The sequence below is a fragment of the Nyctereutes procyonoides genome, unplaced genomic scaffold (genome assembly GCF_905146905.1).
Source record: "Nyctereutes procyonoides isolate TBG_1078 unplaced genomic scaffold, NYPRO_anot_genome, whole genome shotgun sequence".
NCBI lineage: Eukaryota > Metazoa > Chordata > Mammalia > Carnivora > Canidae > Nyctereutes > Nyctereutes procyonoides.
The window spans coordinates 61405936-61474869 of NW_026575133.1; the positions used below are offsets into that span (position 1 = coordinate 61405936).

Consider the following 68934-nt stretch of genomic DNA (forward strand, 5'->3'; position numbering starts at 1 on the left):
CTTATTCCTGCCTCTCAGAGGTCTAAGTATTTTATATCAATATCACTCTATTTTAAATGTATTAAATGATTTACTTCTTTGACACTAAAAAAGCGAAATGTCTAATTAGAGAATATATTCAAGATTTATGATGACACCTGACAGATATTACAAGAACTTCCCAAACTTAATGCACTGTTATAAATTGTACCAATTGATCATATTAGCATAAATGTCAAAGTAAGATTCTGAATACCTGAAAGCAATATTACTTTGGGAGGGAAGAATATAATCAGTAAATAGCACTCCTGTGATAATCACTATGGTGGTTTGCATTTTCCAGGCTGTCTTTCTTTCACAACACATGGTAGGTCTGTGTTTCCTTGGTGCTTAGAATTACGTGTGGCAAGTGATTTCCCTCACAAGACAAAGTGAAAGAGGCAGTGTCTCCTTCACCACATCCGTTTTTCCCTCTGGCTTTGTGATTGACCATATTTAAGACGGCAGCTGCTCAGCCAGCTGGGAGGCCTGAGAGATTATCAAAGGCAGAGTCCTACTTCCAACCTGCGACAGAAATAGAGCAAAAGAAAAAATAAGTAAAATTTATGCTTTAAGCCACTAAGATTTTGAAGTCAGTCACTGTGTCACAACGTAACCGATCTTGCTACAATACCATATACAAAAGTATACGAGAACATTATTATCAAGAGTGAAATCAAGAGGTTTTTTGGCCTCTATTTGTTTGAAAAACCACTAGGAGTTGTTAAGAGAAAGATATTCCAAATTGTGTCAGTTTGTTGGAATATAGCAAAGATGTGGCTGGCAGAGTCGGGGGATAGATGGTACATATTATAAGACACAATAGAAGGAAAAATGTTGGCCATGTCAGGCTGCTTATTGTGTGTTCTTTTGCATTTATTTCTATTAAATGAATAGGAAAAAGTAGAAAGAGTTTATTTTTTAAAGGAATTGATTCCCATTCCATTGGGCTCTGGGATTTATCCTCCTGACTAGAAATGAGCCAGGGTAGCAACTTGGGAGTCTATTTATTTATGGTTGCCAAATGGTCCTTTTTTGAAATATTTTCCTTTGTAGTTCTCAACCAGCTGGGCACTCCGCTGCACCACTGTGGATGTCATCTCTGATGTCATGAGGGTGGCTGTGGTCAACATCACAACCCGCAGGCTGGGCAGCCCCCAGGATCTCTTTAATGATTCCAGAGAGTTCTCTGGCTAAAGAATGGTGCCACATCTGTTGGGCAATGTTGACAATCTCATCAAAAGTGATATGTCCCCTGTGTTTTTCTGCTTCTTTCTGTCTCTTGGTGGTTCCTTGAGGGCTTTGACCAGCAGGGCAGTGGCAGAAGGCACCACTTCAGTCTGGGCCTGTCTGTTCTGAATGGTCAGTTTCACTGTCATCCTCAGACCCTTCCCATCACCAGCTGCCTTGGCGATGTCATCACCAAATGTTTTTGGAGACAGACCGAGGCCACCTATCTTTGGGGCCAGAGCAGACGTGGCACCGACCTTCCTACTGGTGCACTGTCAGGTTTATGAGTTTGATCGTGACAGAGTTGAGCTTAGGCAGCACGGTGGAGTCAGCGGGTGTTGGATGAACCTGGATTGGAAGAACCCAGGCGACTGAAGAGGCTTGCACCTCAGCCTCCTCTGAGCTGAAAGCCAAAAGCACTTATTTACTTTTAAAATTCAAGTCATATTCTAGATACCATTGACTTTAAGGTTTTTAATTATGTTAGTTTTATGAGGGAAGGAACCTTGTTATCTTGTTCAAAGCTCTGTCCCCAGTATCTAGAATAGTAAAAGTAATAGACTTAAGGGCTTTTCTTTTTTTAAGATTTTATTTATTTATTCATGAGAAAAACAGAGAAAGAGAGAGAGGCAGAGACACAGGCAGAGGGAGGAGAAACAGGCTCCTTGCAGGGAGCCCGACGTGGGACTCGATGCCCAGACCCAGGATCACACCCTGAGCCAAAGGCAGATGCTCAACCACTGAACCACCCAGGTGTCCCATCAAGTATTTTTTAAATGAGTGAATCTATATTTTTGCTAGAAGTTTTCATTAACTGCAAGGTCAGTGTTAGTTAACAGTCTGAAACAGCTTTCCCAAGACCCAAATGCCATGTTAAGCTTCCAGCAAAAAAGTACAGGTATCCTCTGCTTTGTGAAACTTTGTGTCCCTCTACTCTTTTACGAAATACCTACATTATTTAGTATAGTAACTGTTTTCATTCACTGAAAGAAATCTGAGGAGGAATTTGGCTTTTACAAAAAAGGTGGAGAGTGAAGATAGCATTCAGCATTTGTTGTGCAGTTATGTGGGCAGCGTGCACCCTGAGCAGAGAGAGAGGCCCCTGCCCCACCAAACTCCTTCCCAGGGACCTGCACCCAGCACCCAGGCTCCTTCCAGGGAACCTACACTCAGCATCACAGCATCAAGCCACAACAGCTTTGAACTGTGTCTGTGAGCATTTTTTTTATCTCCATTTATTTTGTGTATCCATTAGCAACGTGTGTCCTGAGGAATCAGAAAAGCTTAAGAAAGATTATTTTTCAGACCTGGGAAGGCTCAAAAAATTTTTTTTCCGTATAAATTAATGGTAACTGCTTCTCCGCTGTCATTTTGGCTAATGCAAGGTTTCAGGGGGTACACTCTACTTTCCTACAACAGAGGAACCTGTAACATGTGTAAGACGAATGAAGAATATAATCCATTCTACTCTTCTTTATCTTCTGGAGTATAACATCTAGTTAAATTTAACCACCACACACCAAGACAACATTAATGAACTCAGCTGCTGTGTTGCCCTTTTTTATGCCACGGTGACCCCAGAAAGTGACAACGTTTGTAGGATACAGGTCGGGAGGGAAAAGTCTTGCTGGGCCACACTGAGGGCTGAGGTGCTAATACACTGTTAAGAACTAACATTTTCTTAGAGAATCTTTTATTTCTAACAAAAATTGCTGTTTAAATGCTGATCGTGAAGGAATACTCTCATGACAAGGAAGAAAGACGTTTTTAATGTTAAAGAATGCTTTGATACCCAGGAGGGAACAGAAAAACCAATAGGGTGCTTCTCTCATCTGCTCTGCCCTATTGTGTCAGGAGAAAAACACCTGGGACGAAGGAGAAGACTTGAAGCCACAGTATGTAATAATATTAGCCACTATTAAGTAAGTACCTCCAATAAAAGGTACTCTGCATACATTAGCTAATGTAACCCATTTAACAATACATGGGATGGGTTTGTTTCTTCTCTTTTCCATTAAGGAAATTGAGGCTTAGGGACATTTAATGTCCTGTCCAGGTCCTTGTAAGTGGTAAATGTCAGAGCCAGGTTTTGAATCTTTTTTTTTTTTTAAACTTTTTTTTTGGGGGGATCCCTGGGTGGCGCAGCGGTTTGGCGCCTGCCTTTGGCCCAGGGCGTGATCCTGGAGACCCTGGATCGAATCCCACATCGGGCTCCCGGTGCATGGAGCCTGCTTCTCCCTCTGCCTGTGTCTCTGCCTGTGTCTCTGCCTCTCTCTCTCTCTCTGTGACTATCATAAATAAATAAAGGAAAAAAAATCCATGAAAAAAAAATAAATAAACTTTTTTTTTTTAATTTTTATTTATTTATGATAGTCACAGAGAGAGAGAGAGAGGCAGAGACACAGGCAGAGGGAGAAGCAGGCTCCATGCACCGGAAGCCCGATGTGGGATTCGATCCCGGGTCTCCAGGATCGTGCCCTGGGCCAAAGGCAGGCGCCAAACCGCTGCGCCACCCAGGGATCCCAGGTTTTGAATCTTTGACCCCAAATCCCATGTTCTATCTGCAAACAGTGAGACATAAACAGCTTATGTGTACATCACTGTCTTCAAATAGTAACTGACTCTTATGTGGCAGAGAAAATAGAAATTTCTAATACTCTAAGAGGTCAAGCTAGTACCTCTGAGTGGAATCATGAAGGAAGACAGGCTTTACTTAAGAATAAAGAAGAAATGATCATCTCATGAAGGTAGAACTTCTCACCCCAGATAGTATTTAACAAGTGATTACTTCTTAGGGAATTTTAGAGGAGGCTCCTGCTTGGATAACCTCTACTTTCTTCCAACGTCAAGAGTATGGTACTAGAGTAAGTAAAAAGCATGAGAACATTCTGTTACAATATTGTCCTTCTTACATGAATTTTCTAAGGAGGGATTTGTATTTTAGACTAACTACATATGGATCAAGAGCTCAAATGAGCTCATTTGAGCTCTTGATCCAAGAAAGAAGGATCAATAATACTCCAAAGAGCTTATAAGTACCTTTCTTAGAAGACTGCCCTGTTATTCTGGAGTTTCCAGGCCTGGTCAGCAGTACATTCATTCTGAAAAATCAAAATGCAATCTGAAACCTCCACCACCGGCATGATTGCAATAGAGCAAAGAGGATCCCATTACCTTTCACAAGCCTTCCCAAAAGAAGTGAATTGACATCGACTAACAAGAAACCTTGAAATCCATAGATTATCCTACTCTGAGGAATGGATTAAGTAATTTTTCATGTGATCTTGTTGATATGCATAAGAGAAAGTACTATATTTTCAAATTTTCTCCTTTTTTTTTTTAAAGCCACTTTCTTAGAGGGTAGTACCTTTGCCATTTCCTTATCATCTCTTCACAAATACACTTCCAGTTTTTGCTTTAGGATATCAACTACTCTAATAAATCTAGGGTTCTCTAAGAAGAGAATTCTCATCTTTGAGAGGGCACATGAGATTTAAAATAAATATATGCTACTGGCTGGTGTAGAGAACATGGAGGGCCAGTCAGCACTCCTGCTGATACCACCCCTTTCTCCCACCACTCCCTGTGTCTTGGCTCCTTCTCTCCCTCCTCTTTACTGTCTTTAGGCAAGAGTGCTTGGTGCCCCATTGAATCTCCAGTCCCTTGAAGAGTCTGAAATGATTTTGGAACTGCAGATGTTATCCCGCTCGATTCTTCATTCTCCCAAACCAAAGGTGGTTAAGAGACAAAACTAAACCATCACAGGGAAGGAAATTCTAAATAGGGATGTGACTGTTCAATCACTTGCAAATGATCTCCCTTTTCCTTGGCTCAAGATATCCTTCCTTACAAGGAAGGAAGAATGATCAAAGGCAAGGGAATGTCTAGTGGATGTGGATTTCAGACAATTTTGTCATTAATAGCATTGGTTAATCACCTGTTAAGTGAAGGTGAGCACAACAATATCAATAAAACTTGCTGAACAATGTCTACCTAGATAAAATATCTGTACAATTTATTTCCTGTCCTACCCTTCCTATTTTTTTTTAAAAAAACAGGCACATAGGAATTGATCAAAAAACGATTGTTGAATAAAAAAATGATATAGCGTGAAAAAAAATGATATAGCGTGATTGGGAGATAATGATAGAGATAATTGTAAATGTATAGGTAATTATAATTTCATCATCCTTGATATCCATTTAAGATAACTGCCTGGTTAAAACTGAAAGTCCTGGGCAGCCCCGGTGGCTCAGCGGTTTGGTGCCGCCTTCAGCCCGGGGGGCGTGATCCTGGGGACCCGGGATCGAGTCCCACGTCAGGCTCCCGGAATGGAGCCTGCTTCTCCCTCTGCCTGTGTCTCTGCCTCTCTCTCTCTCTCTCTCTCTGTGTCTCATGAATAAATGAAGTAAAATCTTAAAAAACAACAACTGAAAGTCCTTTCAGTTCAGTAGATCCACTCAAAATGCCCAATTTTGCAATAGGGCCAGTGATCATTATTCCTCCTCCTCCTCCTCCTCCTCCTCCTCCTCCTCCTCCTCCTCCTCCTCCTCCTCCTTCTCCTCCTCCTTTTCTAAGGATTTTATTTATTTATTCATGAGAAACAGAGAGAGAGAGGCAGAGACACAGGCAGAGGGAGTAGCAGGCTCCCTGAGGGGAGCCCGATGTGGGATTTGATCCCAGGACCCCGGGATCACAACCTGAGCCAATAGTAGAGGCTCAACCACTGAGCCACCCAGGCATCACATCATTTCTTCTTCCTTTAAAGATTGATTGATTGATTGATTGATTGATTTTAGAAAGAGAAAGTGTATGTGTGTGTAGGGGGAGGAGCAGAGGGAGAAAAAGAGACAATCGTAAGCAGACTCCCTACTGAATGGGGACCATGATGGGGGGCTCAATCTCACGACCTGAGATCATGATCTGATGTGAAATGAAGAGTCTTACCGAACCTTGACCTACTGAGCTCCCCAGGTGCCCTGATCATTGCTTTTTCAATGAGCGCAGAAAATAATACCGTGTTTAAGAGTCTACATAGTCAGGATTGAGACGGCTAGAATCCAGCTCCATCACTTATTAGCTTTACCACACTGAGTGAGTTTCTTATCAAGGTTCTCTCCTCTATAAACTGAGAATAACTCCAAGGGCTATTAGGAGGATTGAATGGGATAAATCTTATAAAGGACTTTGCATAGTATCTGACATATAGTAAACATTATATGTTAATCATTATTATTATCATTAATCTATCAGTATAAAGAATAAAAAGAAATATAGGGAAGTATAACACTAATGAGTAAAAAGGTAATTTGGTTGCCTCTCATATCTGGCAATTAAATTTTAGGGGATTTTAGCAACCCTGGTGGCTCAGCGGTTTAGCACTGCCCTCAGCCCGGGGCCTGATCCTGGGGACCCGGGATCGAGTCCCATGTCGGGCTCCCTGCATGGAGCCTGCTTCTCCTTCTGCCTGTACTGTGCCTCTCTCTCTCTCTCTGTCTCTCATGATTAAATAAATAAAATCTTTAAATAAATAAAAATAAATTTTAGGGGATTTTAATTACTGTATATTATTTTTCTATATTTGTACATGCTTCATTACTTACGGAAAAATAAACTAGTAAACCCTACCACCTTACAGAAATACATACAAAATGATTAAAAGGTTTGTAAAGTATTATCAAATCTAAAGCTGTTAGCTGTTGAGGTTTTGTTTACTCCGTCAAAGAAACTTTTATATTTTAAACACATACTACCTCTAGAAAGTATGGACAGGGATGCCTGACTGGCTCAGTCAGTGGAGCATGTAACTCTTGATCTCAGGGTTGTGAGGTCTAGCCCTACTTTCAGTGTAAAGATGACCTAAAAAAAAAAAAAAAAAAAAAAAGAATCCACAGTCTCTTTCTTTTATTTGGTACCAGGACCTTTGTTATTCTGAAGTCTGGGGACATAAAGCCATTAAAGTTTGTAAATGGATTGACAAGTGCTTCTGAGAAGCCAGGACAGAGTGAGAATATTATCTGAGAATGTAAAGAAGAATACTATGTAAATAGAGTTGCAAATCTCTTTGTATTGAGCTGACAGTTCAGTACCTTAATAATCTCACAGTCACTAAAGTTATTCAAGTTTAAGACAATCCCTGATGAATTAGTTCAATTACTATGATGTGGGCCAAAGAGCAGGGTTACATATATCCTCATTGAGAGAGATATTTTATATTAGTTTTCAGACTCCTTCAGTTATGTTCCACTGGGTTTTTTGGTTTCCTTTTTTTAAAACAATATTTAAATTTAACTTCTTGTTCACCTCCCTTACTACTTGTTTTTGTCTGGCATGATTTTTATGCCTTCAGGTGCATATGAATTATTTATGCACCGATATGATTTTCTTTCTACATCTCCTTGCTATGTTTTAAGTGAAAAGTTATGAAGGAATATTAAATAAGATGAGAGCAAAGCTAAGGGAAATGCAATATAGTTATGTGGGTGTACTGATAATGCCAGTCGTCAAGTATTACTGGACTCAGCTGAAAAAAACAAATATGTAACTCCCTTCACCAGTTCCTTATTTTATATCACCCTAAGGCAAGATTATTTCCTAGAAGACATCATTCTGTAATATTACCTTTTCTCACCTCTAAATCTCCCTAGCCCCCACTCCAAATACCAGGTAATTTTCCTAAATCATAATACATTTTGTTAGCAGTATGGCAAAAGAGACTAAATGAATGTTGGATCATCTATTATGCCAGCAGGTAAATTACAAAGTTCCATTTCTCTGGATCAAATGCATTTGCAAATCAAATCTGCAGTAGCTACAAAAAAAAAAAAGCAGACATTGCTAGAGTCATATTTTACATTCATTTTAAGTCATAAATCTTCAGAGAGTCGTTTAAGTTCACAGATACAATTATATGTCTTTCCGTGCTGTTCAGATAAAATAGAAGAATTTGCCACACTTGTACTGTCCTATCCTAACAATTCACATTCTTAACGGGTCTTTTGCTGAGACCTTTCTCTCCCTTAATCTTCCCCAAAGCCATAACACTCATTCATTTTTCTATGATGGAAAGACAGTTTTAGTCTGAAATCCCCAACTCTGCATTTTCATCTTCAAAGTCTCCTCTCTGTAGGGAGTTAGGCCCTTTCTTGGCTTTAAAGTAAAAAAAAAAAAAAAAAAAAAAGGAAATCATGCTTCAAGTCTAAATTGATATTATGTGTCTTTCTATTGCCTGACACCTGTTTCTTTCTTCTATCCTCACAGTTGGCCATACAATTTCTGTGTTAAATATTAGACCTCATCCATCACAGAGTTAGAGATCAGGAAAAGTGCCTATCACAACTGTTGTGAAAGAAACCATATGCTGACTTTCATCTGGCTTCCCAAGAAGGTGCTAAGTAATATATTTTAGTGGCGTGCAGCATCCAGAAAGGAGGAATATAGGACATTGAGTCAACTACAACAAACAATCCATGGCTTTTTCCATCTGATACCTAAACCTGCTTTGATACATCTAAGGGAATCTCTGTTTCTTTTTCTTTGGTGACTAAAGAAAACACACTGTCATGTAAAATCACCTCTAAGACAACTGTACGGTAATGGGATTAGAGTCTCACGTTTGGAGTCTAGAAAGCAAGATGGGCTTGCTGTATGATTTCTAATAATTCTCTTATTTTCTTGGTGTCCTGTGATTTGTTTTCTCTTTCTGCAAAAATACACTGCCTTTTATCTACTATCATAAGAATAGAAAACAAACCTTGGGGAACTCTCAGCCCAATGTTTTATAAGAATTTTAAATTTTGTGTTTTTGGCTTTTTTATTTTAAGGGTCACAAGTTCATTTACTTCCAGATATCGGCTGTTATCTGGAAGCTTTATGTTTGTAGTCCCTGTGTATCTACTATTTTAGCTACTGATATCATTCCATATTTTTTGTGTCCCCCCCCAAAAAAAATGGCAGCTGCAGGGCCTTCATGTTTCTCTTTAATGTAATACCTCTATTAAGCAGTTTATTTTTTTTTAAATAGCAAAGTTTTATTTTATTTTTAAAGATTTTATTTCTGTTTTATATATTCATGAGAGACACACAGGGAAAGAGAGAGAGGCAGAGACACAGGCAGAGGGAGAAGCAGGTTCCATGCAGGGAGCCCGATGTGGGACTCGATCCCGGGACTCCAGGATCACGCTCTGGGCCCAAGGCAGGCGGCTTAACTGCTGAGCCACCCAGGCGTCCCTATTAAGCAGTTTATTTCAACTTCTTTCTTTTCCAGAGTGTTCATGTTCGAAGGTGTATACCTTGTAAACTTCCCTCTAGTAATGATAAAATGGACTAGATAAATCTTTCTGGTATAGATTTTCAAAACTCCTATTTATCTGCTGTGCTTTTATGTTAATGAATTGAAACATCAACTTTAAAACAAAATAACTTCAGCTCCAGGGCAGAGGAAGCCAGCCAGCCACTGCATAGTTTTGATACCAGGAGGATTTCAAAACCTTCCCTCTGTAGATGATCAGTTACACACCCACGCTGGAGCATCAACATGAAGGTGAGGACCAGCATGGAACTGGTTGATGGAACTCTGCAAGTCCTTCAGGTGGGTCTGGCTCAAGTATAACTGGGCTATTCTCCTAGAGGTACCATCACCAGTCCCATGGGTCTGTGGCCAGTGGTCAGAAAGGAAGCCATTTCTTGTCCCTCTAGAGATGGACAGGGGAAGAGAACTGAAAGTCGATGAGCGTTGACCTCACAGCTGTATCCTGATACATATCTTTTTAATACTGTGATAGTAATGAGCTACTCTTTGTTACCAATGAAGAGTATTTTGCCTTTGACGACTGAGGCTCTCTCCTTAGATCCCATAAACCTCCACTTCACTCAGTAGGGATCAAAGTATGTGTGTAAATTTTCTGCAAAAGTTCAGTTTAAATGCATTCAGATAAGGACCAATGTTTTTAGAGAAAGCTTGAGAATGTGAAAGGATCAGGTGCCTGGGTGGCTCAGTCGGTAAAGCATCTGCCTTCATCTCAAGCTGTAATCCCAGGGTCCTGGGGTCAACTGCATCAGGCTGTCTGCTCAGAGGGGGGTCTGCTTCTTCCTCTCCATCTGCCCCCTCCCTGCTTGTGCTGTCTCTCACTCTCTCTCTCTGTCAAATAAATAAATAAAATCTTAAAAAAAAAAGAAAGTGAAAAGATGATTATCAAGGTTTCTCTTTTTATAAGCTGCTTGCCAGTATGTAGGGTGGGATGAGATGAACAGAGGTGGCAAGAAAGTGGCTCACTTCCGCTTCCAGGGGCCTCATTTTTCATGGCTTCTCAGCCTCCATGTTCCAGTCTTTTCATGGGTCATGAGGCGGAGCTGGAAGCAGGTTTGGCCACATAAGCAATGTTGGTGAGCAGGGTTTTTAGGAGACATGGAGGGTGTGTAGTGACTACTGAGGCAAATCCTGTTTCCTGACAGAAAATCATCTATGCTGCTTTCTCCTCTTTTCACGATTCTTTTTTGTAATTGCTCATGGATTGTGTGAATTTCTTTGTTGTTGTTTTTCTTATTTTGTTTTCTTTTCACAATTTTTGACCTTCAGAGCTCCAACAGCTGGTCTCATCTGTACAACATTAAAAGATTTATTCCCGTTGTGTTGTGTGCATGTTCAAAAATGTTTTACAACAAATGTGTATATGCCCTTGACAGAAGTAATAGTCTCATTTTACATTTGTGTTAAGTCTCAGAATACAACAGTAAATGTAAAACAGGTGCTGGAAAGAGCCTACGGCAATTATAGCAAGGATGACACATCAGTAGTTGTCATAATGACTTAACAATTAAGGGTTAGCTGAAAATCTTGTTAAGCTCAGGAGACTGCTCAGTATCATCATCATGTAGAAGTACAATAATTAAGCTGACTTGCCCTGCCATGTCGTTATTCAGAACTGAAAACACCCTTTGGACTCATGTTTCCTCATTTCCCGGCCTGCTCATTTTACCAAATGACAAGATTATGTGACTCTGGTAGGATTTGACTTGCTTTCTATTAAGAGGTTTATTTTTATGTGTTTTCTCCTAGATGCCCCATGCCCCCAGCTTAAAGCTGTGAATGAAATTGTATGTTCTGGTAAACGATGCTCAAGTCACAGATGTCTTTATTTCATACAGTTAAATTGACTTTATCTAGTGTCATTCTTTTTCTTAGCAGCACGTAAAAACTATTTTGGGGGAAGTCAACAAAACATACTCAAAATCAGTTGAAAATCCTTTCACAGACTCCAAATGCTAACCAAATTTTTACTGATATCAATTTATGGAAGGGGAGAAGCTAAGTTTGATTTCTTCTTCCAAAAGCTAAAATTCCAGTTCATTTTTATTTTCTTAAAAAAAATTGTCTTGGATAAGATTTCAGGTCCATGTGTACTATTCCCACTTCCATTTAAAGGCTATAATTAAGTCTTTTGTTTGTTCCAACTGCAATTCATTCCTGGCACTGGATAAGAGCTAAAATTTTGCTTTTGCCCATTCTTGCCACAATGAAAGTGAAGTTAACAGCAGAGTGATGACTAGATTTTCTAATGTGAATTATAATACACATGACAAAACAAATTCGCCTTAATATAAAATGGAATGTAGAATTTTATTTCATCAGCCACCTGTCAAGCTAACCCACTTACAAGTTCTAAAATAATATTAATCTTTGCAATAATGTTTCTTTCTATTTTCACTCTCAAAACACATCAAGTTTCAAACACCATGCCCATTCTTGGGTTTCTGTATACTTTTACTTTTTAAGAGCAATTAACAGGGGTACCTGGGTGATTCAGTGGTTAAGTGTTCAACTCTTGATTTTTAGCTCAGGTCATGATCTTAGGGTGGTGAGACTGAGCCCAGTGTTAGGCTCTCCACTCGACATGGAACCTGCTTAAGATTCTCTCTCTCCCTCTCCTTCTCCCCCGCCCCTCACTGCCCCTGCCCAGCCACCTGCACATGCATTCTCTCTTTCTCTCTACAAAATAAAAATTAAAAAAAAAAAAGAAAAAGAAAACAGAAGCAGTTAACAGACTATGTTAAAGTATTGCTTTCTTCCAGTCTGGTTTTTTAAGGTCAGAGTTAAATTCAGCATGTCTTAGAACTAGGTGCTGGGAGAAACACCCTTCTTTCTGGTTCCTCTTATGCAATGTCAAGTCATCTTCTTTATTATGAAGGGGTAAAATGGGCACTGGGAAAAAGAAAACTGACCTCATAAGCTTAGGCTTAACAGAAAATTATATATAGGATAAATATCTTTTAAAAAAGTACTCCGCTTCCTGAAAAACAATAAAAATCTTCACATTTTTTGGATGAATCTTACATAGTATTAACTCCTTTGTAATTAGGCAACTGAGACCTAAAATCTAAAAAAAAAAAAAAAAAAATTTAAGATTATAAAATGGGTCAGGAAATGGGAATAAAAGCCAGGCTTCAGACTCTTTGTTCTGTGTTTGATTGACTAGATAAAACAGGGGCAATAGCCTTCATCTTCTAAAGGACATGTTCCCTCCATTGAGTTTTTCTGGAGTTGATCCCACAGACTTCACAGTTCTCTGCCTATTAAAGGCACTTTGCAATGTGACCTTTTCTTACTTATTTGAACCAATTTGCCCGTAAATGCCTCTACTTTAGTCAGACCTTCCATGAACACACTGTGTTTATTCCCGCTTCTTTGCTAAGGCTCCTCCCGTTTTCCCATATAATGCTGTCTGTAATCCTGCTTTCTGCTGTTTGGCTTTCCATCCCTTAGAGTTCAGCTCTGGTCTTATTTCTTTCATCCAGCCTTCTTTTGATGCCTGCAGTTAATAGCAATTTCTCTCTCCTTTGAACTCTGAAACTTACACTATGTCATATTTTTATCTTGTTTATGTATGGCTTTCTATCACATGCTCCTTATGAACTATATTTTATACTTTTATATCCACCACCAACATAATCATGTTATACATCTTATTTAATTGAATCTAAGGGTTAAAAATTGCCAATGGGCTCCTTTTGTTCTTTTGTCCATCACCCAGTTCTGGTGATGTGAATTGAAGACTAGGTGCTATAAATGGAATGTTTGCATAACCTTCCGCACTACCCCCTGCCAAATTTATGTGTTGAAGCCCTAATCCCCAGCATGGTGGTATTTGGGGGTGGGCATTTGGCATGTAAATAGGTCATGAGGGTAAAGCCCTCGTGAATGGGATTAGTGCTCTTATGAGAAGAGACACAAGAGACAGGGTGTCTCCACCATATGAAGACACCACAAGAAGGTGGCCATCTATAAACCAGGAAGAGGACTCTCACAAGGAATCTGACCATGCTAGCATTTTGATCTTAGACATCCAGCCTTAGACATCTAGCCTCCAGAACCTCAAGAAATAAATGTTGTTTAAGTCACTCAGTCTATGGTATTTTTGTTATAGCATTCCAAACTGACTAAAATACTTAGCAAATGAATCAGAAAAAAAATCAGAGAATCCAAACCAAGTGGTTTAATAGAATTTAACATGGGGAACTGGTTACAAAGGTATTGGAAAAGCTAAAAAGGCAAACAGCAAATGATAAAGCCAGAGATTAGTAATAGCAAGAAGTTGCCAGCACTTCCAGGGCTGGAGGGACAGAAGAGGAGGAGCTTTCACCAGTCTTTAGGAGCTGGTTTGGCTTAGTGGGAGCTGAGGCCACCAAAAATAGGACTGACTGTGGGAACTGGGACCATGGAGAAGACACAACCACTGCTAGAAATACTGGCCCAAGCAAGGAAAGAAGGAGAGACATACTCTGGCTTCTCCCCATCTTCCATACTCCAAACTCCTACTAATGACTTTTATTGGCCAAACTAATGAGAAGCCAATTGGCAAAGAAGCCTGGGCAATGTGTTTTGCAGAAATCAAACCTCTGTAGTACAGAACAAGCAGAAGAAGCAGAGAAAAGAAATCTAAGAGTAAATAGGCAAATGATTAACAATTGATAGGCCAGAATTGAACAAATCTGCAGCTATTCTACATGTGATGAAACTACAAATAGTTCAAAATAACTCCTAGTTTCTAATATCTTTAGTAGGATTACTATTTCCAGATAATCACGATTTATTAATTTAGACTTCTTAATAATTTGATTCCTTTTATTTTCTTATAAATTAGAAAGGAAATACCAAGTCTTTTGATCTTTGGCCTGTTCCAAAATGGTCCCAACTATACTGGCATCTGTCATCTCTCGAAAAATAAATTCCAAAATACTTAACTTAGTTCTGTACATTCTAGCTGCTTTCTCACTGATAAATTTTCCATCTGTTAACACGTTGAAAACTAATCTCATTCTTTTGTTATTAGCTAAGACTTTTTCATTTGAAAGAAATAGAAATCCAAGTCTAGCATAACCAAAGTGGGAAATGTGTTGGCCTAATCTAACTGGGAAATCTGAATCTTGTATTTCAGGCATAGCTAGATCCAGGAACTTAATGATATCACTTAAATTTTATTTCTGTCTCTGTTTCTGTCTATGGTTTTCTGTCTGTCTTTCCTTACCCTGCTATGCTTGCCATGGTTTAATTTTTTTAAAGTTTTTATTTAAATTCCAGATAGTTAACATACAGTGTAATAATAGTTTCAGGTGTATAATATAGTGATTCAGCACTTACAAACAACACCTGATGCTCATCACAACCAATGCCCTCTTTAATCCCTGTCACCTATTTAATTCATCCTCCCCTCACCCTAGCCTCTGGTAACCATCAGTTTGTTCTTTATAGTTTAGAGCCTGTTTCTTGGTTTTTCTCTCATTAATTCTCAGATAGGCTAGCTTCATATCTGTGACATATGCAGAATTCAGAAAGAACTCTTATTGGTCTGCTTGGATTACACGCTCACTAAGAGAACTTTCAGTAAGGCCAAATCTATGGTGATTCTGTTTGGCTAGACCTAGATCAGAAAAGTACTGTTTGTAGATGGCTTGAGGGTGTGATCTTTCCCATCCAAATGCCATTACAGTTTGAGGAGTAGGTTGTTTCCAAAGAAAAGGATACTAAGAAGATACAAACATATACTCATTATACTCTTCCTTCTTCCTCCTACTAATTTCTTTAAAAATTTTTTTTGTTTTTGCTATTAGAAATTTGTCAAGCATGTTATAAACCACCTACCCCCTATCCCTTGCCTCCAGACCCAACCACCATCAAACCCTATCACTTATTCCTTGAAAATAATTCTATTATCTGTCATTTACTTTTATTTTTTATTATTACCTTAATTTAGACCAGGTTTTCTCATCCTTGACGTTATTGACATTGTAGGCCAGATACTCTTGCTGTAGGATGCATTGCAGAATGTTTAGCTGTATCCCTGGTCTCTATCCAACAGATGCCAGAAGGACTCTGCACTATGTGACAACCAAAAATGTCCCCAGACATTGCAAATGTCTCCTGGGAGTTAACATATGCCCTAGTTAAGAAACTCTGAGACAAACATTTGTTATCTCGCACTTGGATTATTATGATAGTCTTTTAACTAGTGTTTCTCTTTTCATTACATATCCTTTTACCTTGCTTCCTTATAATACTGCCACAATAGTATCCTTAAAACACCATACTGATTATGAAAATCCTTTAATAAAATTTTGTTGATTTTTCTCTACTGTCTACTGAATAAAGACCAGATTCTTTAATTCGATAACTATTTTTGAATCCATAACCTATTACTACTCAGCTTAACATAAAGGAGTATTTTTTGTTCCAACTGGACTACCCATTGTTTCCTGGCTCTGCTTGTGTTTTCCAAGTTGTTGGTCTTGCTGCTTTGCAGGCCAGCACTGTCTTCTCTCAACTTGACTTGTCAAACCCTCAAACTTCTACACATTCCCCAAGGCCAAGCTCCAGTGTCACCTTCTCTTTTCGTCTAGGAAATCTCCCTTGTGTCTTTCTCCTTTGTCCCCAGTATACCCTTATCCTCATCTGCTTTCACCTCTTTAAAACACTTATTACATTTTGGCTCTTGTCACCCATTCGATTCATAACACATACATCTTGCATTGTTAGTTTTTATGTCAATATCTTATCATTCCAATTGTAGGGAAGAAATTGAAGTACATGATATTATCCCTAGCATTAGCACCTAGACGTGTCCTAGGGCAAGTTATGAATTTTCTTGTGTTTCTGTTTCCTAATTAGCTTAATGGAAATAGCTATGCCCTTCCTATTTCACTTGTTTTTGTTTTCTGAGAATAAAATAAATAAAATGAATTCATCTCATAGGGATACTACAATGGACAACACAGTTTTTATTAGAATCCTCAGAAGATTTACTGTGACTTGCTATTGATGGTCAGCATACATTTGGGAATAGATGGGGAAGTGAGAACAAAATGTTTACTCTGGAGGGGCACCTGAGTGGCTCAGTGGTTGAGCATCTGCCTTTGACTTAGGTTGTGATTCCAGGGTCCTGAGATTGAATCCCGCATCAGGCTCCCCACAGGGAGCCTGCTTCTCCCTCTATGTCTCTGCCTCTCTTTCTGTGTCTGTCATGAATAAATTATATCTTAAAAAAAAACCTTCACTCTGAAGAATAATTATTTGTGTATGAGACTGGATTACGGATCAACTGGGTATTTTGTACTTTTACTTAGATATTAAGTTGGTTACCACTTTAATAGTTTTCAGAGTGGTAGAAAAGCCACCTGGGTGGCTCAGACACTCAGTTAAGTGTCTGCCTTCGGCCCAGGATGTGATCCCAGAGTCTCAGAATCGAGTCCCACGTCAGGCTGCCTGCATGGAGGCTGCTTCTCCCTCTGCCTGTGTCTCTGCCTCTCTCTATATATATATGTATTTCAAAAATAAATAAAATCTTAAAAAAAAAAGATGAAGGAGTCATGGGTACGTAAACTGGTGCAGCCCTCTTGGAAAATAGTCTGGTGGTTTCTGAAGTAGTTGAGCATAGAGTTACCATCTAACCCAGCAATTACACTCCTAGATATCCCCTCAAGAGAAATGAAAACATATTTCCTCCCAAAAACTTGTATGTAAATGTTTATAGTATTATTCATCTTAGCCAAAATGTGGAAACAACTCAAATGTCCATCAACAGATGAACAGGTAAGCAAAATGTGGTATATCCTTTCAATCGATTATTATTCTGCTATAGAAAAGAATGAAGTACTGATATATATGGCAATGCAGATAAACCTTGAAAACCTTATGCTGAATGAAAGAAGACCGTCAACAACAGATCTCATTTCATTTACAAGAAATGGCCTGAAGATGTAAATCCATATTGACAGAAAATAGATTAGTGGTTGTTTAGGGCTGGGGAAAGAAGAGAGAGACAAAGGAGTAATACCTAAAGGGTGTGGGGTTTCTTTCTGAGATGATAAAAATGTTCTAAAATTGTGCTGATGGTTGCACATAAGTGTGACTATACTTAAAAACAAAACAAAAAAAAAAAAAAACAAAAAATAAAATCCCACAGAATTGTATCCTTGAAATTGTACACTTGAAATGTATGGTATGTGAATTGTATTTCAGTAAAGCTGTTATTTAAAGAAAAGAAACTCGAAAACCACTATCAAAAAAAAAAAAAAGTCATAGCCTACCAATGTCTTAGCAAGTTTCTTGAATCAAAACAGGTAAGATAACGAGAGACTAAAATGTTAAGTCCGAGGATTGTATTATGCATATTTTTGGTGTTAATCCTTTGTTTGCTCCCAATTCATTCATATTACCCCGGTTGAAACTGTTCTGCTTTCCCCGCATCTGCATTCCTACCTGACACTGAACTTAGTTACTCATGGGTCCATAGAATGCTATTGACTCACCAATACTAGTTCTCTGTTTTTAACTTAACTATGTCAAGTTGTCAAACAGAAAATTTTACCAAAAGGATTATACTTGTGGTGGGATATAGAGAAGAAAATCCTGTGCTTCCAAACCATCGGGAACACTTGAATGGCATCAGTTTCTCCCAATGGGCTTAAGTTGTGACCAGCTATATACAAAGAAAAAAATAAGTGTATGCAGACCATGACTTTTATTGTTGTCAGAGGTATCCTACTTTCTTCACTCTCTCAGACACATGCTAAAATCACCACTGAATCACTGAAGAGTTTTCATTTCTCTCTGTAGAGCATACAATGTTCTACACAAACTCAATTTCATTTTTCTGGTCTATTTTTTCTTTTAAGTGTAATAGGAATGTATGAGCCTCCCAACCCTTTCCTGAGGGTGGATGTTTTAAACTACATGAGTCAATTGGGGAGTTTGGCTTTACCATCTTTCTTGCAAATATTGTCTCTAGTATCTCTGACATTCTGGGTTTCTTGCCTGACACTATGGCCTTTGTGTCTTAGCACATCCAGTGATTAGGGGGCTTCTCCTTCTCTTGGTACCAGAAAGAATGGCATGGAGAAGACTTTGATTCTTCCTCTTGTTCCCTTGACCCTGTAGCCTCTTTAATAGGAAAACATCAAATGGCACGGCATATATAATACTTAGCAAAACCCAGTGATAGTAATAAATGGAAAATAAATATTAACATTTGTTAAGTGCTTACTATTGACCATCTGCTATGTTGGATGCTTTACTGAATCTCGACAACTCTACAAACATGTACTACTATTGTGCCTATTTTATAGGTGAATAAACCATGTTGTAGAGGCATGAAACAACTTGCCCCAGATCCTAGGCAGTCTCACCAATACTCTTAATCACTGCCAAGATTCAGGTTCTAAATACAGTTGACCCTTAAAAAATGTAGGAGTGGAGGGACACCAGCCCCCCAACCCCACATCGTCAAAAATCCACACACAGGGATCCCTGGGTGGCGCAGCGGTTTGGCGCCTGCCTTTGGCCCAGGGCGCGATCCTGGAGACCCGGGATCGAATCCCACGTCGGGCTCCCGGTGCATGGAGCCTGCTTCTCCCTCTGCCTGTGTCTCTGCCTCTCTCTCTCTCTCGCTGTGACTATCATAAATAAATAAAAATTTTAAAAAAAAATCCACACACATATTATTAACCACTAATAGCCTATTATTGACTGAAAGCCTTACTGATAACATCAATAGTCAATTAGTGCATATATTGTATGTCATATACTGTATTCTTAGAATAAAGTAAGCTAAAGATAAGAAATTGTTTTTTAGAAAATCATAAGGAAGAGGAAATAAACACATTTACAGTGCTGTGCAGTATTTATCGAAAAAAATCCACGTGTAAGTGTACTAGGCAGTTCAGACCTGTGTTGATCAAGAGTCAACTGTAGTTTAGAATTTTCTTTTCTTATTTTAAGTAGGCTCTACACTCAAAAAGGAGCTTGAACTTACTACCCTGAGATCAAGAGTTGCATGCTCTATCAAGCAAGCCAGTCAGGGACCCTGAGTTTGGAATTTTCTTTGTGCATTTAAAGGAAATAACCACAAGATGCAGGGTTTCACAATGTGAGTGTTCATGTGCTGGACACCTTCTGTTTGTCCCCTCCAGATCTTCTGTACATTTCCCCACCCTGTCTTGCGCACCAGGAATTGACCTTGAATTATGTGGACAGCTCCTTTCCCTTTGGCCCCAAGGGGAGCATAAGCAAGAGACTGGAGAGAGAAAGGAAGAGAAATCAGCTCTCTCCTGCCTTGTCACCGCCCGCTCGCTGAGTCTTGCCACCATAGATGCCAAGCTCGTCATATGGCTCTTTCCACTCAGCATTTTTTGTCTCAAGTATCTGGTAACCATTTCCCCACTTTGTCTAGCTAAGGGTGGTAACACCTATAGTAACAGCCCCAGGAATTACACTAATCTTTTGTGATTTCCCTACACCCTGCCCACACCTTTGTAAATAGACCTTTCATCAAACTCTCTGTGGATTTCCCTCTATGAATATGCCATTTGTTTCTTGCTGGGACCCTAACTCCAGTCTATATAGGTGCTCCCCCTTCCTTGACCTGGTTCTAGCTTCAGCTCACACATGTGGCTTCTATGCCCTCTGGGTAAACTCTGCTACCTTCCATAGAAGGATATTGCTCAACTCTGGGTCTTTCCTGATTCCTGCAGGCTCAAGTAGTTGGGAGAGCGGTGGGCCTTGGGAGAAGGGGAAGATGCAAAGCTTTCCTCCATTTCCAATTTGGTCTTCCCACCTAGGATGGCTTCTGGAACTGCTGATGCCGTAGTAACTAATTACACCTCTCAAGAACTAAGAGTAATTTATTTTCTCAGTGAAGTGACAAGATGGCCTAACCAAAGCTGAAGAAGAATATTTCTCCTATTAGCAGGGCTGTGGCCCAGATCTGCACAAACAGTGGGTCTTCATTACTGACCCTAAAAATCACTGTCTCCTCCTCCTTCTCCTCCTTCTTCTTCTTCTAAGATTTTTATTTTTAAGTAATCTCTAACCCAACATGGGGCTCGAACTTACAACCTTGAGATCAAGAGTCCCATGCAGTACTGACTGAGCCAGCTAGGTGCCCCTCAGATTCAGATTATTTTCGGCTCCATCTGGGGCCCTGGTAGCATGTACAAAAACCCATAATAGCTTTTAGTGGCTTCCTGAAGAATGTTATCAAATACAATAAAAATTACTTTGGTTTGGAATTTGGGGGTGGAAATTTGAGAGATGCTCACTGATTCTTCCTTGTTCGCAAGTAACTGAGATGAACAATATGGCTTCTATGTGGAGCTGCCTTTCTGCTTCACGTTTTCCCTCAAATTCTGAATACAGGAGTAAATATAGAGTCCTTAGGGAAGACCTTCAGAGATGTATTTAATTCAGTTTTGGAAGGGTCAAGAGGTCTTCTGGGAGGAAGTTACAGATGTTGGCCGGGGATTTTCTAGGTGGAGAGAACGGTTTGTGCGAAGGCACAGAGGCAGGAGAAAGTGTGAGAAATTCAGGGGAACCAAATACAGGATTGTGTGATTCCCAGGGTTCATCTGGTTCAAAAACATCCTCAGACTTGACCAAGGATGAGAGATCAGATAGAGAACCCACCAGGCCCCACCAGGGTATTTAGCTGTTCAGGTTGCTTAGCGCCCTTGAATAAGGGTGACCAAATATCCCAGCTGCCCAGGGCTGCCCAGGGCTGTTAGTACTAGAAGTTCCATATCCCAGGAAACCCGTTAGTTCCAAACAGACTGGGATAGTTGAACATCCTCTGCTGCTCTAGGAGTTGTTAGACATTTTGGACACCACCCCTGCATCAGTATGTATGCACATATACATTAATGGAGATAATGTTTTCTGAGTGTGTATTTATGTTCTTGCATCCTTGCTTTACAAGCTTATGCCTTTAATAGCACTTCTGCTCTTGCAGTTTTGAGCAGGATTTCTAACCCAACGCTGTATTAGGTATCATCTAACATGACCTCCTCTTGCCTTGACAGTCTAAAGTATTTTTCCATGCATGTAGTCTCTGAGGCATCTTGAACTTTCTTTTCCTGCTATCAGAGTGAGTTTCCCTCAAGGATCTTTGAAGAACTCTCTTCCGACTTTTCTGCTTAGAGGAAATTCCTTTTGAATCTCCGAAGATGGCTGGCTGTATTAAAAGAAGCGCTGCTATGACTGGAATGTTTGAAGACTGCTCTAGAAATTGTGGGCTCATTTTGGTTTTAATTTTAGCCCTTGAATTACGTATTTAATATAGACCAATTTGCAAGAATAGCAGATGTCCCAGCTGACTTCTGTGGCAGGCAGAGCGTTCTTCCTATCTGCCATTCTCTGAGCCAAACAGCTGTGCTCTGAATCTGCTCACCAGGCAGCTGCTGCGGACCGCAGCCCTGCTGGAACCCTCTCCGGCTTTGAGGCCACACCTGGAAGCCCAGAATGTCACCGGACAAGCCACCCTGAGTGATGAACACCACAGAAAATCTGTTATCATCCTTCCTTTACACGCCTGCCGCTCACAGGCATCTGCAAATGATTTGCCCAAAAGGAACGTCCTTGTTGAGTTAGAGGCCTGAGATCTGCCTACTTCATGTAAAGACATATTCATGCTGGAAAATTTTTTTCTCTGTCGGAGGCTAAAACATTCATCTATGATTCTATGAGGACAGTAATTATCTCCAATCTTGCAGAGTTATCATCACCATCACTACTACTATGTTCATTTTGCTGGAAAATCAGCTTTGGAAGCACTACAGGATGAAAACTGCCCAGGTTCATGTCCCAAGGAGTGACTTTCATGCTCCACTCCAGTCCCCAGGGTCACATTTTCTGTGTCTTAGCTTTGGCTAGATCCATACCAATAGAGAAAAGCTGGAAGGTTCCCTCTGCTCCGGCCTGGTCGGCCTGCTAGACATTGCTTAGTTACAAATCAACAAATATTTATTGAGCCCCTCCCACATGCCAGGTCCTGGTGATGGATCCCCACCTCTGTTGTCCGATTGTTGGCAGTTTCAGACCACCTTGGGAGGGATCGTTAATGTGGGTCAATTAGCACCTGCTCCAAAGTTCTATCCCCATTTTTCAATGATTTGAGGAGGAAACATGAACAGTATTTAAGGTCATGAACTACTTTCCACGCAGCTGTATACTTTTGGGGTTTGAAACGGATTTGGTAGTCCTGTGGTCACACATTCTCGAGGCTGTTCCACTGACTTTTACATATCTGTGTTTATTTGCCTTTCTACCTTTCCCCTATCACCATGTGAGCTCCAGGAGAATGGGTGGAGTCATATTAGTCATAGTTTTCCTAATATTTTAGTTTAGTATCGGGTGTGTGGTAAGGGGTGCAAATTGACTGATAAGTAGATGCACAAAGGGACAGTCCCAGAGAGGTAAGTGACTTGATCAAGGTCAAAAATCAGTGGCAGACCTGAGACTCAGATTTCCTGCCTGTTCGAATCCAGTGCTCTTCCTATTTCATTATTTGTAGCAAGTTTGGTTTTTTTTAAAAATATTTTATTTATTTATTTTTGAGAGCCACAGAGAGAGAGAGAGGCAGAGAGACATAGGCAGATGGAGAAGCAGGCTCCCTGCCAGGAGCCCGATATGGGACTCAATCCCAAGACCCTGGGATCACATCCTGAGTGAAATGCAGATGCTCAACCACTGAGCCACCCAGGGGTCCCTGTAGCAAGCTTTGAAACAGAATACTCAGACAAGGCTGAGCTGGTGTGAAAGCTTCCTCTCAAAGAGAACCAGACACAAGGGGTATAGAGAGAAAGTGAAACAACAACAATAAAAGTATATGTTTTCAAGCTTAAAGATTCCAATATAATGGCACGTAAGTTCTATTCCTTAACAAATCGATATTTGGTTTCACTTATATGCCACACACTGTCTGGGTTCTGGAGAGGCTGCTTGTCATTTTCTTATCATTTTAAGGAATTACTAAGATGAGATATTTGGCTGAGTAACTGTGATTTGCTATTAGTTATTTACCTATTAAATAATTATCCTTTCTATCCTTCTGTTGAAGGCCTTGGGGGTATGTTTTCAGGGTCCCAGCACTATTTGGAGCATTGTTTGTAAATTCCTGATGATGTCCATCCAATCATTCATTGATCAAGAAACTGAAATCCAGAGATGTAAAGGGCTAAAGGTTTGCTGTGACAAAGACCGTGGGAAGCAGAGCTTAAGATACCCTGGATTTGCCCACCAGTCAAGTTCTTTTTCTGCAAAGCTTTGAGATACAGCTCAGGAGATAGTGGCTGTGCAATTTCTGTGTGTACCCCATTAATACTTTATTAGCACCATTTAAACCTAGTAATGAGAAAGCCCAAAAGTCAGCCCAATGTAGGTTCTAAGATGAAGGGAAAGGCCTGAGTCACACAGACAGACAGACAGGTCCAGATAGACCAGAAGAGTCACTGTGAATTATTGCTTCCATATCATGAAAGCACCTGGCAAATTGAGGATTTATGGGTGGAGTTGAATAAAATTAAAAGCAAATGCTTGTCTAATAGGAAAAAGAAGCAGGAAGAATTTTGAAGAAAACCAATATTCCACATTTTTCTGTTGAGAAGGTTAGGGAGAGGAATGTTGCTAATCCAATAAAAAATTTCCTTTTATGATGCCACTTTTACAGAAAAATTAAGCACACATAATAAATTGTGAAAGGTGTATGTACTAAATTCTTAATAGAGGTTGCCCTGAGGGGGGTGAAGCCAAATTACGAGACACTTTTATTTACTATTTTTCATTTCATTCAATTTTTCTTTAATTAGTGGAAACAAGAATGCCCAAAAAAGGATAGATTTATTTTTTTATTTTGAGAACTTGATCAAATAATTAAAATTTTATAAGCCTTGTATTTAAGCAAACACTTGTTGGAGCCTCCATTATGAGCATTAAACTCAGTACTGTGTATGGAGGAAGTTTGTCAGAAATGCTGATGTAGGGATCCCTGGGTGGCGCAACGGTTTAGCGCCTGCCTTTGGCCCGGGGCGTGATCCTGGAGACCCGGGATCGAATCCCACGTTGGGCTCCTGGTGCATGGAGCCTGCTTCTCCCTCTGCCTATGTCTCTGCCTCTCTCTCTCTCTCTCTCTCTGTGACTATCATAAATAAATAAAAATTAAAAAAAATTAAAAAAAAAGAAATGTTGATGTATAAGAATGGTCTAAATATTGTGCTGTGGGAATGTAGGGAAGGAGTGGGGGTGGGCTTAGTGCTATTTTCCAGCAAAAGGTGACATTGGAGCAGAGCTTGAGACATGAGGAGAATTTCCTTAAGAAGCAAATGTGGAAGATTTCTCCTTCCAGGTTGAGAGAACAGCATGAGCTCCGTGAAAATGTGACAGCACACAGTCCTTTGGGACAGGATAATAGATTTGTGTGAATAAAGCACATTCTCTTGAGGGAGGAAAATGAATGTTTGATGTAGGAACTTCAAATGTTATGCTAGAAAGCTGGGCTGTTCTGTAGGTATTAGGAAGACATAGGAAGCTTTGATTGAGGAAATGATGCAATTTTACTTATATGTTTGAACTTTAAAAAAATTATATACTATTTATATATATATTTATATACTGTTTTGTAATAATTCCCCCTTCCCATTTATTAACATTTTGTGAATGTCCTTTCATATAAATATATATAAACACATTATTTTTAAATGTAATATATGGAAGAACTGTAATTTATTTTACTAAATCCCATTGATGGATGTCTAAATTAGTTCACATATTTGGATTTATTTATCATTATTTTTAAAAGATTTTATGTATGTATTTATTTGCAAGAGAGAGAACAAGAGAGAGAGAGAGTGAGCATGCATGAGTGGGGGAGGAGCAGAGGGAGTGGGACAAGCAGACTCCCTGCTGAGCATAGAGCCTGATGTGGGATGTGGGGCTTGATCTCACCACCCTGAGATCATGACCTGAGCTGAAACCAAGACTTGGATGCTTAACTTGCTGAGCCATCCAGGTGCCCTTCACATAATTTGGATATATAAACAACCCTACCACAAGGATCATTTTACATATACCTTTGTTTTTATGTGTAATTATTTCCTTTGAACAACTTTTTGTAAGTGTACTCTCCCATTTCTTTCTAGATATCCAATTTTTCTTTCATGTTTCAGAAATTCCTTCCCCTACTCCATGATTTTATCAATGTTCACTTTTATTATTGTTCAACACTGAATGTTTTATTTTTCTATATATAAATCTTTTTTTTAAAGATTTTATTTATTTATTCATGACAGACATAGAGAAAGAGAGGCAGAGACACAGGCAGAGGGAGAAGCAGGCTCCATGCCGGGAGCCCGATGTGGGACTCGATCCCAGGACTCCAGGATCGCGCCCTGGGCCAAAGACAGGCACTAAACCGCCGAGCCACCCAGGGATCCCCTCTATATATAAATCTTTAGGCCATTTTAGATTCGTCTTGGAATACACTGTCAGGTGGGGAATCTTACCTAATTAAAAAATAGTTCACCAAAAAAAATATTTTTCCAGTTGTCTTGCTGACTATTAAAGAATATGTTTCTGGGACACCTGAGTGCTTCAGTCAGTTAAGTGGCTGACTCTTGATATCGGCCTAGGTCATGATCTCAGGGTTGTGAGATGGGGCACTGTGTTGGGCTCTGTGCTGGCTATGGAGCCTGCTTAAGATTCTCTCTCTCCTGGGACACCTGGGTGGCTCAGTGGCTGAGCATCTGCCTTTGGCTGAAGGCATGATCCTGGAGTCCTGGGATGGAATCCCACACTGGGCTCCCTACATGGAGCCTGCTTCTCCTCCCTCTGTCTATGTCTCTGCCTCTCTCTCTGTATCGCTCATGAATAAATAAATAAAATCTAAAAAAAAAAAGTCTCTCTCTCCCTCTGCCCTTCCCCACTCCTCTCCTTCTCTCAAACAAAAATAAAAACAAGACCAAAAACAAAAACTGAAAGGAATATGCTTCTTTCTTATTGGAGTACTTTCTTAAGCATACCCTAAATTCTTACTTTGGATTTAATTTTAAATTGGATTTAATTTTGGGATATAGTATTTATTCCAACCACCTATCCTGGATGCAGTGCCACAAAACGTTACTTTTTGTAGCTTTACAATAGACAATACACAATAGGAAAATCTTACTATTTTTTTAAGATTTTATTTATTTATTCATGAGACACAGAGAGAGAGAGGCAGAGACACAGGCAGAGAGAGGAGAAGCAGGCTACATGCACCGGGAGCCCGATGTGGGACTCGATCCCAGGACTCCAGGATCGCGCCCTGGGCCAAAGGCAGGTGCCAAACCGCTGCGCCACCCAGGGATCCCAAGACATTATTTTTTTTAAAGAAAGTGAATCCAGATGGCTTTAGATGTTGAGGACTCAAAGCTTATATATATTACGTATCATATATATACATACATATAATTATAAATATATATAAGATTATGTGTATTTTTTTATAAAGTAGTATTGCATTGTGTTTACAATTTTGTATTCTGCTTGCTAAAAAAATTCACATTGTTTTAGAGGCATTTTCTTTAAAGATATATTTTTGTCCTTTATAAACCTTATTTTTATTGGTTGCATAATATCCCATCTGTTGGATGTCATAGGATGTTATGGTACTTTGTAAAGTTGCATAAAATACTTCACAATCAATGTCTCCTAGAGGTCAACCACAGAGGAATAACCTGGAAGCATTAAAAGGTGTCAGAAGAAAAGATATTTCTCTCTATGGCTCTGTTTCTCTGTGTTTGACTTAAATTACTTGACTTAATGGTTTTCAGATTCAAATGGCTTTTGTAGATTCACTCTTGAGAATTATGTGCTTGAGTAGGTCTTGCTAATTTATAGATCTAGCCTAGTTATTTACCTTCTATAACTATTTTTTAACTATAAGCATATTGTAAGTAATGTTTGATTCTTATTCTCCTTCAGAAAAAATTTTTTTACACAGGCAGGTGAAACAATTTTATTTCACAGTTTTCTTTAAAACCACACACTATGTTCCTCATATAAAAACAGTAGTACAATAACTATACTTTCTAGAAAATGATTATATAGACCCTCTCAAAGAAAAATGCATACCATTATATGGTTCAGACAAGTTACTTGGGAAAAACACATCTGGACTGATTCCTAAAACACACCATAAGACCACCCTGCATCTTTTGGTTCAAAGTATAGATTATTGTCATCAGTATGGGCCCCTGCATTCTTACATATTTGATAATACACATATAGACTGGTTTGTGACTTAATGCTCCATTGGTTTATCAGCCTTTTCTGCAGGTTCATCAGCAGGTTGAGCAGTCTGTGCCTTTGTGGTCTTTCTTCAAGACCTTCCAGGAATGGAGATACATCATCATCATCATAAATTGTAAATTCCAAATCTTTACCAACAATTCCAATGAAAACATTTTTTGTAGTTAGGTCCTGTTCTGCTGGAAGTGTCTCTCCTAAGGCACACAGACCATGTTTAACCATTTCATTCAAACTGCACCCCATAAACCCAGACATATGTCTCTCCAAGTAAGTACGAGCTGATTGAGAACGGGCTCCAATGGACATGGTTCTACAGTCAAAATAGTTGGCAGATGGACCGGTTTGGAAAATGTGAGGGCCCATATCATCAGAACCAGCAATAAGCAGTCCAACACCATATGGCCATATCGTTGTGTTGGTATCTAGGTCTTCCTTCCAATTAGAGATACAAGACGAGACACAGAAAGAGGTCTGTCAAATACAAATCTGGAATCCAAACACCTGGCACATAAAATTACCTAACAGTCTAGCATCAGCAGTAAGTCCCTCAATTGAGATACTAATATCGTTATCCACATGGAGAATTTTCTTCGGATTAGCTGCAAGCTTTGTGCTCTCTTCAATGCAACCAAAATTGCATGGATTTTTTATTTCAGACCCACTGTGGCTGAACCTTGCCTGACAGCTTCCGTTGCATATTCAGTTTGATGAAGCCTGCCCTGAGGGCTCCGAACAGTGACATCATTGTCATACTGGTTGCCAAACATGGTTCCAGCGCGTCTGGCTATGGCCTCTTGCCGAGGTGTGGATTCAGGAGCGCCTCTCCTTCAGAAATCTTGGTATGCCATTAAAGTTTTAGGAATGGCCCTACACCTCTGAATGAGGAGGCACTTTCATCTTTACACAGATGTGTACTTATGGGGCACCTGAGTGGCTCAGTGGTTGAGTCTCTGCCTTCCGCTCAGGGTGTGATCCCAGGGCCCTGGGATTGAGCCCCACATCAGGCTCCCCACAGGGAGCCTACTTCTCCCCTCTGCCTATGTCTGTGCCTTTCTCTATGTGTCTCTTATGAATAAATACATAAAATCTAAAAAAAAAAAAAGTGTATTTGTAACATTTAACTTAGGATGCCTGGGTGGCTCAGTCAGTTAAGTGTCTGTCTTCAGCTCAGGTCATGATCAGGGTCCTGGGATCCAGCCCCATTTCAGGCTTCCTTCTCAGAGGGAATTCTGCTTCTCCCTATGCCACTCCCCACCCCCCCACATGTGTGCTCCTGCACGCTCTCTCTCTCAAATAAATAAATAAAATATTTTAAAAAATAAATAAAATATTTAACTTTATGATCCTTAATAAGAATATTATAAAATAATCTTCCCCATTCTTTAAAATCTTATTTAAATTGGAAGAGATTTTAAAAATAAACATTAGGTAACTCAGATAGGCTAAGTGTTTTGCATGATCCAGGACTAGAAGGTAGGTCTTCTGGTTCCAAGTTTAATGGTTATTTTTTCTTTCTTTCTTTCTTTCTTTCTTTCTTTCTTTCTTTCTTTCTTTCTTTCTTTCTTTCTTTCTTTCTTTCTTTCTTTTTATGGTTATTTTTCTCAAATGTCCCTTTAGTGTCGTGAATCATCTTTGCACTCTTTGTATAAACTCCATTTATGCATAGAGTGATGGATTTTATATTCTAATACCTTATTTATGATTTTTTAAAGATAGATTTATTTATTTATTTATTTATTTATTTATTTATTTATTTATTTATTTATTTATGATAGAGAGAGAGAAAGAGAGAGAGAGAGGCAGAGACACAGGAGGAGGGAGGAGCAGGCTCCATGAAGGGAGCCCGATGCACGGCTCGATCCCGGGACTCCAGGACCGCGCCCTGGGCCAAAGGCAGGCGCCAAACCGCTGAGCCACCCAGGGATCCCACTTATTTATGATTTGAATCTGTATTCAGAAATTATATGGGGGGCAGCCCGGGTTGCTCAGTGGTTTGGTGCTGCTTTCAGCCCAGGGCCTGATCCTGGAGACCTGGGATCGAGTTCCGCCTCGGGCTCCCTGTGCCTTCCTCTCTGCCTCTCTCTCTCTCTCTCTCTCTCTCTCTCTCTCTCTGTCTCTCATGAATAGATAAATAAAATCTTAAAAAAAAATAGAACTGATATCGGCCTACATTTTTATTTGTATTGTGTTTTCCAGCTTTGGTGTCAAAATTAACTGTCATGTTTTTTATACTTTTCTATACTCTAGACTGTATTATGTGATATAGAATGATTTGTTCTTTATTTGATGGATTTGCCTTAAAAATATCCTAATCCTGGTAGATTTTTAACAGTTTTTCTTGTTTTGTCTTTTATTTTTTCTTATGGTTTTTGCTTTACAGTATTAATGTTTTTACCTGGTTTTATATCTATTTCTGAAAAATTGTCTATGTGATCTAGATTTTTAGATATATTGCAGCGAAATTATGCTTTATTTTCTCTTACAATTTAAAAAAATCTTTTTTTTCTGAAGCATGCTACATTCTAATTTCCAATGTTGTTTATTTTGTGTCTTTTCTTTTACTTTCTTGTTAAAGGTTTGTTTTAGGGGCACCTGGGTAGCTCCATGGTTGAGTGTCTGCCTTTGATTCAGGGTATGATCCCCGGGTCCTGAGATCGAGTACTGCATGGAGCTCCCCATAGGAAGCAATGAATAAATAAATAAAATCTTTAAAAAAAGGAAAGTTTATTTTATTGATCTTTTGAAGTATTAGCTTTTATTTATATTAAAAAGAAAAGAGAAGAATATAAAATATATATATCTACATATAGATCAAACTTATTACCTTTTTTTCTACTTATTTCTAAGAGAGAGCTGTATCAAAGTCACATTTCTTACTGTTTTTCTACTAGCGACTGCTTTATAGGTTTCAGAATTGTGTTCATAAGTGCATACAAGTTTACTACTGTTAAATATTCTTTCCAATTTGTACCTTTTATAAATGTAAAATATATCCTTTTTTAAAACCAATAAATGCCCCTTTCTTTAAATTTTATTTGGTCTAAAATAATACTGCAATATCTATTTTCTTTTGTCATAATCAGTCTGTTAAATCTCTTTATATCACTTTATTTTTTACCTGTTAGCGTACTTTTTTTTTTTTTTGCTTTAATGTCTGCCCAACCCAGGGCTGCCTACATCTCTCTGATTTATGTCATAAATTTTATTTTGTTAATGCAGTAAAAGAAAAACACCATGTGCTAAAGAGTTCATCTAGTCTTTATTTCCTATCCTTTGCGATGCTCAAGTAATATCTAAGTAGTAACAACATTGTTGCAGGTATCAGCTTGAAGGTGGAAGTCTTTAACCAATTCAAGTAGTCTTGGATTCTGAGGCTTACATTGTTTACTTGGTGATTGAAGAGTGAAGGAACAGCCAATAGAGGGGGGTTATTCTCAGCTAATATGAAGAAGTAACCTGCTTTGCATCTATAGAAGCTCTTCTGATTTTTTTTTTTTTATTCTTTGGAATTCCTCCATGGTTTCTCCATGAATATTTTTCAATTTTTCTGCTTTAAATTTAGTAGTTTTCTAAATTTCTGGGAATTTTTCTAACATTCTTTAGTTTGGTTTCCTAACTCACTAATTTGTTCCTCAGCTCTGTCCACTTTGCTATTTAGTCCATTGACTGAGTTTTTATTTTGCCAATTACATTAAAATTTTTTTAAAGATTTTATTTATTTGAGACAGAGAAATAATGCACAAGGAGGGTGAGCAGCAGGCAAAGGGAGAGGGAGAAGCTGGCTCCTTGCTGATCAGAGAGACCAATCTGAGGCTTGATCTCAGGACCGTGGGACCATGACCCGAGCCAAAGGCAGATGCTAAACTAACTGAGCCACCCAGGTGCCCCACATTTAAACTTTATCACAGATGCAATATCTTCTTAAACCTCTCCAAATATAATAATTACACTTATGTGGTTGATATTCTGTAGGTTAACAACCTCCTCTCTCTCTATTCTGGGTATTGTAATTTATAAAAACCTTCTGTAATTCTGGCCAAGTTTATTGGTGCTGTCTTTTTATTTCTTGTCTTTTCGTTCAGAGGATGCAATTATATATGATCTGGAGTTTCAGCAGTTATTTAAGTCATCAGGACAAAAGCCAACACTCTAAGGATGGGAAAGCAGAAAGGTGGAAAGAGTATGGATCCTGATGGCATCAATGAAATGCTACACTAGCTTTGGACTACCGCCCTTCATTCTTTATAGAACAAAAATAAACCTAATTTTCAGTTTACTTTTAGTTGGATTTGCTATTATGCACAACCATTTGCAATCCTTGATGAATGTAACTGATTCTAAAGTTCTTTACTGATTGCTTATTATTAATTTTATCAGGTCTTCTGCTTACTGAGTTTGGTGCTCCTCTCATGGCGTGGGTTCTCTTCAAGTAATTATAATTCTTGTTTGACTACTCATCTCTTTAATTAAGAATCCCTGCTTGCCTATCTGTAGAGATTACTTTGTTTTGTCAATAATGATTGTTGGGGAGAGAGAAACTGTTTCTGGGGAGAGACAACCACATGTCCTTGGTCTGGGGTCATTTATCTTTCCCGTCAGGAGTCACCTGGGGCCTAGTCCTGCTTCACTGGCACAGCCCCCAACCTCTGTTATAATGAGTAAGGGCCACAGCTGCCTGGGACTTGGCATTAGCAGTGTTGAGGAGGAGCGCAGAGACGCAGGAGAGTGGTCAGCCCTGCCCAGATGTACCAAGGCAACCACCTAAATGAATCACCAAGGGCTTCTAGCCCCCTCAACCCTGAACCGCACCCCCCTTCTTTCATAAAGTAATCTTTTCCCTGAACTGCTTCTGCCCTAGTGGACATTTTCTCCTGCATGTGATAAGATTTGAGTATCCAGTCCAGTGTGCTATTTCTCAGAAATGTCTCCAATTTTTTTTCTGCTGATGGTGCTTTCTTCTGTTTTGAGGCTAATCTGGATTTATTTTTTTTAAACCATGGCCTCTCAAACCTTAGTCCGTGTCAGAATCACCTGGAGGTCTTGCTAAAACAGATTGCTGGATCCTCCCCTCCAGTGTTCCAGTAGATGGAGAGACAGGCTGGGGAGATTTGCATTTCTAATAAGTTCCCAGGTGATGCTGATACTGTTGGCTCAGGGAACCACACTTTGAAAACCACTACTTTAAAATATACCTTTCGTTTAATGAAACTTTGGAGAGTAGTATGTTCATGTTCACAAGATTAGTTTACTGTATTAATCCAATCTCAGAAGTTTGGTTCATTTCAAACAAATTTTATTTTCTAAAGCCCAAGATTTTGATCATTGGATATTAAAAACTGAGGGGCAGACCAAGTAAAATGCTCGTTTTAAGGTTATTATTATTATTATTATTATTATTATTATTATTATTTTGAGAGAGAGAGAGAGAGAGAGAAAATGCAGGGCAGGGGCACAAGGAGAGGGAGAGAGAGAATCTTAAGTAGGTTCCACACCCAGCATAGAGCCCAACATGAGCCTCGATCTCACAACCCTGAGATCATGGCCTGAGAAGAAATCAACAGACACTGAACTAAGTCACCCAGGTGCCTTCTAGTTTTAAGTTTTAAATCATGCCCATCATGCTTCTTGTCCATTTAAAAATATTTAAAATCTTTCTATTGCTCCTGAGTAATCTTGTACCCAATGTTGCCTTCCAGAACTCAATGTTTTCACATAGTTCAAATTCTAAGTGAAGAAAAAAAACAAAACCCTAGTATGTGTGTTGGTGTGTGTATGTATGAGCCTACTTGGATATCTTTGCATATATAAATATGTAGTATTTATGGACAAAGAATTTGAATATCTACCATTATTTCAGAAATCTACATTTCTTTAAGAGTAAAGGTCCCAAAGTGCCACATACACAATCTGCAGTATAGTCAGAGACTGACTCAGATAATTTAACCATCTACTGAAGCCAATCCACTCACAGTTTTCCCAAAGTAGCCACTGGTACCTGAGAAATCCAAACAGAAGGGGGATGCTAAATATATACTGCTTCTTTTTGTCTCATATCCTGTTTCTCCTTTCTTCTTGGGAATTTATTTTCAGGCCCAAGCACATGATTAAATGCTGGTTTTCAAGATTAAATGTTCATATCCACCTTATGGTATGTTTTTAGGGAATGAGTCTAAATACATGAATGCATTTAGAAAAATTACTTGTATGCATGTACCTGGAGGACACAGAATGTAATACACGTACTAACCTGTATGGTTTATTTTAACCTTGAGGCCTCTCTCCTTCCTTATAACAAGACAGCCTTCCTTCCTCCGAGTCTCCTTAACTTAAATATTTGAATGTGCTCTGAGGTTATATTATTCCCAGTACCTGTCATTGAGTGCTGAGCTCAAACACTGCCTATTTTAAGCTCTAACTACTTTAATTTAAATTTGCAAGTAATTATTACCCCCTCAAATTTGAAATGCACATTTCTTTAAGTGTAAAAATCATACTCAAGTGAATCAACTTAGGTATAAATATAAACAACCTTAGAGTAAAGGAAATCTAAATTAGCCAATCTTGTATTAGCTGTAATCTGAACATATCACACATATATTTTAGGCTGCAACATTCCTACTATAACCTAACAACTAAAAATACTACCTGAGTGCTTGAGGGTAAGTTATGACTGTCATGGGAACCATAATTTTGAACTTGAGATTTGTGAGCATAAATCTCAGCTCTGTTTCTGCCTAAGCCTTAACTTAGAAAAGAGTGTTTGAGAGGCTCCTTTGCATATTGTAATGATAGCATTTGGCCTGACTGTGAGCTATTGAGATCATTATCTATTTTTTTCAGACATGGCTACGTATGAAGATGTCCCCCAAGATGGGACACCAGCTATATAACACTGACCTTCTGAGCATTGCCTGACAGCAGTGTAAACACACTGGGAAGGGCCAGATTAAATGGTCATTGATGCACGAGAATTTTCTAGGTGAAAGAAATGAAGAAAGAAGAGTAATAACATCTTGAAAGTCTTTGTATAGTATTTGGAGAAAAATAGGACAGCTGAGCCTTGAACAACAGGTTTGAACTCCGTGGGTCTACTTACACATGGATGTAGAGAGCAAGATGGAGTCACTCATGTCAAGCAGTGTCTTATGTCAAGCAGTTGTGTGAGCAGCTAATGGCAGTGCAGCTAAGACCAGAAAGCACCAAAACCAGCACAGGGAAGACACCCAGAACTGATGACAAGTAGAACCAGAGCAGGTTTACAAAGGCCCAAACCTGATTAAACTCCTTTATAGAGGGAGGATTTTGGCAGTAAACTGTCAGACTCTCCTGACACTGACCATTTCAGGTCTGATCACATCAAAAAGGCAACTGCCATGGAAGGCTATGCCCAACTGACCTCTCAACATAACAGAGATCCTCCACTGCTTGAATGTAATTATCAGCACGTAGCAAGAGCTGACCCTGACCTGACAGGCCTCATCTCAACTGCATGCTCACAGGCTGACTTTGAGTTTAGTTCGTTAACTTCTTACTCTTGGTTGTTATCTTGTTTGTTGTGTGATTTGTGTGGTGTTTTGCTTTGCAACAGACCTCGCTTTATGATTGAATAAAGCTGACACTATGGGAAGACACAACTCATGCATGTGCCTTCATAGCATGCTCATGATAGGATTGCTTCTGCAAATCTTGGAAGAGGTGAGGTCACTAGTCTGGTTTTGCTTCTTCAAGAGATGCTGGATGCCCTTGTGCTTCTCTTCAATAAACTCCTGAGGAAGTGGCTTGTGCGCTCTATAGTCACATTGTCACATTGGAAATAGAAGCCCAATATAGGGGCAGCCTGGGTGGCTCAGCGGTTTAGCGCCGCCTCCAACTCAGGTCGTGATCCTGGAGTCCGAGGATGGAGTCCTGAGTCGGGCTCCCTGTATGGAGCCTGCTTCTCCCTCTGTCTGTGTCTCTGCCTCTCTCTCTCTCTCTCTCTCTCTCTCTCTCTCTGTCTCTCATGAATAAATAAATAAAATAAAATCTTTTTTTTTTTAAAAAGAAGCCCAATATGGTAGCTTGCTTCATTAACATATGTGAGCCAAGGAGGCAGCAGAGAAAGTCTGCTAGCAAGATGAAAGTCTCAGCTTCATGTAACCTAATCATAGAAGTGACATCCATCAACTTTGCTGTATTTTATTGGTTGGTAGTGCCTTATAGGTTCTACCCACACTTGAGGGGAAGAGATTACACAAGGGTGTGAATAGCAGCAAATGGAGGTCATTGGAGACTTAAGAGTCTGCCTGCTGTCATAGCTAACACGGAAATAATAGAGATTGCAATTATAGCAAAAAGTAGCATCGTACTGACTATGCACCATGAACTTCTCTAAACATTTGCATTTGTTATTTACTAATCCTTCCAGCAATCCTTTGAAGTAGAAGTTATTATTATCCCTTTTTAGTAATCCACACTGGAGTTAGAAGAGCTTAAGTGATTTGGCTAAGGTTACACAGCTAGTAAGTGATAGAGCTGGGGTTTGAACCTTGACATTTTTAATTCCAGAGTCCTTATTCCTGACTACTATACTATACTGCATATACTCTATAGCTCTATACCATAAAATTATAAATAGTGATTTATACAAATACGGAAGATTTTTCTGTATCTAATTTCTGTATTTAAAGGAATTACCTGACTATTAGAAGTCTTACCTGAAAATAAAATGTTCTATGTAGTATGTATTTCAACATAGTAGATGCTCAATCTTTGTTAGTTTCCTTCTCCTAATAGGCAGCCAAGATGGGCACAGGAGCATTAGGGCAGCATTCAATAGAGTAGTCACTGAATGACTCGAAATTTAACTATGTTTCCATATTACTAGCTTCCTGAGGACCCAAAATACTTAGAATTATTTGTTGGGAGCAGAAAAATATCCCTAAGCTGAGGTGGTATTAGGATTTTTGCTTTTAGAATGGCACCCAAATAGTACTTGAATAAATCATTGTGTTTGGGTAAGTGGATTTCAGTGGTGTGGTTGAATAGCATTTGTTTAGAGGAGGATTGTTTTGCTCCCCCCTTAAAATTTTGTTATAATTCTCTGAGTGCTAGGATAAATATATTTAAATTGGATACTATAAAGAGTTCCTTTAGTTTTCTGCTAGGTCTACTCTTATTATTTTGAGGCTCAGTTTCATGCTTTTTGCTATATAACCATTTCTCCTACTAAATAAAATAGGATAGAGGTAGCTACATAACTCCAGAAAGCATCTTTCCTACTCTTTAAAAGTATGGTCATCTATATAGAAAGGCATGGAAAAGTTACACTCTTGGTCCTCTGAATGTTACTATTGCTTCTTATAGGACATTTGGTTACAAGAATAGAGTAGGTGCAAAAATACTTTTGATTTAAAAAAATACTTTTGATTTCAGATCATCTGAATATTCACTTTAAATCTTCAGTAGTATGGATAATTGAGAACTGAATATATATGACCATATATTCCACACATGTATATACACATGTGAGAATATTGGTCACAAGGAAGAAAAACTAATTCATTATTTATTCCTTAACACATCTTTAACAGTTCTAGACCATTAACAACCATTATTAGCAAGTAAAACAATGTGCATTAAACTCATATTATTTTAAGTGGCATTATGGATACCTTTTGGGATGCTGTTATGGACTGAACTGTGTCCCCCTAAAATACATATGTTGAAGCACTAATCCTCATATTTGGAGGTAGGGCTTTTAAGAAAATAAAGTTAACCATAAAGATGGGACTCTTGTCCAATATGACTGATAGCCTTATAAGAAGAGGAAGAGTCAATGGAAATTTCTCTTCAGGGCCCAGAGAGGAAAGATCATGTAAGGACATAACAAGAAGGTGACCACCAGCAAGCCAGGAAAAGAGACCTCACCTGAACCTCTACTGGCACCTTGATCTTGGACTCCTAGTCTCCAGAACTATGAGAAAATACATTTCCATTGTTTAAGCCATCCAGTCTATAGTATTCTGTTATGGCAGTTCTAACAGACTAATACAGATGGCTATCCAGTTAAACTCCCCATCACCTATAGCCCTGTCTCCATTGCCCATTTTCTTCTAGTGAATGAGTTCCCACAGACTTGGCTTAGTCGTTAATAAGTGAGTGATATAACCCTGCCCCCTGTGCACAGCCATTTATCGCAGCAGCTCACAACTGATCCAAGCTTGTCCAACAGATTTGCTCTTGTGGGAATTAGAAAGAGGGACTCAGAAACTCTAGCTAGTTTGATGTGATGTGTAACAGAGAGAGTATTGAAGCCTAGGCTGTGGTGACCTTGTGCATGCTGACTTAGAGAAAATAGGTCTTTGGGGAGAAAGAGAAGAATGAAGCAGATGTTCAGGGAGAAGAAATAAGAATCCGAGAGAGTGGTCTCAGAGAAATGAAAGGAGAACCTTACTATGGACTTCCTAGTTCTGACCTGCAGTGTGTCAAGAGGTCCTGTTCAAGTTTTGCACTTGGTTTCCATGAAATACCTCTAATTCTTTATAAAAATTCCTCTTTATTTCAGCTGCCTCTAGGCAGCTTGTTTCATGCAACCTAAGAAGTTCTTAATAAGACATATGGAAACATGTATAATTAAGGCCTAAAGCATGAATTAAGTAGAAATCCCATAATAAACAGACGGCTAATTCATGAATTTGCTAATCATTCTCTCTTGCTACGGAAATAATGGGAATTTTATTCTTAACCTCATGACAGTTATAGGTCGCTATTTAGTTCAGTTATTTTAGTTTCTTGTTCATATTCTACATCATGAGGTTTTTTGTTTTTTTTGTTTGTTTGTTTGTTTTGAGGAAGAGCCTGTCTATGACCTATAACAAGGATAGGGAGAATATATTCTATTCATTCATTTGTTAAATTATTGAGTATGTCCAGACAGCATTTTGGACTCAATCTTGGGCAAACAAATTTGAATTAGACCTTATTTCTATCTAAGTATTTCATGTTAACTGGTAGAGACAGACACAAGGGACCCAGATTTGGCCATGCAGACTGTTCACTATATATGTGCCAGGGGGCACATTTGAGATTGCTATGAATAGCGATCCCTGGGGTGTGTAGTACACAACAGTCATAACCAAATGCGGAACTCTGAAACAACTAAGCATAAGGCTATGCAATCACAGCTATAAAATGTATGAACAAGTCAAATGAGGCATAATTAATTCTGCCTGGGCGGAGTGAAGAAAGGGAGGCTGCACTAAGGATGGGACATTTGATTCCTGAAAGAGAATTTTCCAAGCAGCATAAACAGAGGACAAGTACATGCCTAGTATGGAGAACAAGAATAAAGATACAGTGGAATAAAAAAATACTTGAGGGAATGGTGGAGTAAGGACCTCCAAACACCGACTTGTTCATAAAAGCTGTAAAACTATTGGTGCGCCTGGGTGACTCAGTTGGGTAAGCATCTGCCTTTGACTCAGGTCATGATCCCAGAGTTCTGGATTGAGCCCCACATCTGGCTGGGTCCCTGCTCAGCCAGGAGCCTGCTTCTCCCTCTCCTCCCTGCTCCCTTGTACTCTCTTGCCATCTCTGTCTGTCTCTCTCTCAAATAAATAAATACTATCTTTAAACAACAACAACAACAACAAAGCAGTAAAATTGTCAGAATCATTCTTTTCAGAACTGTAGAAGTTAAAGGCTTGTAGCAACCTAAGAAATGTTTATTCAAGAAAAATGGCAAAATCTCAAAAAAGGAAACAAAGAAACCTAAGAACCGAGCAAGCCTGGTGACATTTTAACTTGCCCTAATCCCGTTCCTCTCTCCAAGTTCTGCTAGAGCCTTGAAACCCAACAGCCTCACAACTGGAAATTGTCCCTGACTGAGTCCAGACACTTACTAAGCAAATACTTTATTTATTTATTTATTTATTTATTTATTTATTTATTTATTTATTTTTAAGCAAATACTTTATTTTATTTTTTTAAGCAAATACTTTAAATCACCTTTTATAAGGATGTTCATAGACTATCCCTCATTTAGGATATTAAAAATTATTATGAGAAACAAAATAGAGTTCTGTGGTCATATAAATTGATAAAATAATGAATTGAAAAATTCTGTATTGCAGGCTATGTCAGTACCTTCTCTGTGCTAATATACATTGTCATTGTCCAACAGTGGAATATTATAGGTATTTTCCAAATTCCTTTGACTACAGAAACAAAATGTCAGAAAATATTTATTTATAGCTTATGGGACAGTAATGATTCTTTACATATAGTTTGGGAGACAGAGGCCTAGACTATGATGTCTTGTAACAGGGTACTTACTTAGTAGGAACATGGCCTTATCTAATTTGCATGCAGCCTGGTACATTGTCCCCTGCATCCCACATGCTCTGTGATTGTTAACTGGAGGGATAAATATAAGAAGAAAAGCTGGCGGGGAGTGGGGGGACAAATTAGAAGAATAGCAACAGCAACAAAAGTGGGATAAAGATACCTACCCCCCAGCCTCCATTTACCATGCCTACTCTGGTTATCCCTCCATCCCCATATCACCATACCTGCATTGTTGGCCATACCCTTTCATCTCAAGACCCAACCTGATCTTATCCTAATGCAGACCTCACAAAAGCACTTTGAATTTCAACATTGCCCTTCACTAGTTCCAGTGTTCTGCTGGTCCCTAAGCTAAGTCCAGATGGACAGGAAGATCTTATTTAACTCTTAGCCAGGATCCAAAGCCCTGATGTCTCAGTTCAGATTTCAAGGACTTTGCCAAGCCCAACCCTCAAGATGCCCATTTCTCAGCCTCACTTGAGTAGATATTTCAGACAAAGTTCCCTGATTTGGAACAATATTATCCTGATACGGATACTATCTCAATATTATCCTGATACGGATACTATCTCTTTCAAACACTTGCATGTCCAAGTCAAGTTTCTTCACTGCATCAGTGACCTACCTCTACTCTTCATCCTTCTTCCCTTTCCACTCTCCCATGCAGCACAGGGTTAAACTAAATAGCAGAACAAGGGAGAGAGCGTTTAACATATTTAGTGTGGGGAGGATGAGACTTGGTAATGGAAGATACCCTAATTAGGCAAGGGTGAACAACCCTAGTCCTAGAAAAAATGTAATATTATCTACTGAAGACTCCACCAGGTATTTCACTGATAAGGGGAGAGTGCAGGGGGTCTTAAAGAATGCAGTGAAGAAAAGAGGTTAAGAAATTAATACTGAAAGAGAAAAACTAAAGGCATTGAAAGTGTGAGAGCAGTGATGCAAATTAATCTTATGTAAGTGTGGAAACTTACTAGGAATTCTTCAGAGCTCTCCAACAAATGTGCATTTAAGCAACAATAGTCAATTTTCCAGGAAACATTTTTATAGTATATTTTGATGTGGACCTTTTGAATGAAGCAATCAAAAGTGTTCTGATAATGAATAATAAAACTGCATCTTGAAAAAATGAGCAATTGAGAGGGGGCAGCTTGACCAACTATGAAGATGATAAAGAGAATTCCAATTGCTTTTACTGCCAGAGTATCTGGAACAGTTTAAGAGCCCTGTCAGGAGAGCTATTCTTCACATTTAATTCAAGTTCCCAACAAGTGCCCCTATCTTTTGGGATATTTGGGAGAAACCAGGAAGGTCCAGATAGTCTCTGGAGTAAGGTCATTATAGAAGAATTAAAAGGGGTCACTAGATGATACACAGGGCAAGCAACCCTTCCTTTCATCAGCCAATGGTAGCTGTTGACAGTTATTTGTCCTGCGAAACAGGACAAAACTCATAAAACTTAGAGGCTGAAAAAAATACACCTCATAGAAAAATAAAGCATACGGAGCATCTCAAAATTCAGAACTAGGGAAAGTGCCAAAAATGTGGAGGCAACATTCGTGACCCAGCAAAGAGAGAGTGGGCGAGCCCTGGGCAGGAAGGCTAGGGACAAAATGAAACAAACAACATCTGGTAAAAGATGACAGGAAAGCTAAAGAAATACATGAATGGAGACATATACAAATGCAATTTGTGTTTATGTGTGTAAACATCAAATTTGACAGCTATCTGTTGAAAATGGATTCAGTAAGGGATGTATCACATCTGAAGGATGTCATGCTACCAATATCCATCATAGTTTGAAATTATTGTTTACTGAAACTGTTTCCTTGTATCTGCATAGGATTTTGCACTTTAAGGATTTATATTTGATTATCCTAGAGTTAGTGTGTTTAAATATTTGCATTTGTTTTCCCAACACAAAGTGAAACAACACAATTTACATTTTGTTTCTGATGAGTCGAAAACTGTGAAGGGTCTAAGATTTTACTCTTCTTGAAAGATAACGAGTTAGCTTGCCCCAGCTTTAGGTATCTACTGACAGAAGAATATAAGAACCCTGGGTCAGAGAAACAGACCATTTCTTACTCACAGCAAGAACAGTAGTCAGAGCATCATTATCGGTATTGGTTCTCAATACCCTAATCCCCACCTGAAGATGTGGTGAGGGACTGAGGTTACCTGTGCATTCAGTGGGACATCACTGAAGAGGAGTCCCAAGACTGGTAGACTCTGAGCTAAATGGGATTGCTGGGACATCCCTTTCTTTCCTCTGGAGAGAGATGCCTCATTATCCCCGAATGTACACCAATGTCTTTGGGTGAAAAAGAAGAGGGCTTTATCTTTACAACCCTGGGATGTCTCTGGTGAGATACATCTCTTAATCTGTAGCTTCCAGGCTGCTTGTCTTTCAAACTTGTCCTTTACTCAGAAGGCTTAGGCCAAGCAGGAATGTAAGAAATCCATGGAGAACTGTCTCCCAACAGCTTATATTTCTCAAAACTTTATTTTATTCCTTTTTAATAAAGTTGCTCCTAAAGTTCTATCCTTTTATGTTTTACCATTTTTTGACAAATTATTGTCTTTTCTTACTTACAGGCTTTTTTATATCTATTACACAGTAAAGTCTCCCTCAAAACGGATTCTTTGTGCCTTCTTCTTTGATTTCATAATTTCCTCAATATTAAACATGATATGGATTATGCATAATGTCAGAGACTATTCAACTAGTATAATAATATATAAAATATCCTTTAGGGCAGCCCTGGTGGCTCAGTGGTTTAGCACTGCCTTCAGCCCAGGGTGTGATCCTGGAGACCGGGGATCGAGTCCCACATCTGGCTCCCTGCATGGAGCCTGCTTCTCCCTCTGCCTGGGTCTCTGTCTCTCTCTCTCTGTGTCTCTCATGAATAAATAAATAAAATCTTAAAAAATATATCCTTTAAAATCCCATGATCCGGGATCCCTGGGTGGCGCAGCGGTTTGGCGCCTGCCTTTGGCCCAGGGCGCGATCCTGGAGACCCAGGATCAAGTCCCACATCGGGCTCCCGGTGCATGGAGCCTGCTTCTCCCTCTGCCTATGTCTCTGCCTCTCTCTCTCTCTCTCTCTCTCTCTCTGTGTAACTATCATAAATAAATAAAAATTAAAAAAAAAGGAAATAGTTGGCTTGAAAACATATTTAAAAAAAATAAAAAATAAAAAAAATAAAATCCCATGATCCAAAATAAAAATAAAAAATAAAAATAAATAAAATCATATGATCCACTGATAACTGGGTATATAAATCCACATATTGAGATACAGTATTTAATGTTAATGAAGTCATTAACATGCAATTGTGAAATCTTTCATGTCATCTATTTCTTTTGTTTATTAACAGAACTACAGCATGCTTTAGTGGCATTTTAATTTGCCACTGATATAACACACTTCTTTAATGGTGGAAAACAATCATGGAGGAGGAAGCTGCCCCCAGAGATTGCTTCTCCAGTTTAAAAGTGTTTTGTTTTGTTTTCTTTTCTTTTTCTTTTAAGATTTTATTTATTTATTCATGAGAGACGCAGAGAGAGGCAGAGGGAGAAGCCGGGTGGCTCCCTGCGGGGAGCTTGATGCACAACTTCATCCAAGGATCCCAGGATTGCAACCTGAGCCAAAGGCAGAAGCTCAACCATTGAGCTGCCCAGGCGCCCCTAAAACAGTTTTCTAATTATTGATTATCCACCTATTCTTTAAAAGTCTTCAAACCAAAAGCTCTTCTATAAAACCTAGCATTTCCCTCAGGCCAACATAGTAGATCCATCCTCTTTGTAGGGCACAACATTACACCTTGTTTATCATCTTTCTACCATACACACTAGGCTTTACAATAGGAAATTTATCAACCAAAAAAAAAAAGAAAAAATTATCAACAGTGTTAATTGCCTCAGCTGTTAACCGCCTTTCTGCCTTCTCTCTCTTTAACACTTGATTTGGAATATTTTTGTTTCTTTAAGCTATTGACTTTCCTTGCATATGACATTAAAACCAAAAGTTTTCTCAGATAATCCTTGAAGTTTTAAAGAATAAAACAATGAAGTTATGAACACAGTTCTTCCACTGCTTAGCATCGTATTCCCACCATTTGGAATAGATTAAATGTTTGCATTGCCCCAAATTTCTTGTATTGAAAACCTAATTGCAAACGTGGTGGTAATTTGAGGTGAGGTCTTTGCGAGGTAATTAGGTCATACGGGTGGAGCCCCTGTGAATGCATCAGTGCCCTTGTAAGGAGGCTCCAGAGAGATCCCTTGCCTTTTCCTCTGTGTGAGGTTATACGGAAAAGACACCATTGATGGAGAAGCTGGCCCTCATCAGACTTCCAATCTGTGGTTTTGGACTTTCTAGTCTCCAAAACTGTGAAAAATAAATTACTGTTGTCTATAGCTACCTAGTTTATGGTGTTTTGTTATAGCACCATAATAGACTAAGAACAATCATTTTTTATTGTCTCATATAAATTTGTTCAAATAAGCAAAGGAGTTTATATTTATATGTGCTTATTCATATAAATGAATCACCCTCCTTTACAAGTTGGACTCCCAGGGAAACAGACTCTGAGATGGAGTTTAGTGGGCATACTATTAATTAAGGAATGCTTTTTAGTATCAGCACATAAGAAAGGGAAAAGAGGAAAGAATATGGTGGATGGAGAAGTGGAGTTGGGCTGCAGACCTAATGGCACCCTCTGCCTGGGGATCTGGAACTGGAACGGCCCTTTACAGTTGTGTCAAAGTGGCTGGGCCATTCTACCCCTGCATTGAACCATCATGGGATCTGGGCTGGCCTGGGACGGGGTGTGATCCTGAGTGAGGCTCACTTCCCAACCGAGGAATCCTTGAAGGAGCTTCCAGCTGAAGACCTGCAGTGCTCCCGGGAGCTGAGGTAGCTTCATTAGTTGCAGGGGATCTGGGAAGGGCCCCCTAGGATCCACCACAGCTCCATTACAATCAGTCTCTTCTGAGACTTGTTCTGGAAACAATTCCATGCAGTGCTCCTTTTAAAAGTCTTTTTTCTTTTCTTCTGGCTAAACTTCAATCTATTTCTAGGTCCTAAGCCTACTATCATCCTTTATTCTCCTCTTGCATACTTAAAATATCTGTAGGTAATGTCTTTAATCTTGCTTGATTTCTTTTCTTCTCTTATCAGTCTTGACTCTGTTGACAGAGTTGTCTCTTGGATGTTGTCTTTTGATATTTTCATCCAGTATTTTACCTTCGCTTTTTCAAGCTTGTACGCGCTGAATATCCTAGGAGTTGGGAATATTTACTTTGCTCTTTAAAATCTTTGCCTTTGTGCAATCTGTCGAGAGTTTTCTATATATCATATTTTAATAGGTTCCCCTGTTTTCTGACACACTGAAAGGACAGATCCTCACTCCCTTAGATCATTTCTCTTACATTTTCAATTTCCTTCTGACAGGAATTTTTTTTGTTTTTTCATTGCTGAAACTCCCATTTCAGGAACTTCAATAAATGAAATAGAAGTCCCTATTTGAGTCTATTCTGGGAATCAGACAAGCCTGAACTCATAGGTGGGGCTGTAAGAACTTTATCTGCATGAAATGAGGTAAAGGCATTTTATGGTGGGCCCTGGGGAGAGAGAGAAAAGGAATGGAGGGGGCAGTAGGGTTTATGTCTTTGATTTGATACAGGATCTCACCCATGAATGAGTCTTACAGAGAGAGGGGCTCCAAAGAGAAGCTGAGAGAGCTGTAATCACAAGGGGTGGACACTGCAATACAGGGGTGCAAGTGGCTCTGCTCTGGGGCCAACATGAGCAATGTGACCAAGTAGGGAGCAGGGCCTCTCTCCTCTTCTTCAGAGAACTCACTCTAGCTCATGGAGGACTGCAGGAAACACAGGGCTGATTTGGCAGCTTGAAGATTTGTCAGGCATCAGAGGCAGTACCCTTGTCATTGGACCCTAGCGGTCAACTGGTCTAAAGGACACTCAATAGCAGAAAAATTAATATGTTCACTGTGTGCTTCCCATTTGTTCCACCTTTCTCCCTTCCAATGACCTTCAGATCTTCAGTAACATCCATTAGCTTCATAGATACTAAGAGCTGGGCTCTTATTTATTTTATTTTTGTGAACACCGAGGAGGTAAGGGGTGTATTGTGCTTCTGGATCATTGCAGAGCAGGATGGAGAATGCATCAGAGCAGGAGCCAGAAATAAGAGCTGGCCTCGACGATATCAGTTCCCAGGGAAGTCACTCATGTATTGGGAAAGGTTGAATATCTGCTGGGCATGAGGGGGTTCCAATATGATTATACTTAAATTTCAAAGGGCAGGGGATGCTAGGTAACGTGTAGGTCATGTGGCAATCTCATTGCCGCTTGGCAATATGCTGGCAACCCTGTTGACTGCTGTTATGGGTTGAATTGTGTCCTAAAATTCACATGTTCAAGTCCTAATCCCCAATACCTCCAGATGTTTCCTTATTTGGAAACAGGAACGGTACAGATGAAATTGGTTATGTTGGGATGAGGTCATCCTGGAGTAGGTGGTTCCTTAATTCGATATGACTGGTGTCTTTATAAAAGGGGGAAAGTTTGGTCACAGACAGACACACAGAAAGAATCAGGTGAAGAGTCAGAGTAGATGTCCATTTACTAGCCAAGGAGAGGCTGGGAACAGATTCTTCCCTCACAGCCCTCTGAAGGAACTAATTTTATCCACACCAGGATCTCAAATGTCCAGCCTCCACATCATGAGACAACACATTTCCGTTGTTCAAGGCACTTAGTTTGTGGTACTTTATGACAGTACCAGCAAATTAATAGAGTCACCAAGATGAACCCAGTCACCTCCTACTTCATCTTTTCATAGTCAGTGTTACAATTTTTAAAAAAATAATTTTAAAAATGTATCTTGAGCATGGTAGTTGTCTCGCCACCTATCTGCTTTTGCGCTATTTGTTTTAAATCTCCCTATTTGGGGCACCTGGGTGGCTCAGTGGTTAACCATCTGCCTTTGGCTCAGGTTATGATCTTGGGGTCCTGGGATCAAGTCCTTCACTGGGCTCCCCATAGGAAGCCTGCTTCTCCCTCTGCCCGTGTCTCTGCCTCTCTGTGTCTCTCATAAATATGTAAATAAAATGTTTTAAAAAAATAAATCTCGCTATTCAAAGTTTTTCTTTTTCCATGGTTGTATGACATTGTTACACCCCTAGATTTTCTATGAACTCCCCTTTTCTTCCCCACTTTGACTCCTCAGGTTCCACCTTTTCATAAGATGATGTATTTCCCATTCTTATTTCCATCCTGAAATTGCTTTTTCCTCTGGAGCATTCCATCCACTGCAGATCTAGGATTCTTAATTTCCTTGTTTTTTTTCTTTTTTTCTCTACAACTACTCTGAATGTCCTCACCTCCTGTCATTCCAGTCCTAGCAGTTGCAAAGCTATTTCTTTTGAAATAAACATGATTTTTATTGCTTTCCTTTGGTAAATATAGTGCTAGCTCATCCTTACCTATTTTGTTACATTTCACCTTTTCACAACCTGAAGTCCATTTTTAAAAATTGTAAATAATCTATATCTTGCCTGGAAATCTCTTCATAGAAACTTTATTTTTCTTGGACTTCTTATTTTCATTTTACCCTCCAAGATAAAGAAGGTAACATAGTTATGCTAAGTCCCTCCTTTCCCTTTCCCTTTGCCTTAAAAAAAAAAGATTTATTTATTTATTTTGAGAGTGTGTGTGCATACGTGTGCATGAGCACTTGCAGCTGTGCTGCATGTGCACACGTGAGAAGGAGCAGGGGCAGAGGGAGAGAATCCTCAATCGGACTCCCCATGGAGTGTGAAGGCTATGTGGGGCTCCATCTCACCACCCTGAGATCATAACTTGAGCTGAAACGAAGAGTCAGGTGCTTAACCAACTGAGCCACCCAGGTGGCTCACCTCTTTGCCTATTTAATGATGTTCAGCATTTAGACATCTTCTTTGTCTTTTGTTTTTTTTTTTAAGATTTTATTTATTTATTCATGAGAGACACACACACACACAGAGAGAGAGAGAGAGAGAGAGAGAGGCAGAGACACAGGCAGAGGGAGAAGCAGGCTCCATGCAGGGAGCATGATGTGGGACTCGATCCTGGGACTCCAGGATCATGCTGTGGGCCGAAGGCAGGCACTAAACCGTTGAGCCACCCAGGGTTCCCCTAGACATCTTCTTTGTGATCAAAGTTCCTCAGGAACATTTTCTTGAACCATCACACCCAATGAACCTAGTAAAAAAAAAAAAAAAAAAGGCAAAACCCAGTGAAGCCACATGTCTTTTGGAGGGGCAATTATACAGTTACTTTGATTTTTCACTTGTCATTTAGTAGTATTAGCTTAATGCCAACACAAACTATCAGAGAGGTCATACTGATGAGCCTAAATGTCACATAGTGAAAACAAAATGTTTGGAGGTTTTGTTTTGTTTTGTTTTTTCCCTGCCTAATGCAATAACATTTTTAAAGTATTATTAACTTCATTGTCTTAATATTTACCTGCAGAGAAGCTCATGATAGCCTTTTATTATTAGTTTTTTTTTTCACACTGGGAAAAATAGGTTTTGAGCCTACATTTTATTTTAATGATCTTAAACTTTTATGAAAGCATTGGAGGCATTGCAGTAAAAAACCAAAAGCCTTGGAGGCTATTAATAATTCAGCATCTCAAGTTCATGTGGGAATGTTAATCCCACTTACCAAAGAAGAGTTCATTATGACTCATTATGATTAAGACCTTGTAACTGTGGAGATGTGGAAGTGTGAAAGTAGGCTATTACAGACATATTGAGCATCAAATCCAGATATGCCAGCTGAATAGATTATGAACATGAGTCTCTGATGAGTTTTCCTTGAAGGTCTTACTTTAAAAGTTAAACTCCAGTCTAGACTTGCAAAAAGTGGAACGTTATCCCAATTTACTTCTGAGATTATCTTGCTAGATCTATAATGGGAGCATCAACTATCTTAGAGTTCAATTAGTTAAATAAAAAAATGAATCTTTCAAGCAATAGTCTGTATATTTTAAAGAAATGATTACATCATTTCAGAGGCTTTTGATAGACAGAAATGATAGATTTAGAAGAATGAGAGAAGATGGCCCAGACAGGTAGATGCTAAGACTCTAGGGTTGACTTGGGCATGGCCATTTTGGGGAGAACAGGAGTTTGCTCATTTTTCATACCCCATGTGCCTCTGGGATTAGAGGTAGGGTTGGTGTCCTCCTTGCTGTTTCTGTATCACTTCCACAGTTTGGTTGATTATCATGCTTCATGGAGGCATATGCCTTTTGGCTCTACTAGCCATTCTTCCTATTCATTGTTATGACCTCCTCATTACTCTTATTATTAATGAGTTTTGTATTGCTCTAATGGTGATCATCTCACCCCAATCTCTGCTATGATATGTAAACTCATGATCCACCCCATACTTTGGACTCCATTTTCTTGACCTTTTCTGTCCAATGACTTTCTTCTCTATTTCACTTCTATCCAATCCATGAGTCACACCCTGGAGCTTTAAACACCCAACACTTAAAAATTCTAACTCACAAATCTGACATTCACTCTGCCTGACTAAAGCCAGACTTTTTGTTCAATTACTTGTACTAACATCATCTTTCAAACTCATGTGGGCATCAATTCTATTAACAGTTCTGGCTTCTCTCTGCTCATAAGCCTATTTTATCCTTACTTTCTTCCATATATTAGCTTAGATTTTGAACTGTCATTTCAATGCATGTCCCTCTAATTCTGGTTGAAGAACTATGGGAGAAAATGTTACAGTGGGGCAGATATTCACCACCACAAATTCATGACTAGACAACTTCGGTTGTCTTTCATTTTTTTTTAAAGATTTATTTATTTATTTATTCAGAGAGAGAGAGAGAGAGGCAGAGAGAGAGAGAGAGAGAGAGAGAGAGAGAGAGGCAGAGACACAAGCAGAGGGAGAAGCAGGCTCCATGCAGGGAGCCCGACGTGGTACTTGATCCCGGATCTCCAGAATCACACCCGGGGCTGCAGGCAGTGCTAAACCACTGCGCCACTGGGGCTGCCCTTCAGTTGTCTTTCAAACATTATCTGGAAATCTATCAATGCTACTCTGATTAACTTGTTTACCATCTCAGGCCACTATCTTCTCAAACCTTCAATTCATCAATCCCTCCTCTTTTCTCTTGCTCTGGGCGTAACCTCTACTCTTTACAAAGAGAATAGAAACCATCAGAGAATGTTCTCAACTTTCTTCTTCCTTTTCTCTATGTTTGGTCCTTACACATGTGGTCAGGATCCCATCTTCTGCTGATTTAGAAAAGTTATGTCTTCCATAATCCACTCTCCCTTTGGTACCACCAACTTTTCCTTCTTTCAGTGGATCCCTCTGTTCAGCACTGAGGTATGTTCAAATGTCACCCATTTATATATATATATTTTTGGTAAGATTTTATTTGTTTATTCATGAGATACACAGAGAGAGATGCAGAGATATAGGCAGAGGGAGAAGCAGGCTCCTGATGTAGGACTTGATTCCAGGACCCTGGGATAAAGCCCTGAGCCAAAGGTAGACATTCAACACTGAGCCACCCAGGTGCCCCACCTATTTATATTTCTTATGGACCTACCCATTCCACTTTTCTCTTCAGTACTCATCTTGCATTTACAGCCAACTTCTTGGAAGATTTGTTGTCTACACTCAATTTATCCAAACTTCTACTCCTTAATCAACATGCTCTGAAGTAGTTTCTGCTCTTTTGTAGAGATGATTCTTTTTAACATCAGAAGCAACCTTCATGTCACTAATCCAGCAGACACTTTTAGTTCTCTGTGAAACATCAGTCTTTGTGAAGCCACTTTTCTGATTTTCTTATCTCTCTATCTTCTCTGTCTCCTTTACCTGTCTGTCTTCTTCCCAAAGCATCACTTTACATTCTCTCCCTAGGCAATCTCATCTGTTCTTATGTCTCCATCATCAAGATTCCAGTACAATATCTTTATCCCATATCTCTCAGCTGTGGGATAAATATGCTACTTTCCAACAATGTATATATACCTGATATCCCCAAAGCACCTTAGACTCTGCATTTCTAAGCTGAACACATTGTTTCTCCCACTATCACCCCCTGGCCCAGCTTATTTGTATGAGGGTTTACCCTCTTGGTGAATGCTGTCACTAGCCATTCCTTTATGGAAAGAAGCTCAAAATGAAGAACTCATCCTTGACAACTCCATCTCCTTTGTCACCTATAACCCAATCTATGATTAAGTCCTGTTAATTTATTTTGTTTTAAAGACTTTATTTATTTGAGAGAGAGCAAGAGCACAAGCAGGAGGCAGGGGCAGGCAGAAACAGAGGGAGAAGCAGACTTCCCACTGAGCAGGAAGCTAGACATGGGGCTCAATCCCAGGACCCTGAGATCATGAACTGAGCTGAAGGCAGATGTTTGACAGACTGAGCCACCCAGCTTCCCCTAAATCCTGTTAATTTCATCGATTTTCTTCCATCTGTACTGCCATCATCCTAGGTTTAGCTATCATCATCTCCCTCCTAAGCTATTACTATACCCCTAACCTCTTCTGTACATCTACTTTTGCTCCGCTTGAATCTCTTCTCCAAGTAACAGAAAATGTGATCTTTTAAAAATACATTTGTTATTACTTTCCTGCTAAATCTCCTTCAATGGGTCTCTATTGCTTTAAGAAAAAAGACCAACATCATTACCTTGTTCCTTAAAGCCCTGTAGCATCTGACAGCTCTTTAACCTCATCTCTACCACTTATCCTGTTATTTCCTCTGCTTCAGTGACTTCTCTTCATCTCCTCATATGCACCATGGTCATCTGCCCCAGGGCCTTTGAATGTATATCTCTTATTCCTTGGATATTCATACCCATTCCTTGTTCTTGCTTCCTTTACCAATAACTCATTTTTGTGGAAAATCTCAGGATAACTCTTATAAACCTGAAGGCCTTCATTTTCTGCTATGAAAAAATGTTTCTTTTTTTAAAAAAACATTTTATTTTTTTTATTTGACAGAGGGAGAGAGAATTTTAGCGCATGAGCAGGTGGGGAGGGGCAGAGGGAGAGGAAGAAGCAGGCTCCCCGCTGAGCGCCCCCCAAAAATGTTTTCTTCTTATGGAAAACAATTGGAACCAAAGTGTCTATTGTCTGTTTTTCTTAAGCAAGTTATACCAAGATCTGTGATTCCCTTCCCCAGAAGAGAAAATATAATACCCTCAGAGTGTCTTGTTTAGATCCATTCTTTTGTTTCATAAGAATGTCTTGTTCAGAGACAAGTGTTCAAAAACAAATGTTTTTGTTTTCTTTTGTTTAGAGATTACACTTGCCTGCCTTTTTATATTATTAGAAAAAACGGGAGAAATTTGTTCCTTGGCATCCTGGATAAGGCAAGAGAATAAAGATTGATTTTCACCAAAGGCTGGCAATTTCAATTCTTAGAGAAGGTAATAAAAAGAATCAAAATGCCTTTCCCGTTCCTTTATACAGTGGCCCACCAGCACTGGAGAGGTATGGGCACTTGCAGTGATGTCCAGAATCTTAAAGATGTTGGAAGAATCCCACCTTTAGACAGAGAGCTAGAAGCATTGAGTGTAGTATTTTTTTTTTTTTTTTGAGAGACCATAAAGGGGACAGTAAAGCCTTTTGACTCATCTTTCTCTCTGGGCCCTGATACTTACATCATGTTATATTGAAAACAAAAAACAAAATGATGCCTCAACTGGCAGGTCTTAAGGATACTTCTACTCATCCTTTGGAACTTAGGTAAAATGTCATTTCTTTGAGCAAATCTTTCCTGAGGTCACAGAGGAGATCAGTTCCTTCATTGCGTGCTCCCACAGCTTGCACTGGTTTTACCGCAGAATAACCATTCCATTTGTGGTTATGATATGGTGAGATTATTTGATTGGTATTTGACTTCTCTGTTGGGATGTTAACTCCAAGGGAACAGAAACCACACCCACATGGATCACCACTGTACTTCAGAGGTCTCTGCAGTGTTGGCTTGTGCTGGGTGTTTGATAAATATTGGTTGAATGAATAAATAGAGTGAATGAATGTAAGAGTGGAGAAAGTCTTTCATTTATTATTTATCTATCCATTTAGTAGTCTTGGAAATATAGAATCATAACCTGAAAATTTATACTTCAACATTTTTTATTCAAATTTTGGGGAAATTTCCTAAAGAGAGAAAATAGCATTAAAATAGAGCCAATTTCTGGGATGCCTGCGTGGCTCGGTGGGTTGGGTGTCCGACTTGATCTCAACTCAGGTCTTGAGCTCAGGGTCCTGAGTTCAAGACCTGTGTTGGGCTCCATGTTGGTCATGGAGCCCACTTAAAAAAATAGAGTAGAGACAATATCTTTGTGGATATAAAATACAATTATTCAAAGGTTCTCTTCCTGCTGACTTTGCTTTCTGAGATATTAAGAGTGCTGAGCTCTTTATGTATGAGAATGTGTGTGTGTTTCATGCAGTCCTTCCCAGATCCATCTACAGTATGGCCTGGGTTTGGTGACTGTGGTGGCTGTTTGCAAAATCTGCTGTTCTCTGTTTTTTTGTTTTTTTTTTTTCCCTCTCTCTCTCCCTGTGAGGCACAGTTCCTGTATTCACAATGACTCACTTTCTCCAGGTGCTGCTACTGCTTCCCAGCAGGTCACGGTTATTGCCACTTGGCCTGATTTTGTGCTCTTAATGTTCCTTTTGTGGATCTTGTTCTATCTCTGCTCTTTGCATGACAAACGCCTGCTCGGCTGGCCTCCCTTGAAAAAGCAGGCTGCCATAAGCATGACAGCAGGACTTCCGAACAAGCTGCCTTCCAGACTGATGCTGAAGATCCTTGCCCTTCCATCTGTTTTAGGGAAGAAAAGACAAATTTAAACCTGACCTTGAATTCCTAAGTGTCATTTGGGAAGTAAACAAAATGACTCCGTGTTTTTGCAGCACATTAACTCTCCCACTAATACCACTCAGTGCTCTCTAACAGGCAATTTTCGTAACGAGCTTTTACATCATCCTGTCCAGCTTTGCACTTCTACCCCATTTATCTTGCACCCAGCCCCCGACCTATATGGTGAAGAACCCACTTTGGCTAGTTTTAAACTGTACCTTCCCTCCTGTTTCTGACCATTATTCCTGGGTCCCTTCCCTCTTAAAAAACCTCTTTTGCTACCCCCCCCGACCCTCCCCCCCCCCCCATACCTGCTTTTGTTATTTTTGCACTAAACAGCTTCCCTCTTCTGGAGATCCTCTTTGTCTTTTGCTTCTGCTGCTTTCATCTGTGCTGGGTAAATTAATTTCCTCAGCGACCAGTTCAGCTGCTGGAACCTCACTTTCTGTGTAGAATCCACTGGCTGCTGCCCCTGCTGGGCGCCACCCAGTCCCACCAACCAGGATGATGCAGACAGCTGTGGGGTCAAATTTGTTTTATGTTTCTTCCCAGAAATTTTAGTTAAGACAAAACCCAACCTTCCTAGGAGTTGACACAGTTTGGAACAAACAAGTTTTCAGGATGAGTAAATTTGAAATGTTCACTGTACAATGAATGATGACAGATGATCTGTCATTTTATTTTTATTTTACAAAATATTTATTTATTTATTTATTTATTCATGAGAGACACAGAGAGAGGCAAAGACATAGGCAGAGGGAGAAGCAGACTCCCTACGGGGATCCCGTTGAGGGACTCTATCCCAGGACCCTGAGCCAAAGGCAGATGCTCAACCACTGAGACACCCAGATGCCCCTGCCATTTTACTTTTAGAACAAGAAGTCCAGTGTTTCAAATTTCAATGTGCATGTTCTACATTTATATGAAAATGTTAATTTGGGGCAGCCTGGGTGGCTCAGCGGTTTAGCGCTGCCTTCTGCCTAGGTCGTGATCCTGGAGACCTGGGATCGAGTCCCACATTGGGCTCCATGCATGGAGCCTGCTTCTCCCTCTGCCTGTGTCTCTTGCCTCTCTCTCTCTCTCTCTCTCTCTCTGTGTGTGTGTGTGTGTGTCTCTCATGAATGAATAAATAAAATATTAAAAAACAAAACAAAAAAGAAAATGTTAATTGTTAGGAAAATTTTTTGTTTGCCATTTTTATAGAGAGGTGACATTATATTTATATTATTATGGTTGTTTAAACACTTGCTTGATCACCTAGATGTTGAAGGTCCATCCCGATATAGCCTCATCTATGATCTGTTAGTTGCTCCTGCGGACCTGGGTGTCCTCTTTGACTCTTCTACTCCTGTATTGACTAAAGCATGTGAATTTAGCACTATTCTCTTTATTTCACCACTTAGTTACATCCTTCTTTGCACTTTCCTCTTCTGTTATCATTGCCATATCTTCAGGGAATCTCAAAATTGAGATTGTTTTGTTACAACTTGTAACAAGCAGAATCAGTACCTGAGTAGAGGCTATTTTGTTACCTGGTGATACGCCTTAATTCTTGTCATTCTGGTTTGATAAGTAATCAGTCTGAGGCTGCCCACTCTTTCAGCCAAGGCATGGGTCTCATGAATTTTTTGTCAAATTGCTCCATTGCAGAGAGGTAGGAACCAGGATGTCATTTTTCTTTTCCTGCTGTGGAATTTTCAATTACCATATAAAATTAAGCACGTACCCATTAAAATCATCCACCACATAGCTTTTTAATTTGACTGTGAACTACCATTTTCAAATGCATAATGACATATTTTCACAGAATCATGGATTATGATTAATCCCCTCTCCTTTAAATTCAGGGACAGCTTAGTTGTGAAAAACAGAATGGGGGCTGTCTGTAAGTCTTAGTCTAAGGTCCTCTAGATGTAATTAACATTCAAGTCTACTTTCCAATATCCTTTAGATTGTGGAAGCTGCTAGCATTTTGGAGCATTTCGTTTGCATTCAGTGAGTTTACAGCTACAGAGAAACTGCAAATTTTTTACCCTTTAATCAATCCTGCATATTTTAGATTCCTCTGGAGAATTAATTAAATATTCAGTTATTTTAAAACTTGATCGTTGAGGGGGAAATTGTGATTAAATAACACTCTTGCTATAAGAGACACTCAAAAACTTCGGTCTAGAATATATCATGTAGGAGGAGGTGTAACAAGCAGTCTCTCACCTTCAGGTTTCTGAGTTTTCCCAGATGTCTCTTGTGCTCATTTTTTCCATGGTAATTATATTAGTGTTTGAGAAAGAATGATCTGGTAGTGAAGATCTAGAGATAGATTTGGCATGATGACATCGTCTGAGAGTGGAGACTTTACAGATGACACTTACAGTCTGACTCTTCAAGATGTTGCTCTGTGACCTCTGCCGATGGCTATTTTTTTCAATGCCATAGTTTGGATCTGCTGAATGTTACACTGTTGGATAAAGGCTAGTGATCTGGGGGAAGAAATAGAACCCTGGTACCCTCCTGGATTAGACTAGTGAACTTTTCTATAGAAAAAAAATCTATGTAAAAAAGTATCTGTGTACAGAAATGCTTAGAATTTTCTCATCTTATTTGATATCATAGATCTGTATTACTTTCCCCAGGTAATTCTTTAGAGAAAGAGACAGGTGTGTGTGTACATTAATTTGGTTTATTTTTTTTAAAGATTTTATTTATTTATTCATGAGAGACACACAGAGGGAGAGAGGCAGAGACACAGGCAGAGGGAGAAGCAGGCTCCACGCAGGGAGCCCGATATGGGACTGGATCCCGGGTCTCCAGGATCACGCCCTGGGCAGAAGGCAGTGCCAAACCGCTGAGCCACCCGGGCTGCCCCCATTAATTTGGTTTAAAATGCATAATTTTAATACTAATAGGATGCTAAGCATGTACCCATCTGTGTATTTATTGAACATTATAAATAAATATACTTATTTAAGTTATGTAGACTTAGGAAAAACTTGTAGTTGATTTCATGTGCTTGCCCACACATATTGGTTCCTGCCTAAAAATGTGATTTGGCAACAATAACAGCTCAGATTTTAGGATTTTTATTCTGTCAGATTCTGGACTAACTGCTTTGAATACTTATCCCATTTTATCCTCACACACTTCTAAAACCCATTTTACAACTGAGCAAACACGTTTGGCCTCATGAGGGTTCCCCATGACTGCTTTAATGAGGAAGAAGCGTTTTGAGCTAGACTTAGTGTTCTGAACCCCTGGCTGGCAGGAGTCAGAAGTGTATTGTGCAATTTGAGCCCATGCAGGCTGGCCTGAAGGAGTGATGAAAGTTAGTCCTTCCCCAGGGAGGAACTCTGAGCAGTCCCTATTTTTTATCTTTTAAGTCTGGAAAGGAGAATGACCTGATGTAACATTTTACACATTACAATCAATGAGTAATAGTTTGGTTGATGACAGGTTTTACTGAAGACCTTAGTTAGACATGGTCTCCCACACAACTTTGCTCTGACCAAGGACTCAATTTATAGTGAATCAACAAAGGCAATGGGTTCATACTCAGTTATTTGTTGATCTTGACATGTTCCCTCCAACCAGAAGCAGCTGGCTCTATAGAAAAACCTACTGAAGATTAACTTACGGTGCTAGCTGGCACATAGGTACATTGCAAAGTACTCTATGCAAGTTTTCAACTTTATGCTCTTGGACCAATTTATGGTGCTTTTCCTGGTTAGAGTACACGAACCTTAGAACCAAGGAATATAAATAACTACACTTAACAACCAATGCAGAATTTTTGCTTCTATTCATGTGACCCTGGGTCCCGTTGGTTAGGACCTCAAACACTCAAGGGTTGAATGTGATTGTAGGGAAACAAAACAATAGTCCCACTGAATTGGAAATTGTGATTATGAGCAGCCAGCAGCCACCGCACCTGCAAGACCACAGGATGGTAACAAACCCGCTGAGACTAGTCAACCTCAATCTAGCACAGGGGGTTACAACCAGCCCAGCCTAGGATATGGACAGAGTAACTACAGTTATCCCCAGGTACCTGGGAGCTACCCCATGCAGCCAGTCACAGCACCACCATCTTATCCTCCTACCAGCTACTCCTCTACACAGCCGACTAGTTATGATCAGAGCAGTTACTCTCAGCAGAACACCTATGGGCAGCCGAGCAGCTATGGACAGCAGAGTAGCTATGGTCAACAAAGCAGCTATGGGTAGCAGCCACCCACTAGTTATCCCCCCCAAACTGGATCCTACAGCCAGGCTCCAAGTCAATATAGCCAACAGAGCAGCAGCTACGGGCAGCAGAGTTCATTCCGACAGGACCACCCCAGTAGCATGGGTGTTTATGGGCAGGAGTCTGGAGGATTTTCCGGACCAGGAGAGAACCAGAGCATGAGTGGCCCTGATAACCGGGGCAGGGGAAGAGGGGGATTTGATTGTGGAGGCATGAGCAGAGGTGGGCGGGGAGGAGGATGCGGTGGAATGGGCGCTGGAGAGCGAGGTGGCTTCAATAAGCCTGGTGGACCCATGGATGAAGGACCAGATCTTGATCTAGGCCCACCTGTAGATCCAGATGAAGACTCTGACAACAGTGCAATTTATGTGCAAGGCTTAAATGACAATGTGACTCTAGATGATCTGGCTGACTTCTTTAAGCGGTGTGGAGTTGTTAAGATGAACAAGAGAACCGGACAACCCATGATCCATATCTACTTGGACAAGGAAACAGGAAAGCCCAAAGGTGATGCTACAGTATCCTATGAAGACCCACCAACTGCCAAGGCTGCTGTGGAGTGGTTTGATGGGAAAGATATTCAAGGAAGCAAACTTAAGATTTCTCTTGCTCAGAAGAAACCTCCAATGAACAGCACGCGGGGTGGTATGCCTCCCCGTGAGGGCAGAGGGATGCCACCGCCACTCCGTGGAGGTCCAGGGGGCCCAGGAGGTCCTGGGGGCCCCCATGGGTCGCATGGGAGGCCTTGGAGGAGACAGAGGTGGCTTTCCCCCAAGAAGACCCCGGGGTTCCGGAGGGAACCCATCTGGAGGAGGAAACGTCCAGCACCGAGCTGGGGCCTGGCAGTGCCCCAATCCGGGGTGTGGAAACCAGAACTTCGCCTGGAGAACAGGATGCAACCAGTGTAAGACCCCGAAGCCTGAAGGCTTCCTTCCACCACCCTTCCCGCCCCGGGCGGTGACCGTGGCAGAGGAGGCCCTGGTGGCATGCGGGGAGGAAGAGGTGGCCTCATGGACCGCGGTGGTCCCGGTGGGATGTTCAGAGGTGGCCGCGGTGGAGACAGAGGGGGCTTCCGTGGTGGCCGGGGCATGGAACGAGGTGGCTTTGGCGGAGGAAGACGAGGCAGGCGGTCCTGGTGGGCCCCCTGGGCCTTTGATGGAACAGATGGGAGGAAGAAGAGGCGGGCGTGCAGGACCTGGAAAAATGGATAAAGGCGAGCACCGTCAGGAGCGCAGGGACCGGCCCTACTAGACGCAGAGACCCCGCAGAGCTGCCTTGACTACCAGATTTATTTTTTAAACCAGAAAATGTTTTAAATTTATAATTCCATATTTATAATGTTGGCCACAACATTATGATTATTCCTTGTCTGTACTTTAGTATTTTTCACCATTTGTGAAGAAACATTAAAACAAGTTAAATGGTAGTGTGCCGAGTTTTTTTTTTCCTTCTTTTAAAGGTGGTTGACTAAAGACTAAACAATGGGAACCCCTTGTGAGCATGCTGAGTATCATTGTGGAGAACCAAGAGGGCCTCTAACTGTAACAATGTTCATGGTTGTGATGTTTGTTTGTTTGTTTTAAAATAAAATTCCAAATGTTTATAAACAAAAAAAAAAAAAGGAAATTGTGATTATGACCTGACCATTTTGATCTCCTCCTGCCATTGCAATAGAAGGCTTTGATGTTGATACCCATCTTGATCCTAAGTGTCAAGATGAAGGTGACCTGTGGTTGTGACATCGAGGTGATGTTCTGGGGTAATTCCTCCTTCTTTTGTAGCCAGAGGTAAAGTTGAATGGAGTGCTACTGCAATTGCCTAGAGGCAGGAACCCCAAACCCAGATCCCTCTGAAATTTAAAAGATTTGAATGACTTTACCAGGAAACAAAGCCCTGAACAGCAAATTGTAGCCAGGACCCAATGACCACGTAGACTGATACAATGTCGTTGTGGATACAATGACTATGGATTTCTTCCTAGTTGAATTTCCTTCTTTGTGGTGAATGTGTAAGAACATCTCTTGCTGTCTGACTTCTCCCCCTTTAAACTCAGAACCTGATAGATTTGAGTTAAACAGATCCCTGCATGTTTCCTTTTTCTCTCCTCTGCCTTCCCAACATGGTAGCAGTAGAGCTATTCATGTTATAATTTGTCATTGGTTTCTGGATACTGAGATGTGATTATGATAGAACAAGAGGTCTTGACATTGAGAGAGCCTGGATTTAAAATGGTGTGAGAACCAGTGCCCTGTCTTCCTTTTGGGAGAGGGTTTGTGAGCTTTTGACTATATAAGGGTGGTTGCATTTTGTTAGGTAGGAACTTTGGGGGAAACTTAATTAGAGAAAGAATAATCTAGGCGAAGCTGACAGCCAAAGACATGAACTGGAATAGATGTTTGTCATTTTTCTGGCTTCCCAGCACTCAAATCTGCTTCTAATTTGGAGGAAATCTCCATGGGAGGCAGAGCCCTGTCTTCAACAAAAGATGAAGAAGATAAGATACTCCCTCTCTGCCTCCTCTGGCAACTATGAAATGGGCATGTGTCCTAGATGTAGCCATTCAAATGCTCCCAGTAGGGAATTAGACTCAAGTGAAACAAGATGCAGAGATCTCTTAAAATTTACCTCATGGTGAATGGATGGATACTAGCATCTTGGGCAGCCTGGGTGGCTCAGCAGTTTGGCACTGCCTTCAGCCCAGGGCGTGATCCTGGAGACTCCGAATCAAGTCCCACGTCAGGCTCCCTGCATGGAGCCTGCTTCTCACTCTGTGTCTCTGTCTCTTTCTCTCTCTCTCTCTCTCTCTCTCTTGGTCTTTCATGAGTAAATAAATAAAAACTTAAAAAAAAAAGATACTAGTATCTAGTATTGAGTGACAGCAGAGTCTAGTTGTGTATGATCCAGCAGTAGTGGTGGCAGCAATTTATGTAGTGACAACCTAACAAGACAATTTCTGTGCCATAAGTTTGCCCATAGTTTGGAGCAACTTAATTTCCATTCATTTTTTCCACCTGGTTCTACTGTTGCTTCTCTGAACTTTCCAATAACCTTTCAATAGATTTCTTTTCTGCTTTAAGTTTCCCCAAGAACACTGGCTGTAGGGATGCCTAGGTGGCTCAGTGGTTGAGCATCTGCCTTTGGCTCAGGGCATGATCCTGGGGTCTTGGGTTGGGCCCCACATTGGGCTCCCCGCAGGGAGCCTGCTTCTCCCTCTACCTATGTGTCTGCCTTTCTGTCTGTGTCTCTCATGAACAAATAATTAAAATCTTAAAATAAAAAAAAAGAGCACTGACTGGTAGAGGTATATATTATTATCCCATCTTCAGCTAAGAACTTGGGTCATTGAGAAGTCATATTACTTGGCCAGTGGTCACACAGGAAATATTAGAGCTGAAATTTGAATTCGCATCTGCTTGATGGCAAGCTTGTATCCGGAGCCACCACTCTGGTTAGTTAAAAATAGAAAATGCTACAAGACCGGCTTATTAGAATTTTTAGACACTTCTTAGGTTAAGGACACAGAGAATTGAAATGGTAGGTTGCCACCAAGTGTTTAGGCCACTGCTAGGAAAAAATCAAGTTGTGCTGATGAACTAAAGAAGATGCCTGTGCCATTGCTTCAACATATAAGCCCTGCAGAAGTTCGTTACTAGTATAGGTCTGTGATTGTCTTTCTAGAGAGTCTAGTTTGGTGATGCCTCCTACCACTTCTCTGCTGGCCAACAACCTACCTCTTTTCCAAGCATTCTGCTATTACCTCACTTCCTTTAAAACTAGCCCCCTGTGGGGGTGCCTGGGTGGCCCCCCTTTTTGAGCATCTGAATCTTGATCTCAGCTCAGGTCTTGATCTCAGGGTTGTGAGTTCAAGCCCCACACTGGACTCCATGCTGCTGGGTGTGGAGCCTATTTAAAAAAAAAAAAAAAGAAAAAAGGAAAGAAAAACCACCAAAAACAACAAAACAAAACAAACTAGCTCCCCATGTCGTCCCATCACAGATCTTTCCTTTTTTGAAAGGAATTTTAGGCAATTATTTTCTTTTTTTTTTTAAATTTTTTTTAAATTTATTTATGATAGTCACAGAGAGAGAGAGAGGGGCAGAGACACAGGCAGAGGGAGAAGCAGGCTCCATGCACCGGGAGCCCGATGTGGGATTCGATCCCGGGTCTCCAGGATCGCGCCCTGGGCCAAAGGCAGGCGCCAAACCACTGCGCCATCCAGGGATCCCCTAGGCAATTATTTTCTATAAAAAAAATAGAATTCTACTCTTTTATGAAGGGCTTTTCTAATCCAAAGGACTGGAAAAATGCTCATTTGGTTCTTGGTGAAGTCTGACCTTTGAAAGCTTCCTGAGAAGATGGCTCATGGTTCCCCCGAGGAGATGTTTCACTCTCTGGCAGGTTTTTTTCATTACAGGCATTAAGTAAAAATTTCTCTGTCCTTAATTTCACCTCAATTTATTCCTTCTCCTGCTCAGTAATGACTCTGACTGTTGTTTACACTCTGTGGACACTTTCCAATGATAGTCACGTCTTCTCTTGGTGGCTACTCAGCAGAGCTGGACATTTTAGAACCCTTTAATCATTTCTTTTCGTATGTCAGTCCCTTTGCCCTCTGAATCAGATTTGTGCTCTCCTCTTAACTTCCTTAAGTTTCAGCCCAATTGGATATATGATTAGCATATAGATTTTTCCTACTTCTGGCAAGGATTTTGCAAATGGTTGCAAAAAGAAGCTATACGCTTTTTAGAAGACCCATGTTCTAACCCCCTAAACTCCACGATTGCATGGACCAATATCCTTCCTTAACTGTCCTTCAATACCAAGTTCGTTGCTGCTAATGGGGAGTTAATCATAGGGCTTTGATACAAAAATTCGGATGGAGTTTGTATTTTGCACAGCTCTTCTGCCTCAGGCTGTGAATCTCAAATGATAAAGTAGAACCACAGATTTCACTTATCTTCTTGTGCTCATCTTCAGGCTATGTCACTTATCTTCACATTGATTGTGGAATGCTTTAAATATATCTGCGGTGGCTTATTGCTCTTTTAATAACCAACGCTCTTTTGTAACAGGTATCTTTCTTGCCAGGGAGAGCTCCTGTGATCCTGAAACTCCGATCTCCTCCAGGATCTAAAGTTAATTTTTTGCAGCTGTCTTGTTATCCAGCATTGTCCTTTGTTTTGCTTTAAGGCTGCCACACAGGCATATCTATCAAGCACTGTACAGTTTAACTGCCTATAAAGATTGAGCCTACGCTATTTACTTATTGGATTGGTAAATACTGGCAATCGGGATAACAGTTTTTCCGTTCCAGTAGCGGTACAGGTGGCACATTTCCTGCCAGCTTCGAAAATGCCAGTGAGCTGTTTGATATGCTTATACTATATCTATTTTAGGAAGAAATTTGAAGTCAGTGAATGAAAAGTGAAAGCTTGCTTCATGTTGGTAGAGTAATTGCCACCTAGTTAGTTAACATTTGATCCTTAAGAGTTTGATTTGATCAGAAATGTGTGCCTGACTAGACTAAACATTATTCTTCACTGGTTGGCTTTTTAAAAAAGATTCTATGTATTTATTCATTGAAGACACACAAAGAGAGACAGAGACAAAGGCAGAGGGAGAAACAGGCTCCCTTTGGGGACCCTGATGCAGAACTTGATTCCACGACCCTGGGATCATGACCTGAGCCTAAGGCAGATGTTCAACCACTGAGCCATCCAGGCGTCCCCACTGGGTGGCTTTTTTATTGTCAATTTGGAACTGAGCGAATTCCTCAACTTTCACTAGAAAGGACCTGCCTTGGGTGGGAAAAGCATTTACTCTACCTCAATCTCTCTAATTGACCCTTAGAGACGAGAGGTCCTAAGACACATAAGAGTGAAAGATTGGTAACTAAATTTCTGAGATGTCTCTTCTCAGTCTTTGTGCTGTTGTTGGCAGTGATGGAGAGTCTTCAAATGCCCTGTGGTCTCCCCACAGTCAGAATCGGGGGTTACCTTCAATTGTCAGGACTGTGACCATACCCTTTTCTCACACTATTGAGAAAGCCTACCAGAGGAGTGAGTGAGAATGATATTATTTTAGGAAAAATTCAAATTCCTTTAACTCAATCAAAATTTAGAAACTTGGGAGCTTTGTATGTTATTAATAAATCAATTGTGACAAGAAACATGAGGAGAGCCAGCAAGGAGATGAGGTGACTTTCCCAGGCTCCCGTGTCAGGACTTCAAGGGTGAAACAGCAATGTTCTCTCAGCTGGTTGGACCAGAAGGGAATATTTAGGAGAATGAAGGAGAGAGGTTTTCTCTAGTTTCCTTCCTATATTGAAGATAACTAGCTATTTTTATTTTATAAAAGTTAGTCTTCCAAAGTACCCATATCTTCTTTTCCTTTCTTTTTATCCTATTCTTTGAGAGATCTCCAGTCATCTATTCAAAACAATAGGAAAGGAGGGTAAGATTACTACTAAGAATGTTTTCCTTGAAACATTACATCTGGCTGTGGTTTTGTAATCCGATAAGCAGATTTTTAGCCTTCTGGCAAGGTTTAGAGAGTATCTGACAGGCCTCTCTGTGAATTCAATTATGTAAACAGTTTCATAAGAGAAAGCTTTGCCATGAAGCAATATTATAGGTTTTTGAGAGCTTGTCTGATTAGCGTCTACCATTCACTCACTTCATAAATGTTTGCTGAATGAAGGAATCAATAGCCAATAGACTTAATACATCTTCAGCCACTTGTAATATCAACGGGCTCTATAATTCATTATCTCATTTTTCTATGGTGAATAAACTTACTTTGTTTACTCTAACATTGCCAATGATTATTCTTATCCCAACTCTGTAAGGGAGGGAAAAATATGTTCCACAGTCTCCAGATTGTATTCTTGTAGCTTAACATGGATCCCTTTTTTAAACTTTATTGTTATTATGCAATCGCAGAACTTTCCATTTATAAGGGATATTAGAGTACAATTTAGGAATGAATATTCCAAATTATACGTATCAGGCCATTCACTCAGGGTTATGGGGCTGGTTAGCAAAGTTTAACTTCTGTGAAATTAGTGTTGGTGACCTGAGGGATTAGAAACAAAAACAAAAATAAAACACCAGCTTTTCTATATGTATGGGAAGCGTTGTTCTTCTTGTGGTGACTTTGAAGAATAAGCACAGCTGGTCTAATGCAAAGTGCCTTGGAGAAGTTTAAGAATATTAATTCACATCAGGTCAAAACAGTAACTATTAGAAAAGCAATTACTGTTTCCCTTGCTTTTGATTATTTTCTATTTGTGTGATTCAGCAGTACAAGCCAAATGAAGTGAAGTTCGTAGGTCAAGGACAGTCAGGAAACCTTCTTCCATTAATTCTGAAGCCTTTGTCTTTGTGTTATAGTCCGATGTTTGCCTTAGACTGGCCTCCTTTCTCAGTTTCATGCATTTCTTCTTGCTTCATTAGTTTTAGGAATCAATGTCACTATCCTGAAAAGCTTCTAAATCACAGATTCCTGCTTGCAAATAAATAAATTCGAATTTATTGGGTAAATGTACTTGCATGGCTTCCACCATTTTTTCCCCTCCCTGAGCACCTGGTGCCCCAAGGCTCTATCAGAAAAGGTTAGTGCTCATTCCGTTAACAGCCAAGAGGCCAAAAACCGTATCACCATGGGAAGTTTCTGCCTTAGCTCTACTGAGGTCTCAGGCATTAAAATGAATGTCTCTTTCAAGGGATTCAATATGATGTGTCTATATTTTCCATTTCCATCAATGAATAGAAAGAAGCCCTATATATGTAATGTGTATACTTACCAGCTTGCATTGGATCTTTTTTCTTTTTCTCAGATTTCTTTCCCTGACAACTGATGATCTCTCAGACATATCATTGCTGTGTACATTTAGAAAGAGGTGAAGTGTCAGCATGAACTGGGAAAAAGAAGGGTAGTCTTTCTGGTATGTGCTTCTTCCAAGAGGGGGATTGGCACATGAGAGAGTTTAAGTGGTTCAGAGTTGTTAGAGGCTCACTGCAGGCAGGGATTTGTGTGCTTCTCTGGAGACTTTTTCCCCCCCTATTCACTGCCTAATGGGGCATATTTTTATTGTCTTGCATTTTTTTTCTTGGAGCAGCAATTATGAAATAACTCACTACATCAATCAAAATATCCAGTAAAGGTATATTTCTCATGCTTTCGAATGCAGACCTCCACTTATATCACTTTTCTTCCTCTCCCAGTCTCTCTCTCTCTCTCTCTTTCTTTCTCTCTCTCTCTCTCTCTCTCTCACACACACACACACACACACATTTTGTCTTTTGTCTCTGTTCTCCATTCTCAAGATTGAGTTATGGGAAATATTGAGAATAGCTCAGGGAAGTAGGCATTTTCTTTCCATTTATCCATCCATCATTCAACACAATTTTTAGGCATCTAATACATACATGTTTTAGATAAACTGATTTCTATCCACACAAGTCCATTGCTAGAGTAGCACTTAGGCACCTTATGTTTGTTTTTGTTTGGTTTGTTTGTTTTGGTTGGTTTGGTTTATAAAACAGATGATATATTGTCTCCTTATTTTTGTAGGGGAGGCAATATGGCTTGTCAGGAACACATCCTGTAGAAAATACCTTCATTTCATAGTAGCCTTTCCCCATTGTCTTTTGTCTCAGGATGCAATGAAATTGAACAGAGACAGCTCATCACATATTCTGAAGCTGGGGCACATATATCAGGTAAGTCTATCAGGCATTATGACTAATTTTGATAGAGGAATTACCTCTGGTGCAATGCAAAACCAAGGAAGTAAATTAGCAATAAGAACCTACTGCCTTCTTTACTAGTTTATTTTATAGCTAGAGTCTCTGACAGCAACCTCCATCCCAAATTCTCATTCATCAAAACTGCAATGCTATTGACTATCTACATAAAGCAAACTACAAAATAGTAACTTTAATGTTCTGAGAGATATTTAATAACTCAATTGTTTTATAAGCTCTACTTTGCTTTTTCATTTATTTTTAATTAAGTATATATAATTGCATATCAAAACAGAGGAGAAGACTATCTTTCCTTTTTAAAGCACCTTCTTTATAAGGTCTTTACTTTTGTATTCTCTAAATTAAGCTGGTTATGATGATATTTTGGATACCTTGATTTGATGAATAAAGATTTTAAGGCCGTTTTCAAGCAGTGAATAGCCTAGATATGATAATCTAGCTATAATAGCACATGAACACCTTAACTTTAGATAAAGCTTCATGCTCAAAATTAAAAATAGCAAATAGAACTACATAGCCTACATGATTTCAAAGAAGCTTCCAATTAGAGAATCTAAGTACTAAAACCCAAATCCACTTTGTGAACCCTGAAGGGGATCAGGATATGCCACCCCAAAATATGCCACCTTGGCATAGAATTATTTTGAGCCAAGACATTTCAGGATTAAAATCCTTTATCTGCCAAAAGCAGAGCCACCCGAAAGGACTCAAAAGAACTCAACTGTCATAAAGCCCTACTCGGGGAAAAGTTCTAATCTCTTTTTAGAGACAAGAAGTTTGCACCACACCTTAAAAAAAATTGTCACAAACTGTCTTATCTGCCATCTATCCTCCTAAGGGCCTATGTATATTTCCAAAAAGTCACCTGTTTTTTCATAAGTACCCTTCTCTTTAACTCCCCTTCTGAGAAGAAATTTACTCTCTCAGAAGTTCCCCTCTACCCATCTCCATCGTCTGTTCAGATGGTATAAAAGCCCCTAATTCTGTCTCTTTGAGTCACATTTTTTAAGTGCTCCTTTACATAGATAATTATATCTGTTTTTTTTCCTTACTCATCTGTCTTTTATCACTTTAATTCATAGGTCCTCAAAACTGTACAAAAGAGGATGGAAGAAAATTTTTTTCCTCTCCTAAATGTTGGCTATGTGGGTTTGGTTTAAATATTTCATCTTTTCAGGGGGACCTGGCTGGCTCAGTTGGGGAAGCATCCAAATTATGGCTCAGGTCAGGATCTCAGGATCAAGAGATTGAGCCCTGTTGCATCGGGATCTGCACTGGGGGCGGGGCCTGCTTGAGATTCTCTCTCCCTCTGCCCCTCCCCCTAGTTCTAAAAAATTTTTTTTCATCTTACCCATAAATCCTTTGCTAGCATCATTAAGAAGAGGATCACCATATGTCCTAGTTTCCCCACCCTTGGTTCTCAAATTTTTCTTCCACAACTATTAATATCTCATTTCATTCTCAGAAATTATCTGGTTTGTACGATGAATAATATAGTCATGCTAAGAATCACTTTGTTACACTGTAAGCTGCTAGAGGACAGACTTTCATTAATATTAACTTGTTTCATTTACATTTTGCCTCAAGTTACATGGCAATTTCTTATTCATTATCATATTTCATCATTCTCATGAAGAAGAAGACTTAGAGGGGCTGAAGATTCACCTAGTTTCAAATGGGAGGAAAGGGCCACGGCTAGGGCAAGAACAGAATTTTTGGACAACTAATGAGACATTTTTTTTCCTAGCTATTTGTACCTTTTGTTCTAAAGTGAAGTCTTGCTGGTGCTGGTACGCAACAAACAT

The 68934-nt window shown here is 39.8% G+C and overlaps 3 pseudogenes; 1 reads left to right on the plus strand and 2 right to left on the minus strand.

The window, feature by feature from the left end:
• Window positions 1-1077: 1077 nt before the first annotated feature.
• On the minus strand, window positions 1078-11157 carry LOC129523212 (60S ribosomal protein L12-like; annotated as a pseudogene).
• Window positions 11158-27845: 16688 nt separating this feature from the next.
• Window positions 27846-28620, minus strand: LOC129523213 (proteasome subunit alpha type-1-like; annotated as a pseudogene).
• A 24074-nt stretch (window positions 28621-52694) lies between these two features.
• Window positions 52695-59612, plus strand: LOC129523214 (RNA-binding protein EWS-like; annotated as a pseudogene).
• Window positions 59613-68934: the final 9322 nt, after the last annotated feature.